Source organism: Clupea harengus, chromosome 11, assembly GCF_900700415.2.
Source record: "Clupea harengus chromosome 11, Ch_v2.0.2, whole genome shotgun sequence".
In the NCBI taxonomy this organism is placed as follows: Eukaryota; Metazoa; Chordata; class Actinopteri; order Clupeiformes; family Clupeidae; genus Clupea; species Clupea harengus.
Genome location: NC_045162.1, coordinates 29,988,139 through 30,060,227, shown reverse-complemented (window position 1 = coordinate 30,060,227; position 72,089 = coordinate 29,988,139). Strand labels below are relative to the sequence as shown.

At 40.1% G+C, this 72,089-nt stretch overlaps 3 protein-coding genes across 4 annotated transcripts in view; 2 read left to right on the top strand and 1 right to left on the bottom strand.

Annotated features, from left to right (window-relative positions):
• The window catches only part of LOC105901278 (neurocalcin-delta A), a 31,266-nt gene extending 18,937 nt beyond the window's left edge, over nucleotides 1-12,329 (top strand). Inside the window, exons 1-4 of one of the 2 annotated variants that reach the window (XM_031576849.2) lie at nucleotides 913-1,200; nucleotides 6,192-6,586; nucleotides 8,635-8,740; nucleotides 11,121-12,329. In XM_031576849.2, the coding sequence (XP_031432709.1) occupies nucleotides 6,209-6,586; nucleotides 8,635-8,740; nucleotides 11,121-11,218 (582 nt within the window). In that variant the 5' untranslated portion in view covers nucleotides 913-1,200; nucleotides 6,192-6,208 and the 3' untranslated portion in view covers nucleotides 11,219-12,329. Of the gene's footprint in view, nucleotides 1-912; nucleotides 1,201-6,191; nucleotides 6,587-8,634; nucleotides 8,741-11,120 lie in introns of those variants that run through there. The other variant, XM_012828708.3, reaches the window with a different exon arrangement.
• An 8,242-nt stretch (nucleotides 12,330-20,571) lies between these two features.
• On the top strand, nucleotides 20,572-39,240 carry LOC105901263 (gamma-aminobutyric acid type B receptor subunit 2-like). Its single transcript, XM_031576848.2, has 19 exons — nucleotides 20,572-21,269; nucleotides 22,189-22,326; nucleotides 22,650-22,820; nucleotides 24,132-24,233; nucleotides 24,508-24,573; nucleotides 27,792-27,980; nucleotides 30,289-30,531; nucleotides 30,862-30,922; nucleotides 31,243-31,320; nucleotides 31,437-31,587; nucleotides 31,796-31,928; nucleotides 32,020-32,127; nucleotides 35,342-35,464; nucleotides 36,468-36,578; nucleotides 37,388-37,612; nucleotides 37,978-38,139; nucleotides 38,401-38,515; nucleotides 38,686-38,758; nucleotides 38,968-39,240. Exons 1-19 carry the CDS (start codon nucleotides 21,021-21,023, stop codon nucleotides 39,092-39,094), a joined length of 2,625 nt encoding a protein of 874 aa, XP_031432708.1. The 5' UTR covers nucleotides 20,572-21,020; the 3' UTR covers nucleotides 39,095-39,240.
• Nucleotides 39,241-54,599: 15,359 nt separating this feature from the next.
• On the bottom strand, nucleotides 54,600-64,563 carry entpd3 (ectonucleoside triphosphate diphosphohydrolase 3). Its single transcript, XM_012828696.3, has 10 exons — nucleotides 64,273-64,563; nucleotides 63,457-63,579; nucleotides 61,521-61,638; nucleotides 61,122-61,281; nucleotides 60,171-60,330; nucleotides 59,744-59,971; nucleotides 58,825-59,097; nucleotides 58,161-58,271; nucleotides 56,077-56,211; nucleotides 54,600-55,980 (listed from the first exon to the last, which is right to left on the bottom strand). Exons 2-10 carry the CDS (start codon nucleotides 63,574-63,576, stop codon nucleotides 55,789-55,791), a joined length of 1,497 nt encoding a protein of 498 aa, XP_012684150.2. The 5' UTR covers nucleotides 63,577-63,579; nucleotides 64,273-64,563; the 3' UTR covers nucleotides 54,600-55,788.
• Between the last annotated feature and the right edge of the window lie 7,526 nt (nucleotides 64,564-72,089).

Below are 72,089 nucleotides of genomic sequence, written 5' to 3'. Positions count from 1 at the left end.
GAGTTCATCCACCATCAGACCAAATACCTCCATTCTTTAGATGTGTATAGCAGTATGGGGTGTGTATGTGCATCCAGCTCTGCAAAACTAAGGGTAGGGTATCGATGTGTATCAGTTACCCAGTAACAACGGATGTGATGCACCCTTTTGGATGGCATTGTTTCAATATCACAAGGGCTGAAGCACTTAATGCTCAGTCATTTGCCAGCAGAAAGCTTCAGTGTTTTCTCAATGTAATCTTGGCCATTTACTTCTGTGTAGTTAGTATGTATTTTAGGCTGCGTGCACGATTCTACATTTCTTTTGGCAAACAGTCAGTATTGCCCTATCCTTACTTTTGTGTGAGCATTTAGTTCACACACTGTTTTAGGTCTATGGTCCATGCATTTAGTTCACACACTGTTTTAGGTCTGTGTTCCATTCATTTAGTTCACACACTGTTTTAGGTCTGTGTTCCATTCATTTAGTTCACACACTGTTTAAGGTCTGTGTTCCATGCATTTAGTTCACACACTGTTTAAGGTTTATGGTCCATGCATTTAGTTCACACACTGTTTAAGGTCTGTGTTCCATGCATTTAGTTCACACACTGTTTAAGGTCTATGGTCCATGCATTTAGTTCACACACTGTTTAAGGTCTGTGTTCCATTCATTTGGGATGAAGGTATTCTGCCACATTTGAAGTCTTCACATCACTACGGCAAAGTTTGTGATTTTGTGCTCTCTGCTAATCCAACAGAAGCCTTTGTTGACAACTGCAGCTGTTATAATGAGCTGTTTATTCGTCTAAGCAGCCATAAGCTGACATAATTAGAAATTCCCATGTCTTTTTTTTTCATTTTTCTCTTTAAACATCCCACTCTTATTTAGACAAGGTTTAGAGTTTTTTTTTCAGTGTGACAGATAACCCATTGAAATCACTACAGCACAGTGCTCCTGTTTCCAGGGCAACGCAGACGTGCTGCTTCTTTTCATGTGACCGTAGGGCTCTGACGTTAGAGTGTGTGAGGGGGTGGAGGCAGAGTTCTGCTCTTCAGCTGCTGAGAGTCTAGAAGAATCTTGTGGACTTTGATGAGTCTTGCAGCCTGTTGCTATACCTCCCTGTTTCTGTTTTATTTCACTATTGAAGCTTTTACAGCCAGTACATTGACAATCAGGTTATGGATTGTTGAACACCTCAACCAACAAATCAGCAAAGAGGTAAGGCTTGTCTTGTTTGGCTGATTTTGTCAATAAGAAATCTACAAAATAGAAAAAGAAAAGAAAGCAAACGTGGTAATCGTCTGTTAATGCTAATTTAATCGATCTACAAATTGGTGTTTGTGTTGGAGACAGAGTCATTTGCAAGCTTAGAAAGTAGGTTGCTGTTGTGTCCTTCTGCAGCGAGTTTAAATAAACAAACAGACATGGAGATGCTGTAGATTACCATTCCCTTGGGGGAGATGGCTTGCTCTTCCTCTTTTTCCCCGTCTTATGCACACTTACTTGTCCTCCCTGGCTATCTTTAACCCCACATCCCCACCCCCCACATGCACGCAGGCACACACCCACTGCTTCTCCAAAAGAACACAGGAAATAAGAGGGAAATGCAGTCAGTCCCCTGGGGCTCGGAGATTCAAGCACAGTTTTCTGCTGGTTAATATTGTGAAGGATGATGTCAGCAACAGATCTCATGAAAGAGGGGCTTCGCCCCGAGAGTCATTTTCAACGAGTGTTATTCTTACTTATGTTCAACATGCGTATTTGTTCAAATAAAGATGCTTACCCATTTCAATTAGCAGTCAACAAGCAAGGTTCTTGTTGGTAGTAGTCTCTATGGTGCAAAACAAACATGCTTGTAGACTTGTTAACGAGTGATTGAATTCAGAAGGAATTATGAGCAAATGCCTAAAACCTGAAGAGCATGATTGAAGATGCAGAGGAATACGAGGAGATACTGTACACCATTGCTTAATCAACATAACCACATAGGTTCCCCCCCCCCCCCCCCCATCAAGCTGCATAGTGGACACTCAGTCTTTTGAACACCCACTATGCAGCTTGATAGGTGGGGGGGGGGTTCCTATAGATAATTGTGTTGGTATTTATATAGAAACAAACACACCATGCAGTTCCTATAGATAATTGTGTGGGTATTTATATAGAAACAAACACAGCATAGTTCCTATAGAGAATTGTGTGGGTATTTATATAGAAACAAACACAGCATGCAGGAGCCTGTTTGAAGCGATATTGCACTCTGGTGGAGGAAAATGATATAGCATCCCGAGGGTATCCACCTGGTCGTGATGCAAGTCTCAGTGCTCCTTTTGTTTTAAATGTACAGGGGGGTCAGTGATGGCAAAGCCAGCTCTTCTGACAGAATGTGTGTAGGAGGTGATTAGTCCTGCCACAGCTGCGTTCCTGTGTTGTCTGTCCTAGCTGTTCTTCCAGCTTGAGTGCTGTGTGGCAGTGCTTGTGTATTTATATTGCGTGTGGGTGTAGGCAAGGGAGAGTTTGTGGTTGTGTGGAGTCATATGGGATTGGTCTTATCTCTATATATTTTTCAAATTGAAAATTTCATAATTTTTTTATTTGAGACAGACAGACATATAGATGGACAAGCTATATATATACACGCACTGTACAGCATTAAAGCATACACCCACTTTAAACATGAAGATATGTTTCTGATTCGCAAATAATTGAAAGATGATGAAACCCAGTGAAATCCATCCCTAACTGAAAATATAAATACACCAATCCCTAGAAATACACCAAACCTTTTAACTTTACAACCCTGTGTTCCTATTGTCTTTCCTTACACCTCCATCAGTATATTTAATCAGGTGTTACTGAAGGACCTGTTACAAAGACAACATTGACATATAATAAACATATACGTACTTAGTTCCAACACAGAAAGATATTAATAACTGAAAGTAGTAAATTAGGCAAGTTCATTGACCCTTCTTGACACTGAGCAACATACTGTCATGTCTAGCCGGTTCCACTCTTTGAGGATGACCACCTTCAGTGCCTTGATGTTTTAGAGAGAGTGCTGCTCAACTTTTCTCTCTAAAATTCCCAATAAGTTAAATATAGTTGAAATCATGTGGTATACTTGGCCACTGCATCATTTTCACCTTTGTCTTCCTTAATAATACAATTCTGGCCTTGAAAGAAAGTGCATGAATATTGAGGATCTCTCAATATTTCGCAGTTCATGGTGCCATCAATGAGGTACGATTCCCCCACACTCAGCACTTATATACTTCCCATATAAGACGTTTTTCACTGCGAGGGACAATGCACTTCTCATTGTAGTGCAACGCCATACATTTGGGATGGCATGAGGATTCCAAATTGAATCAGAATGACTCTGAATCCTACAAATCGGAGTGTTGAAGTCAAAACAGAGTGTCTGAGTGTTGAAGTCAAAACAGAGTGTCTGAGTGTTGAAGTCAAAACAGAGTGTCTGAGTGTTGAAGTCAAAACAGAGTGTCTGAGTGTTGAAGTCAAAACAGAGTGTCTGAGTGTTGAAGTCTAAAGAGGCCTTTTTGTGCTTTGGCTTCCAGCATGGAATACAACTATACATTCCCCTTCTGTGCAAGGTGGATTGTAATGTTTGATCCACTCCAGTTTGGCTTTTCACAACTTTGACCAATTCTTTTGCGATTCTCTTTTACTCTTCTTGGTGCCATTGTTGTCTGTGTAAGGGTGAGAGTGATTTCAGTAGGTTAAGTAGCACTTCTAATGGTCAACCAGTTATACTTGTGGGAATGTGATGGTTCAACAGACCCATCTACAGCTCAACTGTCCTTAATTAACATCAGAAATCATTTTGTGAGCTTTGATTTTGTGACTTTCAGGGAAGTGTGCTAATTTTTGCAACATGCCCTTTTATCATTTTAACAAGAAAGTCCAATTTTCCTGTTTAGTTGGTAGTTGATCAACCACTGTTGCAGTGCAAACATTGCATTACATAGAAACCCCCCCACATTTTCAGATGGGGTGTACTCATTCATGATGACAAGACTTACACTCATAAGTTTGGACCTTTACATCACTGGATATTGGTCATTATGGGCCACACCTTGACATTTGATTGATGGCTAAGGCCTGCTTGCATGTGCGTGGCAGCTGCACCTGTTGGTCACCTGTTGATTTTCATTTGGGCCCCCATGTTAACAGGTCGCAGCGTGCACACAATATCACATGTTAGCAGGTCGCAGCATGCAGCATGCACACAACATCACATGTTAACAGGTCGCAGCATGCAGCATGCACACAACATCACATGTTAACAGGTCGCAGCATGCACACAACATCACATGCTAACAGATCGCAGCATGCACTCAACATCACATGTAAACAGGTTGCAGCAGGCACACATGTTAACAGGTTGCAGCATGCACACAACATCACATGCTAACAGATCGCAGCATACACACTGCCTGCATGAGATGTGTGTCTCAGGTGCGTCTCGAGCCGCTGCAGCGTGAGTCATGTAGAGTTTCACCATGTAACCTATTAAGCATGAGGTAAGCTGTTCTCAGCAAAAGTAGACAATAAAAAGATGTTTTTTTTTTTTTTTTAAAGATTTTTTTTTGGGCTTTTATCGATAGTCTTAGTGAAGAGTGGGACAGGAAATGAGAGGGAGAAATTACATCAGGCCGGAATCGAACCTGTGTCCTCCATGGGCATCAAGCCCAAATGTGGGCGGGGCTACTGGTTGCGCCACAGTGCCCCCCATAAAAAGATGTTTTAATATTATATTGACATCAAAAGTGGATGATGATGCCGAGCAAGCACTTCTCCTGCAGCAGCAGGTTTGATGTCTGCGCTATTTGTCTGGATGGTCTGAAGGTCTTTGTGAGAATTGAATGAATGACTTGAATCTTCATGAGCTCTACTGTGTTGCTGTGATATCTAGTAAAGTTAGCATGCTAACCAGCTAGTTGTCTTTTCACCCCACAACAAAAGAATTAAAGTAGACAACTTACTTCACAGCTCCAGGACTGTGTCCAACACGGACAGCTACAGGACCAATTCAAAGATATTGATATTGCATTACAATCGCAGACTATACTTTTTTTTATTTACCAGAGTACAACGTGTATATGTATAAATACACTAATACTTTCACTAACACAAAGTGAGTTTGCCCCTATAGATATCATGTACAAGACGGATGTTACCATGCATGCCAAGCTTTTCATCTCTGAGCATCGTCGTTTGATCATTTCTCTATCTAGCTTTGGTTTGTTATGGTGCTATTTATCTATCTAGCTTTGGTTTGTGTATGGTGCTATTTATCTGTCTAGCTTTGGTTTGTTATGGTGCTATTTAGTACCCTGTGCGACGCGTGGAGGCTGGACCAGTTGGATGAACGCGGGGTGTATACCTGCATGTCACACAGACTACACCACTGATACACTCCTCCCTGTGGCCCCATTAGTATTAGTAACACACACAAAATGATATGCGGTGGCATGATTTTTAATCTATAGGTGCCAGTAGGCCTTTCCCGACAAACAGTTTTAACAAACAAACAAACTAATTAATTAAGAATAGCACATATACAAGCAGAACAAGCAATATAACAGATCCAAACAACAAAATTCCACAAACATGATATACAGTATTGCCTGCATATCTATGCAATAGAGGTGAATGAATGTTGTGTGTTTTGTTTGTGAGTTATTGATGTTAGTGTGAAAAGAACGGTACTTAAAAAAAATGTCCTCTGGCACGAACTCGCACCATTCCACACCTGCTCCAAACTTGGCCCTTGACTCAGTAGTATCCCTGTGTGTCTTTCCTACGTTAAGAACTTGATTAGTAGTTTTAACCACCAGATCTTTAGACTCTGCTGCTCTAAAACATTAGGAGAAAGTTTATCCACAATCTAGTCTTTGGCAATTCTAAAAATAATTTCATCTACAGTGTCACTCTACTGATTTCATTAAGGCTGGGGATAGTGGAGATAAGAAAGACCATATTCATTTTGGGCTGGCTATTAACATGAAGGTTCATTCAGTTCTTGTTAGAAGTATTACAGGCCATTGGGGGAATCCACCTCCATTTCAAAACCTCCATTACCAGAATGAGAAAGTTTGCTTCATCTGGTTGGATTGAATGTGACATTTGAAGACTTACCCTGTAGTTCTTGTATAAGTGGTATGACGATTGCTCTTTTTATCCTGTAGTTACACCAGAGATCATCATGGGAAAACAGAACAGCAAGCTGCGGCCTGAAATGATGCAGGACCTGTTGGAAAGTACTGACTTCACTGAGCATGAGATCCAGGAATGGTACAAGGGTTTTCTGAGGGACTGCCCCAGTGGAAATCTCTCCATGGAAGAGTTCAAGAAGATCTATGGCAACTTTTTCCCTTATGGAGATGCCTCTAAGTTTGCTGAACATGTGTTTCGCACCTTTGATGCCAATGGCGATGGCACAATAGACTTCCGGGAGTTCATCATTGCTCTGAGTGTGACATCACGCGGAAAGCTGGAGCAGAAGTTGAAATGGGCTTTCAGTATGTACGATCTGGATGGCAATGGGTATATCAGCAAGTCGGAGATGCTGGAAATTGTACAGGTATCAATATGAATGCTTGCTTTCATACAAAATGTTCATGTGTTACGCTTAGGATGTTCTTGGGAATTCTGTGTTGCACAGATAGATTAGATAGACAATAGATTTTTAAACCACACAAAAAAGATTTACTGTTACTAGGCGAGTATTGGATATATATAGACATACCATCTTTGTATAGGAGGATTTTTATGCCGTACAGTTTTATTTTATAGACATATTAAGTTGCACTTCTTCAACAACTCCATATATCACTAACAATAGATACGAATAAAATAAAACTATTATACTCTAATAAAACTTAACAGACTATTGGGGGCAATGAGACACATCTTTCCCTTCCTTTCCTTTTGTTCCATGAAAGGGCGAGGACAGAACACAACAGAGATAGGGACGAGGACAGAACACAACAGAGATAGGGACGAGGACAGAACACAACAGAGATAGGGACGAGGACAGAACACAGCAGAGATAGGGACGAGGACAGAACACAACAGAGATAGGGACGAGGACAGAACACAACAGAGATAGGGCCGAGGACAGAACACAACAGAGATAGGGACGAGGACAGAACACAACAGAGATAGGGCCGAGGACAGAACACAACAGAGATAGGGCCGAGGACAGAACACAACAGAGATAGGGCCGAGGACAGAACACAACAGAGATAGGGCCGAGGACAGAACACAACAGAGATAGGGCCGAGGACAGAACACAACAGAGATAGGGACGAGGACAGAACACAACAGAGATAGGGACGAGGACAGAACACAACAGAGATAGGGACGAGGACAGAACACAACAGAGATAGGGACGAGGACAGAACACAGCAGAGATAGGGCCGAGGACAGAACACAAAAGAGATAGGGACGAGGACAGAACACAACAGAGATAGGGACGAGGACAGAACACAACAGAGATAGGGCCGAGGACAGAACACAACAGAGATAGGGACGAGGACAGAACACAACAGAGATAGGGACGAGGACAGAACACAACAGAGATAGGGACGAGGACAGAACACAACAGAGATAGGGACGAGGACAGAACACAACAGAGATAGGGACGAGGACAGAACACAACAGAGATAGGGACGAGGACAGAACACAACAGAGATAGGGACGAGGACAGAACACAACAGAGATAGGGACGAGGACAGAACACAACAGAGATAGGGACGAGGACAGAACACAACAGAGATAGGGACGAGGACAGAACACAACAGAGATAGGGCCGAGGACAGAACACAACAGAGATAGGGCCGAGGACAGAACACAACAGAGATAGGGACGAGGACAGAACACAACAGAGATAGGGACGAGGACAGAACACAACAGAGATAGGGACGAGGACAGAACACAACAGAGATAGGGACGAGGACAGAACACAACAGAGATAGGGACGAGGACAGAACACAACAGAGATAGGGACGAGGACAGAACACAACAGAGATAGGGACGAGGACAGAACACAACAGAGATAGGGACGAGGACAGAACACAACAGAGATAGGGCCGAGGACAGAACACAACAGAGATAGGGACGAGGACAGAACACAACAGAGATAGGGACGAGGAGTCAAAGCACACACACACAGAAGGGACAGCTAGCAACGTTTTGAATTTGTGTATTGACTTAGTCACAGACTGCATCTTTAACATTAGCTCTTCTTTATGCTTTACTTTAAGATTTTTCTGTAACTAATTTGACACACTCAACTAAACTTAAGGCGTCTGCATTAAATGTTTGGTTTCCCACTTATAATTTGATATACCCGAGGGAGTGAGAGTATGAGAGTAATGTCACTTATAATTTGATATACCTGAGAGTATGAGAGTAATGTCACTTATAATTTGATATACCTGAGGGAGTGAGAGTAATGTCACTTATAATTTGATATACCCGAGAGAATGAGAGTAATGTCACTTATAATTTGATATACCTGAGGGAGTGAGAGTAATGTCACGTGTAGTCCTTGTTGATGCAGTTGTATGTATCTATAGCTATAATTTGAATAACTTTTTCAACTCTGTTCAAATGATTATGTGACAGGCCATCTACAAGATGGTGTCCTCTGTGATGAAGATGCCCGAAGATGAGTCAACACCGGAGAAGCGAACAGAGAAAATCTTCAGACAGATGGACACAAATCGAGATGGTAAAAGCTTTATCTTTGAACTTTTCTTCCTATCTGAACTGAACATTATTAGCACTTACCAAAGAGACATTGTAGGTTGAGGGTGATCAATCAACCTGTGAAAAGAATGCAGTCTGTCCGTCCAAATTTCTCATCCTGCTGTTCTTGTCATGAGGACGGAATATAGCCATAATTGATAGGATATTATGTACTTTATGGATCTCTGAAGTGAATTTAATAAAAAAAATTAACAGACAGAGCTTACTTGTCTACCATATTTTCCTGACTATAAAGCGCACAGTATATAAACCACATGACAATATTTGATGTAATTTTCTAAAACAAACAGGTGTGTTGATCACGCACGTGTATTAACCCCAGTTTATTCAGTGTTCCATCATCCTGTCACGTATAACTAAATGCAGTGGGATGGGACACTCTCTCCTTGCAACATTGAATAAACTGCGTGATCAACACACCTGTTTGTTTTATAAAATGACATCAAATATTGTATACTGTGCAGTTTATAGTCGGGAAAAAAGACAAGTAAGCTCTGTCTGTTAATTTTGTTTTACGAAATTTCCATCATAGATCAATAAAGTACATAATATAATTTGAGTTAAAGAATAAGTGGTATCTCTTGCTAGATCCTCCAGTGTCACTTAGGAATAAGATGTCCCTTCAATACAAATTTTTTTCACAGGGATCTTTTACAGGGTCTGCTATCCAGTATTTGATTTGAATCATAATGAAATGTAATGTGTATTGTGTTGTATTGTACCTTGATATGTTGTTGTGCTTACATGACAATATTATATATTGTATATTGCGATGTCTGTACAGTTAATTCATCTTTAAAGCTTTGAGGCTTTTTTTTTACATGGATACGATCCAATGCCAGGGCCTTGACAGCTATCATGCTGCAGTCATTATCAGAGAATAATAGGGATTAAGTACTGTTAAATTGTGGCATAACTAGTACAAGGCTGAAAATATGTTTAGGAAATAATAAATACCCATGGTACTAATACTGGAACAAACGAATTGGGTGCTTATACCACAAAGTGAAAGGTGTTCTGCCATTCCACTGCACTTGTGTGTTGATATGTATATCAGGTTGTTTTAGTATGTCTCTTCCTCTTCAGATTCATGTAGAAAAGCCACCCCCCCCCCCCCCCGCCCCCGGTCTGTTCTTTGTGCACTAGAAGTTCATTCTGATTTCCCTATTTGAAGAGAGACCTACCGTAAATCCTCAAATTGTGGCCGGGGTCTTTTATTTACTTAGGCTGCACAGCACACAGGCCTTTATTTGGGGCAGGCTTGTATTAGGGGCATGCCTTTATTTCTTACTTATTATACGGCTATTCAGAATGTTCCAAAAAGTTCCGTTGATTTAGATGGGCACCCCAACGTTCGCAGGTCTAATTTCTTGATATTCACCACTGCGAAAAGTTAATGGCCGCTGTCATTGGCACCGGGTTTTGTGCTTCTAATTCACATCTTTCATATCATTCCGCAAGTAGTCCGGTCATTTAACGTAGTGGAAAGTCATTGTAACTTGAAGTCAGCAAGTAATGGGTTGCTACGCAACACCTGGAACTTTAAAGTTCTATTAGCCTGAAGAACAATTTTTCTTAGCAGAAATCACGAAACGGCAACAAAATCATTAAAAAGGGGTATTTTGGAGGAATGTCTTCTATCGTTTTGGCAAGTAACTGTATAATAACAAATTCGCCTAGTAGACTGAAACATTTCTTTTTTTATTTGCAAACAGCCCATGAAATTAGTCAACAACATTAAACATGAGGAGAACATGTCTATGAAATGCATTCAATTAAATTGTGATGTCTGCTTTGTGCTGATGGACTGATGCTGGTAGGCTACAGTAAAATAGGCTACCTGTACCTTATTTTACCCCCGGCCTGTATTCGGGGCCCGGCCTTTATATGTCCGTATCGACCACGCCCCCGGCTATTATCTGAAGCCCGGCCTCTAATTGAATCCCGGTCTTTATTTGAGGATTTACGGTATTCTTATGTATTTTTATTTGTCTTGATTTTAAGTAGTAAAACCAATGTGATTTTTGATGCATGAAGTTTCAACCCCAATGTGTGATTGATAATGATGGGCCCTCAAAGCTTCATATATGTGTGTGTGGGGGTGGGGGGGGGTACCCCTCAATGACCAGGCTGTGATCGGGAGAGGTTCAGTTCAGTTGTATGCAGCCGTAGAAAAATCTCATGACCACAAAACCTGTTGTGCCCTTCATTGGTTGTTTCCATATCATTCGAGTTCATGAGCTTTTTCTCTTAAAAGGCAAAACTTCCGTCCCCTTGTGATTATATTCCTTATTATAATGAATAACCAGAGACTGAACATGATATTTTGTGTGTTTTCTCAGGCAAACTTTCTCTGGAAGAATTCATTAAGGGAGCGAAGAGTGACCCATCCATTGTGCGGCTGTTGCAGTGTGACCCCAGCAGTGCTGGCCAGTTCTGATTGGGAGGCCTCATCTCAGACGTCCTTCACCCCAAATTCTAAAATGTATTTATGTATTTTATTTCAGTTGTTAAAACTGCTATACCTCTCTTCTCTCCAGACTGTATAACTGAGGGCTGAATCCTCAAGTCTGTCTATGCCTATGTCTGGGTCTCGGCCAACTGCACTCTAACGGACACAAACTTTTTCTTTGTGTTACAACTTGCAAACCTTAAGACACACTCATGAAGACATGCTTTTAGCCAAAGCTAACTGGCTGTGTTTACACTCTAGAATGGGATCCTTAGATGAATGTGAATGACAGCCAAGCACTGTTGAAGATTAGAAGCGCCAACCAAGTCGCCTGATGAGTTTTTAGTCTAGTCTAACTAGGTGACTTTATAGGAATTGTTTTGAGATGAAATTTTACGAAGGAAGTATTAACAGAAAAGGAAAGAAGGCCTTACAGTTAAGCATATAATGGTAAAATGCAAAGACTCCAGCTAAGGATTACAAGCTTTTTGATATCTAGGCAGGGATTGATTAGGAAATTAGTGATGTGGTCCAGAAAACGTATATACATCTTGTATGTGTCAATGCCTTAATGAAGTCTGTTCCGTCAGCTACATTAGTATACTCACATGACCCTTCATGAGTATGTGTTGTAGATGCAGAGAAAGCGGTGTAGATTTGTAGGGATTATAAAATGGAGAGAATTTTTTCACAGACTCTTAGGTTATGTTTACAAGGCGGATGTTTTGCCTCTATCTGATTTGTTTTTAGACCGCCTTGGTACACCCACTAAAAGGAGTGACTCAAAGGTGATTTCTATTTTCATACAAGTCCAAACTGACCCTTGAAACCATCCATACGTGCTCAAATGTTTTAGATGGCACTGGTTGGACGAGGGTTTTCAAACAAACACGACACAAAAGCCCAAATCAGAAATAACATTCATCAAGTTGGTTTGGTTTGCAAGTTGTACGTAACACACAGTGCATTTCTTAAATGTTGCAGCACAAGAGAAAGAAACTCCTAGTTTTTCCTGGACGTGGGGAGCAATGATTTCTGAAACCTCATTGCGAATGCTGTCCATGGACAGAGAGCAAGTTGTCAGTAGTGGTATAGAAAACCTTGAAAATGTGACAAACCATGAATTGTGAAGGGAAACATTTGAAATGTTGCACAAGCAGTTATTCATACACATAGAAAAACTTGTCCTACCACTGACACAAATGCCATTGGATTTCCATGTACTTTAAAAACTCCCGTCTGTGGACATACAGTTGCATGAGCAGATAATTACCTCATGTGAATGTGGCACAGCCGATATTAAGGTATCCAATGCCATGCGCTTTTGTCCTGTTTACACTGGCATGACTCATCGGGTTTGGGCCATTTGAATTGGGTTACATTTACCATAGAGTGTAAATATAGCCTTAGATATCCTGTCTGAAGAATGTGACATTGTGATTATAGTAAAGATGCTGAGTACACATGCTAAGGCAAAACACCGGATGTTTTTAATCCATACTAAGCGTACTATTTTATAGTATGAAAACTGAAGTATGTATTTGAAATAATTTGAGGGTGCGAACTCGTGTGAGTTTGTATGGTTGTAAGTGTGTGCTCATGCTAATTTGTTGTAATCAGATGTGGGTATGCAGACCAGAGGACGCCTAGAAGGGACAAAATCACGTTCATTTGTGGTGCATTTTGTGCTGCATGTACTATTGAAATATTGTTCGTGGAGGTTTGTTTTTGTAAAGTAATAGAAGGAGATGTTGAATGGTTTTGATTGTAATGGAGGTTAATATGCTGACATGTCACTCTTCAACATCACTATCTCAGAATCCAAACCAGTTTTGCTGGGAAAAACGGCAGCAAAACAGCAAACACAAATGACAGCCCCTATATTTGAAGGGGGGTGGGGGGGGTGGGGGGTTATTGTTTCACAGCGAAACATGACTGGGTCACATTTTAAAGCAGAACCAGCTTCGGTGGTCACAAATATCTTGTCAAAATAGAGTATTTTCATCTGACATTGTTTATGAAAAGAATTGAACACAAGTTTTATTTAGATCCTTTAAACATATATAAAGGGTTAAGCACTGCTTCTAAAGAGCCAAGATCAAAATACATTTGCATTTAGTACCAGTTTATCTCTTACATGCCATTTCATTTTCATTTGTGTTCTTTCATTGCCAGATATTTCCCATGGCCGCTACTTTTCAGATATGTCCTGATGTTTTCTCAAAAAACAGGCAAAGTTCTGCGCACCAACTCTTTTATCACCAATTTCATTCTTTAGGGGATGATGTCGTACGTACGGTTGTATGCTAAACTTTGGGCTCCCCTGTGGAAATGACAAATGTTGTTCATGGAAGTAAATAGAACCCCTGTAGCAAAGAAGCAATGGGGCTTATTTCAAATGTTAATGCCATGTTACTTTGTATTTAATAAACTTAAAATAGATTGTGGTAATTGTGGTGAGTGAAAAAGTTTGGGTGCCCTGCTAAGTCAGATGTAAGTAACATTTCTTCGCCAGATGTCAAACAGATTTTCAATTTAATTTGCAGATTTCAAGGCATATTTTGAGGTTTGTCATCCAGTTGTAGAAAATGTGTTTCAGGCTTCAGTTTCTTCATTGACTGCATAACGTTTGCATCCAGGCCGACTTCTTCTGCGTGGATCCTGTGGCAATAGCTGCTACAAATTCCCAAATCACACAGAATAGAATCGACTTCCATGCCGTTGTCAAGGAGTTCGTTTCATCCCGTGCGGCTCCTCTTCTCTGATATAATCCTGGCTTATCTAATGCAGTTTTCTTAGTCTTCCAAATCTCACCTTGACCATCATAGTTACCCTTAACAGCCATTTCTTAATAACATTTAGGTCATCTGTCATGGCAAGACAGAGATGCTTTGACTGACCTTTGTGCTGCCTTTTGGGCATTCTGTCAGTTGCTTAGAGGAACCCATGTTTGAAGAGTTCAGAGTTGAGTTGCTTAGGAACCCATGTTTGAAGAGTTCAGAGTTCAGAGGAACCATGTTTGAAGAGTTTGAGAATTTATCAGCCATGAGAGGACCATTCCGAATGATAAGTCTTGACCTTCCTTCCGAGTCCTAACAAGTCTAATGTGCATACACATTTGAATATGTTTGAATATGTGAGTATATGACTGTTTGATTCAGGGGGTATAATTGATTCTTTCCATTTTAACAAAATATGTCTTTTGCCCTTGAGTGTGCAAACTTTGGTGCCCAAACTTATGCATACAACTGTATATATTGTGACTGAGAGACTAGATATTAGATATTCTGATGGTCTCAACTGTATATGTTGAGAGACTAGATATTAGATATTCTGATGGTCTCAATTGGACAAATATGAATGTTCTATTTTGAGCTGCTGCCTGTGTAACTTTGAAAGAGCATGAGAAAAGATCAGATCAGAAACTGCAGTGACTTTATGGTGTATGCTTTTGTTTTATTATCTGAAATATCTGGTATAATTCTGTATTACACACATCATCTGGTGCCAAATATGAAACAGTATTATAGAACTGTACATTGTACAATAGTCATTTGTTTAACAAAATGTTTGTAATTGTTATCTTTTGTAGAGTTTGTATAGTCCTGTTTTTTAGATTTGAAACCTTGTACTCTGTAGTGGGTATCCTGTCAAGTATTGATTAAATCTCCCAATTATTATGTGCACAACATAAACAAGCCTGTGTCGTGTTTGTTTGAAAGGGATGATGTAGCAGTTACAAGTACAAAATAATGTATTTGTGTACTATTATGTACTATTATGTTCATAGATCTACATGTTTCAATGTTCCAAAATCACATTATTATCTGTAGTCGCCCTATGTCTGAAATGCTCTGATTGGTCAGCTGTGCGGGAAATAAGGATTGTGTTACAAGCGTGCATCATCTTGGAGGAAAAAGCAGCAAAGCATATAAGGTCCTGTTTAATAACTACAAGAGACTATCCTCACCCCTGCATTGTTTTCCTTTCACCGCTAATCTTGTGGGTTGCTTTTACATCATATTAATGGGCCTCCTTCTCGTACGCAGTTAAGAACACAAGTTAAGAATTCTTCTTCTTTTCTTCTTCTTCTTCTTCTTCTTCTTCTTCTTCTTCTTCTTCTTCTTCTTCTTCTTCTTCTTCTTCTTCTTCTTCTTTCTTCTTCTTCTTCTTTCTTCTTCTTCTTCTTCTTCTTCTTCTTTCTTCTTCTTCTTCTTCTTCTTCTTCTTCTTCTTCTTCTTCTTCTTCTTCTTCTCTTCTTCTTCTTCTTCTTCTTCTTCTTCTTCTTCTTCTTCTTCTTCTTCTTCTTCTTCTTCTTCTTCTTCTTCTTCTTCTTCTTCTTCTTCACTTAAAACGGACCAAATATAGGCGCACAAACAAAACACTGTAAGTCCTACGAATACCAGCCTTACGAGGACACCAGAATAATGTAGGTACCTTACATTGGGAGTGGGCACCAATAACATGTGGGTGATCTCACCCGATTGGATAGGCATCAACAAACCACAGTGGTCAAAATACAGATCAGTCTCATAAATCAATCTCATATATCAGTCTAATAAAATATATATTGAACTATCAATTTGAAACTTTGATATCTAATTACATTATTAATTACAACAGAAATGACCTTATTAATAGTGAGTAAAGGTTGAAGGTCTTAGGAGTTCTGAATAGAAGAGGTTGGCAGCATTCACTCTTGTGCAGCATATACAATCAAAGCATTTATTTTCAGAATTATCAGAAATAAAACCCACAGTTTGTAATCTAACTAATTGCATCTAACTAATGGACTGAAGGGGAGTGTATGTGAGTGCGTGCGCTTGTGTGCTCTGTTGCGCTGTTGGTGCGCGGCAGAAAGAATGTATGTGTGTACTCCTTGGTTCCGTGTGCATGTGTGTGAACAAGCCTATGTGAAGTGTGTGTGTGTGTGTGTGTGTGTGTGAACAAGCCTATGTGAAGTGCAAAGTTTGAGTGTTCTCATGTGGCAGAAGGGGAGTGGAGACAATCAGAAACATGGCAGATTTATTCATGCACGTATCAGGATGAGCATGCCAGCATACATGTGGTAAATGTACACAATACATACAAACATAACATAGTATATAAATGATGCATACCAAGTTGATAGTGGATAAGGTGGGGAGAACAGCTTATTGGGTATACAGTGTGCTCGTAGGTTACTATTGCAGAGAGTAATGGAACAAAAACACTATGTTGGTGGTGGAAATGATTTACATTGCAGGTAAAGCTAGCATAGAGTATGGGGTGGAATAAGTGCATGACTGTGTGTGTGTGTGTGTGTGTGTGTGTGTGTGTGGTCAAAGGCTAGCATAGAGTATGGGGTGGAAAAAGTGCATGACAGTGTGGTGTAGGTGGGCAGGGGTTCTGCTAGGAGATCGGGTGCAGAGACCACAGCAGCATCCCGCAGTGACGATAGTCTAGACAAGGAGGGGAGGAAAGAGACTATGCGTAGATGTACTTAATGGCTATAGTGATGAGGAACAATTTTTTTACATTTTGAGTAAAGGTCACACAATGAGAGAGAGAACATTTGGTAAGTAAACATCAATTTGATAAAGAGATAAATATAGGTAAACAATTAACAGTAGGTAATATGGCCACTTTATCAGTATCAGCATAATATAATTCAGAGAGGGAGAGGGTGACGCCTGTATGGGGATATACAAGCACAGTAAGGGTGGTAGGATACAACAGCTGCAACACCGGCAGCTTGCTATACCCGGGATTCATAAAGGCCCTCCTTTAAAGCATGTGCTGTCTGTAGCCCACTCCTGCTACAACACAACAACATGGCTAACAAGAAGAAATGAAGACGGGTTTTTGATGCATTATTCATGACTATGGGATACACTAAAGAGGAGTGTCTTTAATCTAGATTTGAAGATGGAAAGGGTGTCTGATTCTCGGATGGAAGCAGGAAGATTATTCCACAGGAGGGGGGCTCGATAGCAGAAGGCTCTGCCTCCTTTTGTGCTTTTTGATATTCATGGAATTACAAGGATACCTGCACTCTGGGAATGAAGTGATACTGGTGATCAATAGGGGACAACTAATACCTTTAGGTAATTTGAAGCTAAGCTGTTTAGGGCTTTGTATGTTAGAAGGAGTACTTTGCATTGGCTCCCTGTCAAAAGTAGAATTGATTTCAGAGAGGCAAGTACAGGTGAGATATGTTCATATGTCTTAGTTCTAGTGAGTGTGTGTGTGTGTGTGTGTGTGTGTGTGTGTGTGTGTGTGTGTGTTGTTGTGTGTGTGTGTGTGTGTGTGTGTGTGTGTGTGTGTGTGTGTGTGTGTGTGTGTGTGTGAGTGTGAGCAGCAGCGTTCTGTGTCAGCTGGAGGCTCTTTATTGAGTACCTGTGTGTGTGTGTGTGTGTGTGTGTGTGTGTGTGTGAGCAGCAGCGTTCTGTGTCAGCTGGAGGTTCTTTATTGAGTTGTTGCTGCATCCGGACAGGAGAGCATTGCAGCAGCGTAGTCGCGACATGATAAAAGCATGAATTTGTTTTTCTGCATCTTGGAGGGATACGACATTTCTGATTTTGCCAATATTGCGTAGATGAAAAAATTATGTGTTTGAGATCTGTTTCATGTGTGAGTCAAGTAGGAGGGGTTGGTTGATATTTACATCAAGATTTTTTATACTAGTATTGGATGCCATTGAGTGTGGGTAGTTGGCTATATAATGTGATTCTCAATTGATTTGGGCCTAAAAGCATAACTAAGGAGCAGGAAGTTGTTTGTCATCCATGCCTTTGCATCTTGCAGACAAGCTTCTTTCTTGGGTAGCTGTGTAATTTCATCAGGTTTCATGGATGGGTAAAGATGAGTGTCACCAGCATAACAATGGAACAGTGTTCATTTTGTCAACGAAAAGTTTGACGAAAAATATGCGTTAACAACCTTTTTCCCATGACTAAGACTTGACATTGACATGACGAAAACGGATCTTTGAAAATGAAAACTGTGACTAAATCTATTTTTACTGTCGTTGACGAGACGAAAATGTTAGTGGTGGACTAATGGACAATGGACTTGCCTGCACCTAGTGCAGTATCCTAAATATCATTGGTTGAATGTTTCCCGGTCCCGGTCAAGTTAGCTAGTGACAGTCGCAAAAGCAAGATGTTAAACTAGAAGGAGGACTCAGGAGATGTAGTTGTTAGAAAAGATGGGCATTTTATTCCACCCAAATAAGGCCAATAAGGCGGTAAAACAATGCAAATACTAAATAATTAAATAATATAAACTTTGCAATAATTGACAAATAAATGGGCAACATAGCCACACATACATCAGCACATTAACAGTCGACTAAGTAATAAAAGGACCACAATAACTAGCCAATCGGAGAGTTCCAAAGACTTACGTCTTTTCTAAATGGCAACTCTCTCGACACAAAGGATCATCCCGATTAAATAGGCCATGACACTCCCTTCAATTGGACCATTCCAATCTTTAACTTCAGGGGTGTCATGCAGGTAAACACATTTGGCTCACAGCCACAACATTTGGCTCATAGCAGCCACAAATCAAAATCCCACACAGCGGGGAAGAAGTACACAGTGTATTATTACATTGGGGACGGCATAGCCGACACATAAAATATCAGCCAACATATTAAATACGATACAAAGTTATTAAGCCGCGTGTTTATCTACCGCATACTCACAAAACAAACAAACAACGAGATACTAAACAACGGTAGACAAACGGCATGAAATTTATGATGAATTCTGAATGAAACTGTAGAGGTGTAATGATTGTAGAAAGCAATTGAATTATGAATGAAACTGTAGAGGTGTAATGATTGTAGAAAGCAATTTAATTATGAATGAAACTGTAGAGGTGTAATGATTGTAGAAAGCAATTTAATTATGAATGAAACTGTAGAGGTGTAATGATTGTAGAAAGCAATTTAATTATGAATGAAACTGTAGAGGTGTAATGATTGTAGAAAGCAATTTAATTATGAATGAAACTGTAGAGGTGTAATGATTGTAGAAAGCAATTTAATTATGAATGAAACTGTAGAGGTGTAATGATTGTAGAAAGCAATTGAATTATGAATGAAACTGTAGAGGGCTAATGATTGTAGAAAGCAATTGAATTATGAATGAAACTGTAGAGGTGTAATGATTGTAGAAAGCAATTGAATTATGAATGAAACTGTAGAGGTGTAATGATTGTAGAAAGTAATTGCGAATATTCACCGTTGATGTGTAAGACGTCAACACCAGCAACGGGAAACACGGAAGTTTAGATGATGAATGATCCGGTTAACAAACATTTAAGAAACTATATGAGGACACGGATAACAAACATAAAACACATATGGTTTCTGTTTGTACATGGGGGCAGTGTATTACTGCCGTGACGGTCGCCATGCATGAGTGTTAAGCAGCAGCTATCTGTCGGTCAGGTGTCAGCCACAGCTCTACTTGCTAACTAACTTTGTTAATTTTTTAACATGAGCAGTGATACTAACTACAGTACTATGACATTTCAGTTTCATTAGTCTGGGTTACTATTGAGAGGTAGTTGGCAACTTGTCAATAAATTAAACCACTTGAAAGCAAGAAAATACTCATTTAACTCGCTTTCCGTACATCCAGTTGCGCTTCCCGCTTACGTCTGTCTCGTTGTTTGTGTGACAATGACAATAAAGTACTTTGAACTTTGATAGTTCTGTGGAAGCAAAACCAGTCTCACCAGTTCAATTTTAAACAGTGGGTTTCAATGTGCTAAAATCTTTAAATGAGTCATGTGCTTAGGCTACATAGATAGACAATTACAGGTAGCCTAGAATAATGGTAGGCCTACATTACTTAAAAACAAACACAAAAAAACATGTGTTCTTGTGGTGGTCTCTTAAAAGACACTAATGAAATGTCTTTTTCCCACATTAACTTCACATATTCTTTATCAACAAATATGACAACTGGTAGTGTGTCACAGAACTTGTTATTTTTTTAGATTATTCAGATCTCCCCCTATTGCAATCTAAAGACAACAAGAGAAATACAGTTTCTTGTAAATTGTTTTCAACTTGCCACATTATGTACTTCATTTACTCTCACCAGTTCCATAAGTAGCCTTATATAAAACTACCACCATATACAGTACCAGTCAAAAGTTTGGACACACCTTTCATTTTTTTGAGAAGTGTTTTCTTTACTTTTCTCATTTTTTTTTTAAGTTTTTTCTTTACTTTTATTATTTTCTACATTGTAGATTAATACTGAATACATTTAAACTACCAAAGAACACATATGGAATGATGTACTAAACAAAAAAAGTGTTATCTACCATGTAGAAAATAATAAAAGTAAAGAAAAAACTTAAAAAAAAAATGAGAAGGTGTGTCCAAACTTTTGACTGGTACTGTATGTATACAGTATGAAGTGCTTGTAGGTGTCTGATCCCTCCAGACCATCTACCAGTTCCATAAGTAGCCTTATATAAAACTACCACCATATATGTATACAGTATGAAGCGCTTGTAGGTGTCTGATCCCTCCAGACCATCTACACGAGTTTGTTCCCTTCTACCTGACTTAGGGTTAGTCCACAGTGACAGATGTATGTGGTCATCAGCTTCAGGGCAACGCCTTTATCCCATAATCCTTTTCAGTGGATTCCTTCTGGGCGTTGTGCCCCCACAGAGCAGTTCTTTTGCAGTCTGAGCAGATGAAGGCGGATTAAGCAAGACATCGAAGTACCCCCTTACCAAACTACACTCCCCCCCAGAATTCTGAACTGAAAGGTGTCAAATGGGTGTTCCTGGGGACCTATGGAAGGTGCTGGTGCTCTGGGGACTACTGGAACACTGGCCTTTCTGTTCATCTCAGGGTCGACACACACTGCCGGTCTTGTGGATTATGCCCTTCACAGATGATCCTGGGTGTGGCAATATCACGGAGGCAACACTGCCAGCTGTCCACCTGGCCCAGCAGCACCTGAGGAAGCAACCCGCTCCACTATGCAACTATGAGCTGGAGATTCACCTCGTAAACTCACAGGTCATTTTGAATTCTATCTCTAGTGCCTTTGCTTTGTCTTTTGTTGTCAATTCTGATCTCTATGTAAAAAAACAAATGATGTGTTAGTGTAGACTACAGCCTACCACTTTCTTTACTGCACCTTGAGTTGAATTAAAAAAAAAGTACATGCCATTGCCCACAGATGTATGTCAATGTATCTTCAATGTAATCCTTTACATTTTCAGTGTAAACTTTTGGCCTTTTCTCAGTGTAGCATGTGCTATACCAAGTTCAACATTCAATAACTGGGGTGCGAAGACTGTTTAGGTTATCAGTTCTTGGTGGATTCATTGGTGGTTAAAAGAAGCGTGAATCATGAAACCTCAGATACGGCTTTGACAATCAGGTGTTAACCCTCTTAAACAGATTAGCCCCCTCAATCGGTTAGTTTTCATGTCTGATTTTGAGACATATCAGTCAAAAGTCCTTTTCTGTACATAGTGTCCTCAGTCCTAACTTCCCTCAACATAAAGTATGTAGGTGTAAATTGAACAATAATGTCATGAAGGCTGTGTAAGATTATCTTGCAACATTGTCCTTTCATGGACAGTTGGCAAGTGATCAAATTAAATAGTAAATACAACGCTAGTTTGATGTTTCCTTGATTCATGACATCCAGTTGCCAACCTGTCTGTCTATTTGCTCTCCCCCTTCCTGCCTCTCCTTCTCTGTCTATCTCTCTTTAGTGTGACAATGCTAAAGGCTTCTCTGTCTATCTCTCTATAGTGTGACAATGCTAAAGGCTTCTCTGCTTGTCTATCTCTCTATAGTGTGACAATGCTAAAGGCTTCTCTGCTTGTCTATCTCTCTATAGTGTGACAATGCTAAAGGCTTCTCTGCTTGTCTATCTCTCTATAGTGTGACAATGCTAAAGGCTTCTCTGTCTATCTCTCTTTAGTGTGACAATGCTAAAGGCTTGAAAGCTTTCTTTGATGCCATATGCCATGGTCCAAAATACTTCATAATCTTTGGAGGCGTTTGTCCATCTGTGACATCCATCATTGCTGAATCTCTTCAGGGCTGGAATCTTGTGCAGGTGGATGAATGAATGACCTGCCTTTGAACACTAAACGGACAACACTATCATGACAGGGCACAATGCCCAGAGTGTCATCCCACTGTACTTGTATCAGTCATTTGTTAAGTAGTCATAGAATAAGCCATATTTGACCAGATGGTTGATTTGCATCAGTCAAACCACTTTCATAGGAACTTTGTAGGAGGACAGGAAGAATACTCTTGATTGTTCTATGGAGTTGCTTTAACATGGCTTAACAAGCTTTTTAACTAAGTTTTGAACTGGACAATTGCAATTGTACTTTTTGTTCTGATCACTAAGTCATTGTTCATTTGTTTAAGCTGTCCTTTGCTGTGACGGCAGCTGCATTTGAGGAAAAGGGAAGGTACCCACATTTCTTCCGAATGGTCCCATCAGATAATGCACTTCATCCAGCTGTGATTCAATTTGTCAGACACTATAACTGGAATCGTGTAGGTATACTGACTCAGGATGGCCAGGGATTTACTGAGGTAAGTTTCAGCTTTAGATGAAAGACTGCCAGAAATGTTTTAGAATATCGATTGTAATTATAATTCCCAGAATCAGAACTCAGAATGTCCTCAAGTACTGAAGAATGTTCCTTCAAGGAGCTATATGTGTGTGATGAACACATGTCAATCTTCCCCCCTTACTTCTGTAGTCACAAGCAAGGACTACTATTTCTGCTAGCCTTCTCTGTTTGCAATTTATTTGAAGGCCTCTCATTTTTGAAGGCAATATCCCACCGTTATTTTAAGATGATGAGTTGTTAAAGTGTTGTTGCAAAAGTTTAGGGAGTAAATAATGACCTTCCTATTCAAGAATGTTCACCTTACTGGTTTTATGGACTATTAAGAGCAAGTTAATTTAGTGTATATATATATACACACACACACACATACACAAACATATACATACATATTTGAATGTACATGTCCTTTCATTCATCTCCAAACTCTAAACAGACACTTTTGAACCTATTCAGATGTGACTGTGCAGACAGGGTCCATGTAGACTACAATTGGTTATTCGTTTTTCATTTTCAAAACAAATTCAAGAAAATAAAAAACGACAGCACCTGAATCTCCTTATACTTTGGGCAGAAAACCCTCCCTGGCCACTCATCTCTGAACTAATACTCTCAGGGATTTCAACTGATGACCTACCCTCTTGAGTCAGAGCACACATACTGATGACCTACCCTCTTGAGCCAGTGCACAAATACTGCTCACAGGCAGGGCCGGCATGCATGATGCCTGGGCCAAAATTATTGAAATAGGCCCCCGCCCCCAATTAAAGTAAAGATACACTTGACAGCTGGCTTGAGATATTCAACGGCATGCTTTATTGTTATGTCAACTTGACTTGATTAAAAAAAAATGTATCACATTAGTAGTGTACTTCCAAACTTTTAGTCTAACCCATTATTTAATTTTTTTATTGTAGGTGCGATTTTAAATATTTCTGCAGTCACACTCACAATTACAAACAAAACAACAGATTGTTGTATTTGTCTTGAAAATGAAATGAACATGGCATGAGTAATAACCAAATGTACATGGACCAGACAGGTTTTTCTTTCCAATAACAATTGACATTGACTCATTCTGACATCATACATTTGGACATCATACTTTTAGCTACCTGAAGAAGTTCTGAGATGGCCAACCAGAGGCTCTAGATAAAACATCCTGGAAGGAGTGACCAATATTCATTCATGTCCATATTCAACATTTAAAAAAATGAATCATCTGAAGCTTATTCTAAAACATGCTGTTATGACATGCCACCCGACCCAACAGGTGCAGAGAGATCTAAGGAAGGGGCTGTTGTGGGCGCAGATTCAGATTGCAGCCACACAAAGCTTCATCTATGACCCCTCTGCCAGCTTGAGAATGCTGAAGGTGATTTTATCATTTTGCATTTTGTTTGAAATTTGCTAAAATATGGAAGTCTTGTGTTCACCATCTTCTGACCCGCTTTGGCATTATACATAAAATCACAGATGTCATTTCATAAAGTCATTGGCCTGAGGTGATTAATTGCCAACAAAGACATGACAGGATCATATGTCATAAAACTAGTTTATTAGCACAGTATGCATATACTAAACACATAATAGGATGTGTAGTATTAACAGATTTTATAAATAAATAGCTAATGTTTTTGTTTTTTCAGGAAAAAGATGTGAGGATCATTATTGGGCTGTTTAAAGAAAGCACAGCAGCTAGAATCTTCTGTGGTGTGAGTATCTGACTACTGTGATCATTCAACATTAAGTATCTTAAGGAGACAAGCAAATTGCAATAGACAGTCTACTTTCATCCAATATAGAATGGGGTCACTTATCACATTATCAAAGAGGGCATTTGGCATCTTTTTATGTATTTTTTTAATTAATAGAAAGAGTTAAGGTAGGTATATGCCAAAATGTAATATAATCCCTCAAGAGTTAAAAATGGGCTTTCAGGAATGCAGTCAGTCACTTCAGGTCAATTAGACATGGACAGTGAATTCCAAAAGACATTGCCTCTGTGCTTGTAAGGATCAGTGATATTCAGGGGATGATTGATATTACTAAAAAGAAAAAAAAGTATATATTATATACTGTATACTTATAACTTTTATATACAGTCCCCTCCACAATTATTAACACCCCTGGTAAAAGATGAGTAAAAGGGGTCACCTTTTTGTGAATTAACTCACTGAACAAATGAGAAAACCCGACTTTCAATTGAAATCATTATTTATAATTTATATAAAAACACATGTGCCACAATTATTTGAATACTTTGTCCAACCTCCCTTTGCCAGTAAAACAGCTAACATTCTTCTATAACATCTTAAAAGGTTGGAGATTACAGGTTAGGGAATTTGAGACCATTCCTCTTTACAGAATCTCTCCAGATGGTCCAGGGTCTGCGGTCCTGTCTCGTTCATGCTCCTCTTTAACTCACCCCACGGGTTTTCTATAGGGTTTAGGTCAGGGAACTGAGATGGCTGTGGCAGAAGCTTTATTTTGTGTTCAGCAAACAATTTTTGTGATTTGGTTGTTTGACATATGTTATGGACCGTTTTCATGCTGAAAGATCCCAAAACAACCTATTTTTAGTTTCTTTGCAGGCAGACAGATTTGAGTTAAACATTTCCTGGTATTTCCTGGTATGATGCTTTGTACCTTAGGCAGGTTTCCAGGGCCTTTGGAGGAAAAACAGCCACACAACATCATAGACCCTCCACCATACTGGAGAAAAACAGCCCCACAACATCACAGACCCTCCACCATACTGGAGAAAAACAGCCACACAACATCATAGACCCTCCACCATACTGGAGAAAAACAGCCCCACAACATCACAGACCCTCCACCATACTTCGATCAGGTTCTTTTCAGCATAGTCATCCTTCTTTTTAGGCCAAACCCACCTTGAGTGTTTGTTGCCAAAAAGCTCCCAGTCCCAGTAGCATTAAGCAAACTCCAGGCACTTACATTTGTGCTTAAATGACAGGAAAGGCTTTTTTCTGCCATGCCATCCTGTTACTGTTTGAAAGTTCACACTCTGATCAATGTTTTAAAACCTGATTATACCTCTGCGTGTAGTGACCCTGGGTCGGGCTAGTTTTACATCCAGACAAAATATATTTTAATGAGCCAACACCCAAGCACAACCCATGCAGCTTCTGTCTTCACCCACCCACTGACTGAGGTTCTGTGGAGTTTGGAGGACATCATAAGCGGCTCGAACAATGAATTGAATGTGTTTAGTGTCCTTAGCCCACAGTTTTCTCCAGCTGATCTTCCTCGTCTCAACACCATGCCAGTTCATCCATTGCTCTTACTTTGCTTGAGAAGCTGCTGTTGCTGCTCGTCTAGTTTCCTCTTTTTGCTCGTGAACAAAGCTAGTTACCATCTGCCTCCTCTCCAGCAATGCAGCCTTCACCATAGCCCATGTTTTCCCACTTTCACCAAGCCCAAACCCTGCTCTTCCACTCTGTGGTGGGTGAACCCAATACTGAATCATGTAAACCAATAATAGAATTGAACACTTCTTTCTCTTTAGTTTGCCTGACCCCCCACTCCCAAATTCAAAGAAAGGACACATATACTCGAGAATGTCACATGTTTTTAGAATCTATAGGCTAATATCAACTGATTCTTTTCTCTAGTGATCTAGCAGGTTTATACTGCTGAAACATATCTGAGAGGTAATTTGGTCCAGTCCCATTAAGTGATTTATAAACAAGTAGCAGTGCTTTCAAAATCAATTCTGTGACTTAGTGGAATCCATTGTAAGGACTTAAGTATTGGAGTGATGTGGTCAGTTCTTTTCATTTTCATAAGAACTCTAGCAGCTGCATTTTGTACAAACTGAAGCTGTTTGATGGTCGTTTTAGGAAGGCCTGGGAAAATTGCATTGCAGTTGTCAACCCTGCTGGATTAAGCTGATTTAGATATTGTCTTCACATGGTTATTAAAACTAAGATCACAATCAATTATGATGCCAAGGTTTTTCAGTGTCATTCGCTTTAAGTCCTTTTTTGTCAATAAAATCTGGGGATATGACAATGATGAAAGTGTAACACTCTATGAGCTATGATGGGTCAGTATGAGGAGTATCCAGAATTTAAAAGAAACTGTCAACATTGAAAAGAGTAGAATTCTGTTTACAAATACAACAGAGATCACTTATTCTGAATAATAATAATTTCCTTAAGATCCTTTTGCCTACACCTGATTGGATCGGCAAAATGCGTTGCTTGCCAGAACTAGCACTATAGTTTTTGGGTCTTGTTACCATGGTCCAATTTTGATGGCCTTGATGGTTTTCTTGGAAATCTGCGGTTCACAGGAGAAAATCTGTTTTTAAAGTGTTTAGTGTCTGTGTTTAAAGTTGCTATTAAACAATAGTATTGCTACTATTACTACTAAATATACTTGCTTTCAGTTGCGTCTACATTAATTATGTGATTTTACATTTAAATATCCATTATTACAAGCTTCAGTCTTAAGAAGAAAAATAGCTATTAATTGCAATTCATTACAACACATTGTGTGATTAATTTGTTTTTTTATCAATTGACAGTACTAATTGCTTTTATTGATTTTATGTAAAGCATTTTGAACTGCAACTCTTGTACAACATGTGCTATATAAATAAACTCCAAAGTCTTACTAATTATTATCTTGTCTATGTTGTGGCCACCACCACCCTTTAAACTGATTTCAAAACTAAGAATTGAACACTTTGGCTTGTACCAGTAGCCAGTCTGGAAGAGGCCACTGAAATCTCTGGCTAGTGCAAGGTACATTAGAAAGCTTTGTATCTGGTAACTTTAATAAAGGCAAAATACTTGACCAAGATCACTAAAGAAGTAATATTCATAGTCTGTAAACAAGCAAATAAGGTTGTTTTAAAATCTGCTGAATCTATTTCCCCTCTTCTAATGTCATTCTTTCCAAGGCTTACCATCTGGGCATGTTCAGCAGCAGGTATCAGTGGATAATCCCTCGGTGGAACCAGAGGGACTGGTGGGTTAATAGAGGCACAGTGAACTGCTCTTCGTTGAGTCTCCTTAAAGCCGTGGAGGGGTCCATCAGTGTGGACTTTGAGCCTCTTAGTTCGAAGCAGACCAGGGGCATTTCTGGAATGGTGAGTGTGCTTCACATGTTCTGTCCCAAATGTATTCAAACTAATATTTAACTGTGTTAAATCGTATGTTAAAATGTTAAAAAGTTTTCTATTATGCTTATGTTAATTCATTTTTATTTCATTGTATTATTATAGTTAGTTTTTAATATGTTGGCACTCTGAGATTCTTTTGAATGAAGGGTGCATTACAAATAAAATAAATTATTATTTTATTATTATTAATACTGTTAATACAATACTTATTTGACAAGAAACCTATCCACTAAACCATGTTGCACTAAACACAAGTGATTTGAGACATCGGAGTACAGACCAAAAAAAAAGTACCTTCAGACTGAAGGTTTTATACCAACAGAATGCAATTTTGACTGTTTTTTCATTCATATAGACGGTTAAATTGCCATCTAAAGCCACTTTTACATATGAAATCCGTAACAATGCCACATACAAACAAGAGTAGATAACGAATTACCATTCCCACTTAGCTGTCAATCACAGCAAAGTTCCATTCAATTCAATTGTATTTATATAGCGCCATAACAATACAATTGTCTCAAGGCCCTTTACAGAGCCTGAACCCCCTTAGTGCAAGCACAATGGCAACAGGGGTAAGAAAAAACTCCCTGTTTGTCAGGAAGGAATCTTAAGCAGAACCACGGCACATAAGGGGGGACCCATCTGCTTGAGGTCGGTCGGGTGGAGGGTTGTGTGGCAGAAGGAGAAGGGAAACAACAAGTGTTGTGCACAGCCTGCATTTGGTAGATGTACATAATATATATACAGACATCCGGTGGTAAATACATGATACAAACAAGACCAATTTAGTGGGTATACACTGTGCTCATAGGGTTACTGTTACAGGGGCAAGGGGGGTAGGGACAGAGAAACATGTCGGTGGTGGCAATAATATATATTGTATATAAATGTTAGCATAGGGTATGGGGTAGAGTAAGTGTACTGCAGTCCGGTGGCGGTGGGTGCAATTTGCAGAGGGTTTCTACAGGTGGATCGGGTGAAGAGACTACAGCAGCGTCCCATAGCGAAGATAGTCTAGATTAGGAGAGAAAGAAAAGAACAGAGTGAGTGGGTAGAGTTTGGCTGTCCATATGCGTAGATGAGGAGTAGTGGGGGTGAGGAGCAATGTTTCCACATCCATCAGCAATTGGAACATGCTATAAGGGGAGAGAGAACATTTTTGTTAGTAGACATTCATTTCAGAAACAGATAAGGAGATGCCTTTGGGTAGTAGATTTAACAGTAGGCAATATGGCCATTTTATCAGTATTATTATAAGCAATTAGCAATGTGATATGAAAGGAGAGGGAGAGAGAGAGAGAGAGAGAGAGAGAGAGAGAGAGAGGCTGCCTGGCTAGGTGTATGGGAATGTTATTTTTATTATTTGGATTTTAGTCATAAGCTTTGTAAGGGTGCACAACAGTGCCCAATTTTCTGGTGACAGTCGCTGTACCCGGGATCTGTCGCACTCCTTCACGGTACAACATACGCTGTCTGTAGCCCAGTTTTGTTGATTAGGGGGGTATCGCATGTGTTTAGATATGTTTAGTTTATGTAATAGGGTAAAATATTTAGTTGCATATGTTTTTTGAGTCTGCTAGCGGTTGCTATTTCAGGTGAAATTCGGTTTTCGGTTGGCTAATCTGTGGCTAATTTGCCTTTCCTAACAGTTTGGTGAACTGTTTTACCTTGTAATTTACCTTGTATTCATGTGTCCATGTGTCTTGTATTCCTAATTCAACTATATATAATGGAAGACAGAGTGTGAACTTTTGCGAGATGTTTAAAATATGTAAGACAATATGTAAGCAAATATTTCCAATATAGTGACTAAAATAGATTTCATTCATGACACACTCATAGTTAAGGTTTCATGCAGTTAGCCTAGCTGTGTTAGTTGTCCAACTGTAGCTGAGGAAGCTATTTTAATCGTTGTCAGTTGCTAGGGTGTGTTAACATGAACTAATTAGCTGCTAAGTCAGTTGCTAGGGTGTGTTAACATGAACTAATTAGCTGCTAAGTCAGTTGCTAGGGTGTGTTAACATGAACTAATTAGCTGCTAAGTCAGTTGCTAGGGTGTGTTAACATGAACTAATTAGCTGCTAAGTCAAACTTGTGTATTTGGGGACCAAGCAATGAAGCTAAAGTGTTTCTAGATTTTGCTTATATTATAGAAAACTGATTAGAATAAAGGGTAACTACCTATTTCATATACAGTGCCCTCCAGAATTATTGCCCTCCTTATTCAATAAGCCCCCCAGTGCTAAGTTGTTTTTATCAACTTTATTTTCAGACACCACAGGAGTATCAGAGAGAATATGATATGCTTTGTGTTGGGAAAGGAGTCACGTCCAGCAGGTTTCATGGTTTTGCCTATGATGGCATCTGGGTTATCACGAAAGCACTAGTGCGAGTGCTGGAGGCTGTGACACACAATGACAAGTACAGTAAGCACCGCAACTACACAGTCAGTGACGAAGAGCTGTCTCAGATGCTCATTCAGGCCATGAGTGAAACCACCTTTTTGGGCGTCACTGTGAGTATTAAAAACTCTATTGTCATTCATTACATCATACAATGGAGCACCTTCACTAAATAGAATTTTCCATAGAGTTAAAGTCTGATGTATCAGAATGTTTAATGTTAAATGACAGAGTTTGAAGTACTCTTGCTTCTTCATCTTTATGATATAATGTTAAATAGGCCTCGTAACAAGGAGAAATTGATTGAACACTGTTAGATGTCTATAACTATCCTGCAGTATAGTTTTGCTTTAGAAAAAAGCACATGTACAGACTAAAATGCTTACCTCCATGTTTCAAAGAATGGGCATGTTCCACGTCATGAGGATAGTTTCTTTGTTTAGGGCCAAGTGATGTTTAGAAATGGAGAGAGAATGGGGATCATCAGATTTACCCAGCTTCAAGGTATATTACCAGAGGCTCCCTCTGAGTTGTTCTGTCTGTTTGTTTCAAACTATTAGAGGATTTCCTTGATTAAAGTTTGTCAAACCTCCTAAAATTAGTACGGTATGGTATTAGTATGGTGTACTGTACTGTCAACAAATAAATATTAAACCACTTTTTTTTTTTACATTTCGATTTTCTTAATAATATAACATCAGTGTGCATGCTCCTTGAAACTCATGGAATGACTTTCTCTTACTAGTCTTACTTGTGGAATAGGTTTGCTAACCGGTATTATCATGCCCAGGTTGTACACTTTTCTTCTGTTCTCTATCTTCCAGATGGCAGGGAAATACAGGTTGGTGAATACAACACAATTGAGGACAGGCTGGAGCTTAGCAAGAACATGCGGTTCACAGGTTGGAGCTCAAAACCTTATTCAGCATATTTTTCCAAATAAGTTTCCCAACCAGTGGAAGTACAATTCTGAACCCTTGGTGTAGTCACTGATATTCCTCCCTTTTTTATTCTGCAGCAACAGGCCCCCCAAGGGATAGGACTTTGGTGCTTCGTCAGAGAAGACAGATAAACATTGTGGTCTATAGCATACTGTCAGCTGTCACCATATTAGCCGTGCTAATGGCCAGTTCTTTCCTGTTCTTCAACATGAAACACCGGCATCATCGGTAGGCATGAATTCTCGACACTCGCTACAGGATATTTACATTTTCAACCATTACATCTTATGGGTCACAATCTTTACATCTTATAGGTCACAATCTTTACATCTTAAGGGTCACAATCTTTACATTTTATCGGTCACAATCTTTACATCTTAAGGGTCACAATCTTTGTATGATCTTTGTCATTCTCCATTCTGTTTTCCTTTAACAGGGTCATCAAAATGTCCAGTCCATTCATAAACAACCTAATAATCTTGGGTGGAATGCTCTCCTGCTCCTTCATCATCCTGTTGGGTCTCGATGGGTCATTAATCTCAGATGGATCATTTGAAACACTATGCACAGTAAGAGACTCAAACAAATCATACATTTGAATGTTTGTGTCTGGAGTGGACCATATATATTCATGCAAGTAAATGTACTTCCTTTGGACAGATTCGCCCATGGATTCTAACCATTGGGTACACCATGGCATTTGGTGCCATGTTTGCCAAGACATGGAGAGTACATGCCATTTTTAAAAATGTGCAGCTGAAGAAAAAGGTAATTATGGAAATGAACTTGCACATAATGTGGTGTTACTTTTTGGCTAACAACCCATGGTTCACCTTTTGCTCCCAGAGTCAAGCTATACTTTTCATACTGTAACAATGTGACAAGGGTAGACTTAATACATCTAATGTTACTTTTACTTTCATAGAGATAAAACTGTGCACACGTATGCCCTTGTAGAGCATCAATCAATCAATCAATCAATTCAATTTTATATAGCGCTTCTCTATATACCCGAAGTCACTTTACAGAGTCCAGTAGTCATACACACACAGTCATACCGGTGGTGGTAAGCTACCTCAGTAGCCACAGCTGCCCTGGGGCAGACTGACAGAGCATAACATTTCACCAGGCAAACAGTACTCCTCTGAATACAGATAGTGACATCAACCACAAGGGGAGATTAGAATAGAACATGTATATTATATGTTATATTACCTAAAGATCAAGGCATAACTGAAGTATAATATACACACTAAAACACTTCTCCCTGCTTAAGCTGTCACACTCACCTTCACATATATACTGATGAAAATGCAATAACAACAGCAAGACCTCCTTTGTCTACCTTTTTCAACTGAGGTCAAAGTTCGTTAAAACAAAGCCAATAGACTTCTCTGGTTAAGTGGATGAAAGTACCTGGTTAATAGGTCACCATTCCTAAAAATAAGCAGAGCTCAGAAACATTTCACAGGTCAAGAGCATCCTATATAGTTCTGATTTGGTCTTCCAATGAGCACAGACCTTCTGCTGTAAACTTGTGACCTACAGGGGTGCTAGAAAGTTTGTGAACCCTTTAGAATCTTCTGTATATCTGCTTACATTTGATCTAAAATGTGATCATATCTTTATCTAAGTCCCAAAACTTGATAAAGTGAACGCAGTTCAATAAAAAAACCAGAAAACATTCTTCTTTTATAATTCATTTATTGTGCAAAATTATCAAACATTAAATGCCTTGTTGGAAAAAGTATGTGAACCCTTGCTTTCAGTACCTGGTGTGACCTCCCTGAGCAGCAATAACCTCAACCAAACGTTTTCTGTAACTGTTACTGCTTCAACTCATGGATGTTGGTGTGCTTCCGTGCATGAACTGATCTCTTCAGGTTTTTCCACAACATATCTATAGGATTAAGGTCTGGACTTGACTGACTCAGCCATTCCAAAACATAAAATGTCTTCTTCTTTAACCATTCTGTGGTAGACTTAAACACTTGTCTCGCTGCATGACCCATCTTCTGTTCAGCTTCTGTTCACTTCCTGTTGTTCTTGGAGAGTAGTGGCTTCCTCCTTGGTATCCTGCCATGCACACCATTCTTGTTCAGTGTTTGCCTGACGGTGGACTCATTAACACTGACATTAGCCAACCCCAAAGGGACCTGTAGATCCTTATATGTTTCCCTGAGGTTCTTTGTGACCTCCTGGAATATTATACATCTTTTGCTGGAGGACTACTCCTGGGTAGAGTAACAATGGTGATGAATTTCCTCCATTTGTAGACTATCTGCCTGACAGTGGATTTGTGGAGCCCAAACTGTTTAGAGATGGTTTTGTGGTTTTTCCAGCATGAGCATCGACAACTTGGATAGGACCTGTGATTCCAGCTGTAATCAACTGTCCAAGCACACTGATTTCACTCTTACAGCAATCTTTTTTGGGGGGTGCTGAGATGTGGTGCGTTTACCTGCAGATCGCTATTCAGCCCATTGATTTAGGATAGGAGCTCTCACCAAGGCAGGTCACAATGGTCTATCCAAGTAGCAATTCAAAATGCTCGGCCACTGGTCCTGTCCTCTGGCAGATCTGCGACCTGCCCACCAAACATTGGTTCCGTAGGAGCCCATAGGAATGGTTGACAGCCGTCACAAACCCAACTTCTGCTTTGTAGCTGATTTAAACCCTCCTTATGCTACGGCGCGTAGCAAATTATCCCACCTCCTCCCCATTCTCCTCCTTTTCACTAGTAGCCCTGAGCTGACATTACCTCTTATCCATCACACATGATATCCACTATAGGCATCTCAGGACCATGGTCAGCAACCAAGCCAAATGTGCCTATTATAAGTGCTCTAAATGAAGCATGGGTAACGATGGGTAACTAGTCAAATAATCCACCCGGGCGGAATAGGCCATCTTAATTTTTAGTCACTTCGGACAAACGTGTCTTCTAAATACTATAACGATAACCATTTCGGCCAGCCATTTTTGCTGCCAAATAAGGACCCATTGCCTATTTTTGAGGAATGCTAATTTGTTTGTCCACTGACCTTGCTCCATATCGTTTGTGACTTGCATTGATGCCGTGATGTCATTTTTCTCAACAGTTCAACCTTTTAGCAAGAAGCAAGTGCTCTTCTGCAAATTATAAGTTAGCTGCTTAAATAATGCTATCAAGCCCAAACAAAAAAAGCCACTCAAAAGAGGAAGGAAAAAAGAGAACAGGATGAGTATACTGCTAAGGATGAGTATACTGCTAACCACGAGGTTTTATTTAAGGAGCAGCTTGGGAGAAGAAAGAGTGGATTGGCTATACCCTCAATACAGAACAGCAGAGGCAGGAATGATAGTTTTATTTAAGGAGCAGCTTGGGAGAAGAAAGAGTGGATTGCCTATACTCTCAATACAGAACAGCAGAGGCAGGAATGTGGGCAGTGTTGTTAATGACTGCTGAGTGCAAGGCCTGTGGGATGAACTCATAGTGGGTACAGGTTTATCTTTGTTTTGGAGTGGGATCAGGGATTTAAATCTATGCCATTGTTATTGTTACCTCTCATCATACGTTGTAAAATGTGTATCTATTGTAATCTGTGTCTGTAATAACATTTGGCCACTCTATGCTGCTTTTTCATGAAGCAATCTCCTTAATATATATATATATATATCTTTAAGTATTAAAAATCAGCGTCTTAAGATTTGTTCCTTTGAAGTAATCACCCTTTCAATTGGCCAAAAGCATATGTTTTTCTAAATCCACCCTACTTTGGGGTAAATTTGAGAATATTTCTATTGTGGGCACAGGTAACCCTTTGCGGGTCGTCAATTTGCTGAAAGTGTGGTTAACAATTTGCAGGTCTCATAATCTCATTGCAGACAAAACTGTGGAGAAACCATCTGTCTCCATTGCTCTTTCTTCCTCCTTATCCCACTTTCTCAATCTTTCCATACATCCATTCATCCAACCACAAACCTCCTGATCCCCATCTAGGTCCTAAAAGATCTCCGCTTGCTTGTGGTGGTTGGTGGAATGCTTCTGATTGATGTGAGCATTTTAACCTGCTGGCATATCATCGACCCCCTGAGGAGGACAGTTGAAGAATACAGAACAGAGGTACTTTAACTTAGCTATTTTATATGTCATCAGAGATGTGAACAGTATTGATACTGCTTATTTAAACTCAAGTGTGTGAGTTGAAGAATACAGAACAGAGGTACTTTAACTAAGCTATTTTATATGTCATCAGAGATGTGAACAGTATTGATACTGCTTATTTAAACTCAAGTGTGTGAGTTGAAGAATACAGAACAGAGGTACTTTAACTAAGCTATTTTATATGTCATCAGAGATGTGAACAGTATTGATACTGCTTATTTAAACTCAAGTGTGTGAGTTGAAGAATACAGAACAGAGGTACTTTAACTAAGCTATTTTATATGTCATCAGAGATGTGAACAGTATTGATACTGCTTATTTAAACTCAAGTGTGTGAGTTGAAGAATACAGAACAGAGGTACTTTAACTTAGCTATTTTATATGTCATCAGAGATGTGAACAGTATTGATACTGCTTATTTAAACTCAAGTGTGTGAGTTGAAGAATACAGAACAGAGGTACTTTAACTTAGCTATTTTATATGTCATCAGAGATGTTAACAGTATTGATACTGCTTATTTAAACTCAAGTGTGTGAGTTGTGTGTGGATTGAGGTTTGAGAGTACTGATTCTTGGATGGGGAAAACTGGTCCATAGGATATATGTGCATAGCACTTTGCAGAGGATATATGTCTCTCTTCCTTTTAAAATGATATCCATAGCCATTTTAGTAGTTCAACATGGGTGCCAACCAGTATAGAGCTTTAACTAGTCTATTCAATTATGAAGCTTCACTGTGCTCTAATTGAATAGATGGGCAACATGTTTTGCTGGTCCACAGACATGTTCACAGAACTGTTCCACTACTCTAAGCATCCTGTGAGTGCATGAATGTAATTAGCTAATCTGCTCAATCCCACCCTTTGCCATTACTCTGTTAATGCACATGTATTATGTCAATGTGTTAATGCATGCGTGTCGTTTGTCTCGCCCCACTCCTGTGTCTGTGTTTGAGTTGCAGCCTGACTCCAATGGGAATGATATTGCCCTTCATACATTCGTGGAGCGCTGTGAGAGTGCACACATGAGCACCTGGCTGGCCATTGTGTGTTCTTACAAGGGCGTTCTCATGGTAAGAAGGAATTCTGGTATGATGTATAGGGAGTGGAAAACATATTGAAAACATCCCCTGAGTAATGGTCTAATTATGGCAATTTCAGAACAATGTATAACAATGTATAACAGCATTTCTAGAAGAATTCGAAATATTATAAGTTTTGTAGCTGTTCCTGATATTACTTCCACACCCCGTGTGCTGGATGAATTTGACACATTTCTCATTTGTTGAGATCCCATCTTTCCATCTGGATGCTTCTGACCGGGAAAATCAAAGTTATTTGTGCAAATACATGTGCCAAAATTTGTCATTATTGGGTCTTGACTGTAGATTGATGAGGGGAAAAATTAATTTAAACGATTTCAACAGAACAAAAAAAAGTGAAGGGGTATAACTAGAAGATTTTGGAGTGTTTCATTCATTCTGTAGAGCATCTATCCAACATCAGTGCCTGGCCTCATACATGCTCTACAGGATGAATGGGCACCAATTCCCACAGAAACACTCCAAAATCTTGTGGAAAGCCTTCCAAGAAGAGTGGAAGCTGTTATAGCTGCAAAAGGGGAACCAACTCCGTATTAAGGTATATGTATTTGAATACAATGTCAATACAGTCCCTGTTGGTGTAATGGTCAGGCGTCCAAATGCCTTTTGTCCATATAGTGTATACCTAAATGGAAAACATCTAATCTCTGTCATATGCAGGTAAGAAAGAATAAGAATTGGGCCTAATTCCCTAACTGTAGCTTTTTAATGTTTCTGGGCAATATAGAATTCCAACACAGAGGGTGGGTAACTTATGTCAAATGTATTCCTTCCCTTAGGTCTTGGGCTGTTTCCTGTCCTGGGAGACCCAGCATGTCAGTATTGCGGTCCTGAACGACAGCCGATACATTGGGTGGAGTGTGTACAATGTGGGCATCATGAGTCTGATTGGAGCACCTGCCTCCTTCCTCACAAGAGAGCTCCCCAATGTGCAGTTCTGTGTCGTAGCCCTGGCCATCATCATTGCCACTACTGGGACACTATGTCTGCTTTTCATGCCAAAGGTCATTTGGTTTCACTGTATAATTTGACTGTAATATCATTTTTTTTTTCAGCTCATTGATTGTTATGTATTTCGAATGTGATAATAACTTGCAGTGCAAATTAAGCAAGTCATTTAAAGTAGCCTTTAAAGGGAAACTTTAGGATGTTTAACCTGGGCTCTATATCCTCGTCGTTTTAGGTCCCAAGGACCTAAATGCTCTTGTAATTTAAGCCTTGCCATTGTAAGTCAAGTGACACTGTTAGTGTTAATATGCACACCTATATGTTCCATACTGAAAGTGAACTGTTAGCACACAAAAGTGTACTTTTTTTTAACAAGGTTTAAAAAAATTAATAAAAAAATAAAGTTCTCCCTCTCTCCAAGCTCCTCCTCCTGAACGCTGAGTCAGTGAGTCAGTTCCCTGGCTTTCCATTCTGCCAGAGGAAGATGGAGGCGGAGCCGTGGAGATGTAGCTCCGCCCCCAACACCTCTGGCCTGGAGGAGCTACACAACTACAACCAGCTGCTCAGGAAACGTCTTCTGGAGGTAAATAAAACAAAGCCATAGTGCTGCGTTCAAAAAAATGAAATGAATTCACAGTTAAAGGTGAGCAGCCAAGATGAACTTGTGTCTTTCACCAAAAGTGAAGTAGCAATTGCTAGAAAATCTTATAGAATTGATTTAAATGTTATTTAAACAGTATACTTACATTTAAAAGGTGGCAAGCATGAATGTCCTATTGTTCTATATAGGTGGTATGCTGTACATGTAATACATAGATTGCATTATACTGATTCATTTTCTCAGCTTGACAGTGAGCTTGAGGAGATCAACATGCAACTTGGCAACATACCAGTTCCTTGCAACCTGCTGGAATCCAGTGCAGAATATGTTGTCATCACCCATGCAGATGTATCAGCAGGTAAATGTTACAAGCTCTGTTGTGACATATAATAATGTTTCACAAAGAGTAGAGATACAGTGGATACATTACATGGATACAGTATTCGGCTGCCCAATCATGAATTGTCAATGTACTTCATGTTATTATGGTGGTTTGTTTAATGAACCACATTGAAATTGCAAAAATAGGCAAATGCAGTACCCTTCCTGAAGCCACCAAGACAGATGATGATCACCTGAGAGACATTAACTCACCAGAACGGTAATTGTAATATTGCTATCCTGAGCTGTTTTTGCACGTGTGCTATCCTATTTTGTTGTTCAACACTAGCTTCTTGTTAGTTTGATCCTGAGGTTTGATCAAGAGCAGAATATGTTTCTTTCATCTATAAGATGGACTGATTTTCATAATACTATATCAAAGGGAATTTAAAGATTTGTTCACCAAAGTTCTGTAATTCTGTCCAATAGCATCCAGCGCAGGCTATCTGTGCAGCTGCCCATCCTTCACCATGCGTACCTCCTGTCCATCGGAGGAGTGAATGCCAGCCTCACCAGCCCCACTACGCCACTGGGCAGTCCTGCTGCCAGCCCCTAACACAGATCACAAGTGTCTGGGCGCCACTGGGCAGTCCTGCTGCCAGCCCCTAACACAGATCACAAGTGTCTGGGCGCCACTGGGCAGTCCTGCTGCCAGCCCCTAACACAGATCACAAGTGTCTGGGCATTATTGCAACCTTGAGCCCCCCCCCACATCCCACACAAACCTTAACCCAACATGCAAACAACTATGCAAGCTTTTTTCTTCTCTGTATAGCTTCTGTGACTTTACAGCCCTTACAATTGAGAGGTAAGTTGAGAGATCAACGTGGACCTTCTGCCTTAAGTGATGACAGTATTTCACAATGTACTTTTTATATGTATGCCCAGTATGTTTTTGTATGTATGCCCAGTACGGTTTTGTATGTATGCCCAGTATGTTTTTTTATATGTGTCCAGTATGGTTTTGTATGTACTGTATGCCCAGTATGTTTTTGTATGTATGCCCAGTATGTTTTTGTATGTATGCCCAGTATGTTTTTGTATATGTCATTGTTTAGCACCAGTGACATGAAAGCTGCAGTCATATATTTTTGGAATACTAATTGTCTCCCATCATCCTCATTACCTACCTCTGAACAAACCAGTTTCTCTTTGCATATATACATTTACATTTACATTTAGTCATTTAGCAGACGCTTTTGTCCAAAGCGACGTACAAGGGAGAGAATAGTCAAGCTACGAGCAATAGAACCTGGTGTAACAATAAATACTACTTTACATAAGAAATATAACAAAATGAAATAAAAAAGAAAAAGAAGTGCAGAAATGTAACTGTTGTAATTGCAAGTTACGCACTAGTCGAAGTGCCAGTTAGGATACTGTATAGCACAACGCTGTCAACGCTATGTCCTGGGTCATTCCTATTCAAAGAAAAGATACCCTTAAGGATTAATCCTCCAACCACATTGAAATCATTTCTCTGGTTCTTACTCCTCTGGTATCACTGGCAACCCCACTGAAAGACAGTGGCCAATCTTATTGCAGCCCACACGCTAGCTGGTGCCAGAAAATAAGGTTCTAAAGTCACTCATGTAATCATATTCGTAGAGATATATTTTGTAGTATGTGGACCGCTACAGTGTAAAAAAATATACAGACATTATAGAAACATGGTAAAGTTATCTAATGATTTTGAAAAATTATTTTTTCTAGACTTTCTGCTACCAGCCCCCTATGTGACGTAGACTGTGATGACACCACAGTATATGGCTTATCATTGGATGACTAAATATCCCTAGGGTTTGGTATGGTAACAATAATGTCAGAAAACAACTTAAATACACAATTGGAACTTTGGAACCATTTAAATGAATGTTAAAAGGATTGCTTTATTTAACCCTTTCAGACCTGAATTATGTTCCAATGATGGAAAAAATAAAAGAATGTTGTTTTCCTGTCTGGATTACACTCAAAAACAAGCCTTAAAAAAAAAATCTATTATAATAATTATTATTGTTTTTTTGTAAATGTCCATTCCAGTGGACGGTAAGTAATGCTATAAAAACAGAATGTGTTTGTTTGTTTTTTTCATTTCTGGAACATAAACTTGGACCATAAACTAAAAGTGCTATGCATATGATGTCCAACTTTATGTGATGACCTATCAACAAGAAAAACCATCAGAATCAAGGAGAACAGCTGGTTACCAACTGATCACCAACGTAGTCGTCGTATTTGAAAATACCTTTGAAGCAGTGTATTCTGAACATTAGTACCTAGTACTTGACTCATTTCTATCCTTATCTGTAACTGTTTATTGTTGAGGAATGCCAGTCTGTAGCTCAGAGTCATTGCTTATGGGCTGCCTTGAAGCAGTTTCTTTGTGGAACGAAGCAGTAGTGTCCCTTGCACTTGCCACAGAAAACATGTGTCTCCCCAGTGCACTGTGGCAATTTACACCTGGTTGCTTCTTTCCATTCATCGGAATGTGGCATGTGGTCCATCAGGTCAGTGCGGTCGTTGTTCAGCAGGGGCTTTCCCTACCTGATCCTCTCGCAGTGGTGGGCTTTGGGACGAGCTTGGGCTTCCTCTTTTCTTTGCTGCTCGTGGCTTCACTTCCCGCACAAGGGCTTCTCCTACTGGTAGCATTTTGAAGTGCAGAAAGATCCAATGTGTACTTCTGGGGAATGCCCTGGCATGCTTTTTCTCTTCGGTACTCAAGCCAGCTGTTCACAACAGCCAGATCAAAGGCATGTATAATCATTCTAAGGGTCTATTTTCTGGACCTGATTTCTGTCCTGCACAGACTTGTCCACAACATCCACGACCTGGTTATATCTCATCACAACTTCAGGACGCACGACCTGGTTATATCTCATCACAACTTCAGGACGCTGAATTTTCACAAAGGACCCTTTCTTCTGATCCCATCTCTCATCTTCGTTTCCAGCTCAACCAAAGTTGGAAGCCATGACCACAGCATGATTATCAAACCACCTTTCCATCCCTGCTCCGGATCTCATCATGACTCCCTCTTTCTCTTTTAGACATCGTTGTCACTCATCAGTGGTGGGTTGGCAAAGCGGGACACCCTAGCTGTTCCAGCTGCATGTACCTTCTTTTCTGTCAGCAATTCTAGTAAGTCATGAAAAAGTTATCAAAGAGGATTTTGTGGTTTGGGCTGTGCAATGACACAGATGGTGTACCACTGAGGCTCCGTAGCCTAAGATGGCCTTATTCCTATCAGACAGCTTGGTGGTGGCACCTTAACATAGAAGAAAATCATATGCTAGGCAACCCCGTGGCTCTGGCTTGCCTTTGATGTTCAGGTAGGGAAAGCCCCTGCTGAACAACGACCGCACTGACCTGATGGGCCACATCATGCCACATTCCGATGAATGGAAAGAAGCAACCAGGTGTAAATTGCCACAGTGCACTGGGGAGACACATGTTTTCTGTGACAAGTGCAAGGGACACTACTGCTTCGGCAGGAGTGTTTACCTCTGAACGATACAATTTGTTTGTCTGTGTCTGTTTTGGTACAATGTCGTCTAGAGGTCTGACTTTATGAAACACATCTTTGTTTTTTAGAAGGCCTGTCATAATTGTTTACGACAAAGCTGAACAAGTCTTGGGACACGGTATCCCTGAGCCGCCCAAGGTTTACACTTGGTTCCCAATACATTTGCCATGTGTGAGACAACAAGGGCTTCTGCTTCTGCTTCATGCACTGAAGCATGTTTATAGCCCACAGCATTTAGTTTAGCATAGACATTAGTTATTGTGGTCATCAATTCCAACATCTTCTGGGGAATATACCGTTTAAAGACACAAAAAAGGGTAATGATTCAGTGATGTTTGTTATAGGATCTTTCCATGTAGATGGCACAGGAGTATAAGGAGTACAACACAACAACTTTTCCTTCTTTTTTTGTCAAATCTTCACAAAATAGGACAATGTCCTCCGACTTTTCCTGCCCTGACCCTTCCTCATCATGTACTGTCTCAACAACAACTTCTTGTTCTATCAGTGGTCCTGCCTCATCCATGACATCTCCTGGAATTGATAACAAACATTACCTATATATCTGTATATTTATTTGTATAGTCATTTTTTTTAAGAACAGCTAACTTTACTATACAGTAATAATCTTTCACAGATCATTGTACTCACCGACCCTCGAGTCTAGCATTCTCTGCATCTTCTTCCTCATCATCACTAGCCAAGCTTTTCATTTCTGAGATGTTTCCACTATCCATCATCTGAAACACTTCAAGTGCTCTGTAGAATACATTTTTTTTAAAGAATTTTTCATCTCACTATGCACTATAGTTTCAAGTTTTTATTTCTTTTAATCATCATTTTCATTTGTATTTTAAATCATTTTAATTTTAATTTTTAATAGTTTTATATTTCTTTTTTCGATTTATTTGTATTGCCATACATTTTTGTTACTTCCTCATCTATTTGGTGTAATGTATTGTATTTGAATTGCTTTGAATAACCTGGTAATGTACCTTTTCTGTTTCGATGTCATCATATTTTCAAATTTTTGACTACGTAAAACATTTTTGTCCATTGCTTAAAAAAGGTGCTGCATAAATAAAGTTTATTATATTATTATCATGCTTTGAAATCATTCAGCCTCAGAATAAGCTTTCTTGTACAGCTGAAAGATCTGTCTGAAACACTGATTTTTAAAGAAACCCACATATTTGGAATTACTTTCAGCTCCTTTCGACCTACCATGCCTACCATTGCTTGAAGGTCCAGTTCTGCCCAGGCCTATATACAGAGCACACCGAAAACACACAACATTATGATTACTGACAGATTAAGCAATTAACACATATTGTTTGTAAAATAAAATTGTTTAATAAAAAAACATTTTTAAGAGATAAAAAATAATGCATAGTGCTACCATATATGGATTAAGGATTTTAGTCAAAATAATATTTATCACAACAACAAAGATCAGGTGGCGGTCCTGGTTTTGGTGCCTGCTACGTCCCTGAACATTTTCTATGACCTGTGTATACTGTGTTCAGTGTTTTGCAGACAGCCCAGCAAGCGGCTTAATTGCTGTTTCCTTATTGGGTGCGCAATCGGAGCCAGTCCCTTAAAAGGCGCTTCGTGACGTCACCCAGGAGCTCGCTCTGGGAAAAGCGCATTCGTTGTTTTGGCTGCCACCACCATTGCCGCATTAGGAGCCTCGGTGCCTGGCCTAGGCCGGTTCAGACATTCTACCAGTCTCGGAGTGAGAGTCCGAGAGTGAGGCCCAGGATTATTTGAGGCCTATTTCAGGAGGCCTGTTTGTTTCTTTGTTTCTTTGCTACTTTGAGATTTTTGTTGTTTCTATCTATTTTGTTGTCTCCCTGTTTTTCCCTTATTCAATATATTTTTGATTTAGTTTAAAGAAAATACATTCTTGATTATTTTTGTCCTATCCGACGTTGTCTGCCAGTTTCCTTATTCCCTCAAACTTGTTTTTGTTTACGTTGCCTGACCCTAGCAGGGAACGTAACAGTGCCTTAGACAAAGTACAAATGTGACAAAACTTGATTTTTCACAGATGGCAGCTAACAGCTTATTTTAACATAGCCTACCGTTTGCTACTTGCTTGCATCAACAGACTTCTGCCTTTTACTCGACTGGGATGGACTGTTTCGGTCCCTTTCACGGAGGCAAACTGAAACTAATTTGGGTATTCTTTCCGTGGAAGGGACCGAAACAGTCACATCTCCAACCACTGGCAAAGTAAATGGCGTACGCACACCCCCACCCCATATCGACCTACTAACGGATGGCGTCATACATGCGCTCCACTCAACCCTTGACGCTGTTGCGCCACTAAAAAAGAGAATAAGAAAACTGAAAAGACTGGCCCCATGGTATACTGATCAGACTCGTGCACTTAAACAAACCACACGAAAACTAGAAAAAAAATGGTACTCCACCAAACTTGAGGTATTCCACCTGGCATGGAAGGATAGTCTTCTAAGCTATAAACGAGTACTTTCTGAGGCGAAATCGGCTTACTATTCTTCATTGATTGATAATAATAAAAGCAACCCAAAGTTCCTATTTAACACCATTTCTAGGCTAACAAAAAACCACAATACAATCGAACATTCTGTTCCCATAAGCTTTAGCGGTAATGATTTCATGACCTTTTTCAATAACAAAATTCTAACAATAAGAGAACAAATTCATAGTCTCCTCCCCCTCTATGACCTTACACCTCTTCCAAAATGCCCTATGGCAACACCCCCTCAACCTGGTGCTCTCCTTGAATCCTTCGCACGCATTGACCTCCCTGAACTAAACTCCCTGATCCTCTCATCTAAATCATCGATGTGTCTACTAGACCCTATCCCCACAAAACTTCTTAAACATGCATTACCCTTATCAAGTGAGACATTACTTAATGTAATGAATAATTCACTAATTTCAGGATACCCAAATCATTCAAAATAGCAGTGATCAAACCATCTCTCAAAAAACCTAACCTTGATCCTGATAATCTAGCTAACTATAGACCCATATCTAACCTCCCTTTCTTGTCAAAAATACTTGAAAATATAGTAGCTAAGCAACTTACTTCCTTTCTACACCAAAACAAAATCGAAGAAACCCTCCAATCTGGCTTTAGAGCCCACCACAGCACTGAAACGGCCTTAGTCAAAGTCCTGAATGACCTACTAATCGCATCCGATCATGGGTGCACCTCAATACTAGTTCTCCTAGACCTTAGTGCCGCTTTCGACACTATAGATCATCATATCCTATTACAAAGACTTGAACATCCTGTTGGCATCAAGGGCTGTGCCCTATCCTGGTTTAGATCTTACCTCTCTGATCGCCATCAATTCGTTCATGTCCATGAGAAGTCATCTAATCACAAGTAAGCTACGGTGTTCCCCAAGGCTCTGTCCTCGGACCACTGCTCTTTTCCCTATACATGCTACCCTTAGGTGCTGTCATAAGGAACCATGGCATTAACTTCCACTGCTATGCTGATGACACCTAACTCTACCTATCCATGAAACCTGATGAAATTGTACATCTACCCAAGATGAAACTTGCTTGCAAGATGTAAAATCTTGGATGGCTAACAACTTCCTGCTCCTCAACTCTGATAAAACTGAGGTTATGCTTGTAGGCCCTGATCAATTGAGAATGACACTATCTAGCCATCTATCCACACTCGATGGCATCCCAACACCCAATACTAGCATCAAAAACCTTGGTGTAACTATCAACCAAGACCTCCTACTTGACTCACTGATGTGCCTGTGTGGGATAGAAGGATTTTTGGGTTTTCCATGTTGGTTATATTTAAAAACCTCAAACAAATCTAGATAGATCTACTTAAAAACCTCAAACAAATCTAGATAAACATATTCCCACTGTGTAAAAAAAAACAAAAAAAAAACGGTTGTTTTTCAGTGCTTAAGAATTGAATAGATTCCATTTTCTATCCACACTGAGGATACGGTGAAGCTTTGAGGAGTAGAGCTTCCACTAGGGATGGGAATCGAGAACCGGTTCTTGTTGAGAACCGCAGCCAAAATGGTGTCTAGGCAGAGGCGTTCAAAAGTGTGGTTATATTTCACACGAAAAGATTACCACAGGGCCACTTGCAATGCTTGTAAAACGTCTATTTCGTCAGAGGGTGGAAATGCTACCAATATGCAGAAACATTTGTCCACACAGCATGCAATAACTTTGCAGGAATGTCAGGTTTTTGATGCGCTACGGAGTGACGATAACGTCAATTAATCTCAACCAAGCAACAGCAACGCAGCTAACGTTAGCGCTTTATCTGTTAATATCAAAGGTAAACTCACTTTATCTGTTAATAACAAAGGTAAACTTGTTTCATTGTGTAAACCAGCTTTCACTATTTGTTTATGTCAGTTTTATTTTTAGTTCAAGGTGAATACACTTGGAATTATAGTCAAAACTATTTTCTTTTTCGTTCTGGGGACCCACTGGCACCCTATCAAGGAAAAGGATCCCTAGGCTATGGGTCTCTGGACCCCACTTTGAGAGTTTGTTGACCTATTTGTTTTTAGCTATTTAAAATATGTAAATGTATACATACATACTGTATATGCTGTGCATCATCTATTCAGAGAATATTATAAAAAAGAAAATGAATGTTAATAAACCTGTTTGTTTTTTCTTGCCCAATGAGAATCGATAAGAGAATCGATTAGGAATCGGATCGATAAGCAGAATTGAAAATGGAATCGGAATCGATAAAATCTTATCAATTCCCATCCCTGGCTCCCACACATGCTTCATGGACAGTTCTCGTCCAGAGTTGTTATGGATCATTTAAAGGCATCCCCCAGTTGAACAGTGTATTGGAACTAATGGTTAACTTCACTCTCCCTTTTTTGATACTGCCTGGACGGTGTTGTTGATTAACAGATATTCTGAGGTGGAAATGCCCCCCCACCCTTTGCCCCCAGCTTCCAGTGCCTCTGCTCGTCATTCCAGTGCCTCTGCCCGTCATTCCAGTGCCTCTGCCCGTCATTTCAGTGCCTCTGCTCGTCATTCCAGTGCCTCTGCTCGTCATTCCCAATTTAAAGTTACACAAGGTCATCAGGTGGAATGTCGGCTGTAAATAATCCAGTGTTTATTATTATTTATTTAAAAAATACAGCAGAAGAATGTCCATGAAGTTGATTAAAGTGCATAATGTAAGATGTAAACATGAAAGGTAAAGGTAAAGAACTGACCGTTGACTGGAGCTAGTTGTGTGGCCAACTCAGACTGTTATTAATCTGCATTGGTGCTGGTATCTGACAGCAGATGAGCGGTAGTATGTTTGGATGACTCCTGGTCAGCCCGTAACATAGATTAAGCATGGCAAATAGATTTAGGAAATAGATTTACCAAAAGCATATGTAGCAGGACGGCTTTAAGCTGACGTCACTGCGCCGTCTGTTTACTTCTCCCCGTCCGTCTAATTATCATGTTATTAGGTGGCACTCTGTCAGTCTGCCCAGCCCCTATAAATTAACACCAAGGTACCAACTGGGCATGCGTCATACTCCACGGTACCTGTTGCGTCAACCTCAGGTCCACCAGGTTGTGGTAGTAGCTACGTTTTATGTCTTCATTATTTACATGCTCCCCCTCGGTCGTGTCATCAGCAGACATGGGATGTCTTTCCACTGTTATGCTGACACACAGCTTTATATCAAAACTGCCCCAAGCCCCACTGCAGCTATGTCATGTCTCACCGCCTGTCTATGGGAGATAAAGGCATGGATGAGCAACAACTTTCTCCAGCTAAACAGTAGCAAAACTGAAGCCCTTCTTGTTGGCACTCCACACCAGGTTCAGTCATCCTCCTTAACTCATCTCACCTTCGACAGCCAGGTCATCCCACTCTCCTCCACAGTCACTAATCTCGGAGTTAGGTTTGACCCTCACCTGACCTTTAATGACCATATAAAACACCTGTGCAAAACCTCCTTTTATCATCTAAGAAACATCTCCAAACTCCGCCCCACTTTAACCCTATCAGATGCAGAGAAGCTTGTCCACGTCTTTATCTCCTCAAGATTGGACTATTGTAATTCGCTTTTCTATGGGATCACTGGCAAGAACATCCAGAAGCTGCAATACATCCAAAACAGCGCTAGCAGGATCCTGATGAAGGTCCGGAAATATGAGCACACAACACCAATATTACACTCACTACACTGGCTCCCTGTCTCTTTCCGGATTGACTACAAAGTCCTTATGCTCACCCATACATACATAAAAGTTTTCTATTATGCTTATGTTAACTCATTTTTATTTTATTGTATTATTATAGTTAGTTTCTAATATGTTGGCACTCTGAGATTCTTCTGAATGAAGAGTGCATTACAAATCAAATTAATTATTATTATTATTACGTTTTGTTTGGTTGGGTCCTTGTTCCCCGCAGTTGCACCGTGTCCTGTATCACTTCGAGTTGGATCATACGCTCGTTGTGCGCTACATACAGGTATTTATGGGTCCTTGCTCTGCACGAACAGTTGCTGTGTTTAGCTAGCTAGCTACTCACCCACTTTTTATGCTCTATTTAGCTAGCGGACGCATAGTCGCAGCTGCCTGTGTCATCCTGCGTTCCTTGCCTTTGGATGCTTGGTAGGTTACCTTGCTGTTCCTTTTAATATGTATTACTTGTGTGGCGGTAACGTTTCATCTCGCCCATAGGAATTGGCCTGGGTGGTTTGACGCCGCTGCTGTTTTGCTTAGAGTTACTGTTTGCTGTTTGTTTGGCTTCACGTCTCGTCGAACATGTCCTTCTCTTTTCAAAGTGGCTCGGGTAACTCCGCTGCTCAAGAAGCCGTCTCTCGATCCCACTCAGGTGGAAAACTATCGACCGGTCTCACTTCTCACGCTCCTATCTAAAACCATTGAGAGGGCAGCTTCCAAACAGGTCACGAGTTCCTGTCAAAGAACAATCTCCTCGATCCGAACCAGTCTGGATTCAAAAGCGGTCACTCCACCGAAACAGCCCTGTTGTCTGTAACGGAGGCCTTAAAAACAGCTAGAGCAGCAGCTCAATCCTCGGCTCTCGTCCTGCTTGACTTATCAGCTGCGTTTGATACAGTCAACCACCGCATCCTTCTGTCCATACTGTCAAGTATGGGCATTTCTGGCAATGCGCACTCCTGGTTTGAATCCTACCTCACTGGGCGCTCGTTCAACGTGTCATGGCAAGGTCAGCTGTCTGTACCTCACCGCCTCACCACTGGGGTGCCCCAAGGCTCGGTGATGGGACCACTTCTCTTTGCCATTTACACCACCTCGTTGGGCCCTATCATCCGCTCGCATGGTTTTTCCTACCACTGTTATGCCAATGATACTCAACTGTTTCTGTCTTTCCCTCCTGAGGACACCACGGTCTCGGCGCGGATCTCGGACTGCCTCGCTGATATATCCACATGGATGAAAAATCACCACCTTCAGCTGAACCTGGCCAAAACGGAACTGATGGTCTTCCCAGCCAAACAGGTCATCCACCACAACATCAATATCAATACTGACTCTTTATCTCTTGCTCCATCCAAAACAGCAAGAAACCTCGGGGTCATTATTGATGACCAACTGACCTTCATGGCCCACATCGCCTCTGTCTCCAGGTCGTGCCGCTTTGCGCTTTACAACACCCGAAAAATCAGGCCGTACCTAACCCAGTATGCCACCCAGCTGCTGGTGCAAACCTTGGTGAGCTCCCGCCTTGACTACTGCAACGCCCTCCTAACGGGCCTGCCGGCTTGCGTGGTGAAACCACTACAGATGATCCAGAACACGGCGGCGCGTCTGGTGTTCAACCAACCGAAAAGGGCACACGTCACCCCGCTACTCATTGAGCTCCACTGGCTGCCAGTAGCTGCTCGCATTAAGTTCAAGTCACTTATGCTTGCCTACAGAGTGCTTGCTGGTTCTGCTCCCACTTACCTAAATGCTCTTGTAAGGGCAAATGTTACACCCAGGACGCTGCGCTCGTCTAGTGAGCGTCGTTTGGCACTGCCGTCCGTGCAAGCACGGCAATCCAGACTATTTTCATTTGTAGTTCCACGTTGGTGGAACGAACTGCCTAGTACTACCAGAGCAGGGGCGTCCCTCTCTTCCTTCAAGAAGCTTTTGAAGACCCAACTCTTCAGAGAGCACCTCCCCTCCTAACTGGCACCTGACTAGCGCTTAACTTGCACTTCAGCAGTTACATTCCTGCACTTCTTTTTCCTTTTTTCTAGGTCGTTGTTTTTCTAATTCTCATGTAAAGTAGTATTTATTGTTACACCTTGTTAGCTTGACTGTTCTCTCCCTTGTACGTCGCTTTGGACAAAAGCGTCTGCTAAATGACTAAATGTAAATGTCCTCCTTGCAAGCAGCTGCTGTCCGCAAGAGCTACTGCTGCGTGTGTGTGTGTGTTGTCGTTTTGGTTCTGTTTGTTTTGTGTTCAATGCTCTGTTGGCTGTGCTAGGTGCCCAAGGCTAGGTAGTCCATCCTTCCCCATCATAGTGATGGTAGTATCTCCCGTGTGTGATTTTGAGCTAATTTGATGTGTGTGGATTCACCTTTCACTAGGTTTGTGTGTGTGCATTTGGTGTGAGCAGTGCACGTTTGCTTTGCCCTCCTGGAGGCTCATCCGCCTCCAAATCATGTGGTTAATTTCAACCAGGCTAAACTTATCAGGGCAATTGCGCGTGCACGTCCTACTTCAAAAGGCAGGAAAGGTCGATCACCAAAACAATGATACAAGACCATAATCATGGCAAAATTCAACCCCGCCACTGCTGTGAGAGCAAGGCAAGAGGCGGTGTGCTGTGAGAGCAAGGCAAGAGGCGGTGTGCTGTGAGAGCAAGGCAAGAGGCGGTGTGCTGTGAGAGCAAGGCAAGAGGCGGTGTGCTGTGAGAGCAAGGCAAGAGGCGGTGTGCTGTGAGAGCAAGGCAAGAGGCGGTGTGCTGTGAGAGCAAGGCAAGAGGCGGTGTGCTGTGAGAGCAAGGCAAGAGGCGGTGTGCTGTGAGAGCAAGGCAAGAGGCGGTGTGCTGTGAGAGCAAGGCAAGAGGCGGTGTGCTGTGAGAGCAAGGCAAGAGGCGGTGTGCTGTGAGAGCAAGGCAAGAGGCGGTGTGCTGTGAGAGCAAGGCAAGAGGCGGTGTGCTGTGAGAGCAAGACAAGAGGCGGTGTGCTGTGAGAGCAAGGCAAGAGGCGGTGTGCTGTGAGAGCAAGGCAAGAGGCGGTGTGCTGTGAGAGCAAGGCAAGAGGCGGTGTGCTGTGAGAGCAAGGCAAGAGGCGGTGTGCTGTGAGAGCAAGGCAAGAGGCGGTGTGCTGTGAGAGCAAGGCAAGAGGCGGTGTGCTGTGAGAGCAAGGCAAGAGGCGGTGTGCTGTGAGAGCAAGGCAAGAGGCGGTGTGCTGTGAGAGCAAGGCAAGAGGCGGTGTGCTGTGAGAGCAAGGCAAGAGGCGGTGTGCTGTGAGAGCAAGGCAAGAGGCGGTGTGCTGGGAGAGCAAGACAAGAGGCGGTGTGCTGTGAGAGCAAGGCAAGAGGCGGTGTGCTGGGAGAGCAAGGCAAGAGGCGGTGTGCTGTGAGAGCAAGGCAAGAGGCGGTGTGCTGGGACGTTTATAGGATGATATCTATGTATGAAAACGTGACGGCCAGTGTGCACTGGTACAGAGGATACCGCTACCGGTTAGTAACTGCAAGGTTGCTAGTTTGATTCCCCTCACCTCCTACCTTGGTGTAGTTTTACATTTCCTTGTAAGTCACTTTGAATAAAAGCGTCTGTTAAATGACTAAATGTAAATGTATTAATAACAAATGCAATAAATTAAAGCAGTAAAAAAATAAATTGTCAGTATTTCTCTCTATTCTTATCATGAGTCCACCTTATTCATTTTCTACAATAATGATATGCTATGGTGTACTAATAACACTGTCATATAATTATGAGTGCTTCGTTCTCCGCATCGCCGACACTACAAAAATGTACCATTCGCAAAAAAGTGCAAGAGGTGTTTGCAATAAATGACTCGAGAAGGTCTTGTAAATGAATTATTCCTAGTCGGCCGAATCGGTAGCGCTCATACAAGAACTCATCATGGATGATGAATAATGGATCTTGACGATCGCAAAGAACTTTCTCCCTACGCTAATCTAACTATCTAATATGGCTCCTTGGTCAATGGGATCCCTCCTTTTTCCGGGGGTGTGATAAGCTTATCCAGCTACACTTAAGTTAGCCTGCGCTGGAGCAGGTTAGTGCTAATTGATATGTTACTATGGTTATTTATGGAAAGTTGCTTCCACGAACCAAAAAGAGGGGCTGAAAATTAGCTTGCTAAACCGCTTAGCGAGCTACGACGAATACCCCCCAGCTTCCTCAGTTCACGAACCCGCTAGTTTCATTCCACCATAACTATTTCCCTGGGTGAAACTCCCAGGGTGGCGTAGTCGTGCATCCGCTCTGGTTAGTCCTAGCGCCACTGTCCATATTGTTATGCCACACATAGATAAGAAAGCTCCAAGATGAATGTGCATCCACTTTATTTTGAACTCTGATTTTCATCACAGAAGTAGAATAGTATTATATTTACTCAGTACAAGAGGAGGAGGATCCTCATAATATCAATAGACATTAATAATACACCATGTTAGAAAGCTGTAGGGTTTGCGTTATACAAATTGTGTGATTAACAACCGTCCTCCCAAAACATCAATCAACAGCAATATCAATCAACAGGGGGGGGGGCAGTCAATGTCATGAGATGAAATTCAGACTAAATGCTTTAGCCCAACAAAATAGACATACATATTTGTGATTGTAATATTAGATAAAAGTATTCCATTTCAAAGTAGTGAAACGTAAGTAAGATGAAGGCAGTTTACTGTTTAATATTTGGGCTTTTTCAGGTGTCCCCCACTGCTGGCCCTGTTATCAGCCTTCATACATACAGTGACATGCAAAAGTTTGGCCAATGGCAAAATCTCTGTTAATGTGAATTGCTAAGTGGGTAAAAGCTTACCTGATTTTCATAAGGAATAAAGTTAAAGAATACAACATTTTGTTAGTATTTTAAGCAATTTTTTTTCATTTTTATCTTTTACAGTTTCAAAATAACAAAAAAGGAAAAGTTTGGACACCATGCATGGTCAGTATTTAGTGACACCCCCTTATCCCTATCATGCCCTGTAAATGCTTCTTGTGCCATATGCCAAGATTCTTTCAATGCCCCTTCTTCCTTGCAAATAGATTCTTGGACGATCTTGTCTTGCATGTACTGTTCTTTTGAGGTCTATCCACAAATGTCCAATGGTATTAATGTCGAGGGACTGTGAGGGCCATGGTAAAACCTTCCTGCTTGTGTCTATTGAATTTTGTGGTGAGGAGGACTTTCATAGAAAGTGTAGCAGGTTTTCTTGGTGGTTGTCTTGCACCACTACTCAAGAGTCTACTAAATCTTCACGAAGGTCTTTTGCAGTCAAAATGGGGGTTTTGATTTGCAATCCTACTAGCAGTTCTCGCAGAAAGTTTTCTCAGTTTTCCAGACCTCAACTTGACCTCTGGTGTGCCACATTACAAACTGAGGAAACTGCCTCCTGAAAACACTCTGATGTCTTCTTCTTATGCCAATATCAGAGTGCCAAGCAGCTCCTTAGAGAGGCCCGTGTTTGCTGATTGTTGGTTTAGGAGGGAATTCATGAAGCTTTGACATTTACATCACCTGGCCTGTTCTAATGAAGATTGTGAGCAAGCCATAGCCAGGAGAACCTAATTAAGGTCTGAGACCTTGGTAAAAGTGATCTGATAGCCAGAAGAACCTAATTAAGGTCTGAGACCTTGGTAAAAGTGATCTGATAGCCAGAAGAACCTAATTAAGGTCTGAGACCTTGGTAAAAGTGATCTGATGCCATAGCCAGAAGAACCTAATTAAGGTCTGAGACCTTGGTAAAAGTGATCTGATGCCATAGCCAGAATAACCTAATTAAGGTCTGAGACCTTGGTAAAAGTGATCTGATAGCCAGAAGAACCTAATTAAGGTCTGAGACCTTGGTAAAAGTGATCTGATAGCCAGAAGAACCTAATTAAGGTCTGAGACCTTGGTAAAAGTGATCTGATGCCATAGCCAGAAGAACCTAATTAAGGTCTGAGACCTTGGTAAAAGTGATCTGATGCCATAGCCAGAAGAACCTAATTAAGGTCTGAGACCTTGGTAAAAGTGATCTGATAGCCAGAAGAACCTAATTAAGGTCTGAGACCTTGGTAAAAGTGATCTGATGCCATAGCCAGAAGAACCTAATTAAGGTCTGAGACCTTGGTAAAAGTGATCTGATGCCATATTCAGAAGAACCTAATTAAGGTCTGAGACCTTGGTAAAAGTGATCTGATAGCCAGAAGAACCTAATTAAGGTCTGAGACCTTGGTAAAAGTGATCTGATAGCCAGAAGAACCTAATTAAGGTCTGAGACCTTGGTAAAAGTGATCTGATGCCATAGCCAGAAGAACCTAATTAAGGTCTGAGACCTTGGTAAAAGTAATCTGATGCCATAGCCAGAAGAACCTAATTAAGGTCTGAGACCTTGGTAAAAGTGATCTGATAGCCAGAAGAACCTAATTAAGGTCTGAGACCTTGGTAAAAGTGATCTGATGCCATAGCCAGGAGAACCTAATTAAGGTCTGAGACCTTGGTAAAAGTGATCTGATAGCCAGAAGAACCTAATTAAGGTCTGAGACCGTGGTAAAAGTGATCTGATGCCATAGCCAGAAGAACCTAATTAAGGTCTGAGACCGTGGTAAAAGTGATCTGATAGCCAGAGGAACCTAATTAAGGTCTGAGACCTTGGTAAAAGTGATCTGATAGCCAGAAGAACCTAATTAAGGTCTGAGACCGTGGTAAAAGTGATCTGATAGCCAGGAGAACCTAATTAAGGTCTGAGACCTTGGTAAAAGTGATCTGATAGCCAGAAGAACCTAATTAAGGTCTGAGACCATAGCCAGAAGAACCTAATTAAGCTCTGAGACCGTGGTAAAAGTGATCTGATAGCTCGGGGAGCCCTGGCGCAAGCAGCAGACCCGTACCACGGATGGGCCTGAATGCCCACGGGGACCCATGGGGTTTGAGTCCAACTCGCGGTCATTTCCCCATCCCACTCCTCCCAATCTCCCTCCAGCTCGCTTCATGTCTCTCTTTACTATCCTATCCAATTAAAGGCAAAAAGCCCCAAAAATAAATCTTTAAAAAGAAATGTGATTAAAAAAAGTTATCTGATAGCTCAAATCTCTTGAGGTGCCCAAACGTTTGCATGGTGCCTTTCCTTCTTGCACTCTAACATTGTACAAAACAAAAATAAGACATGAATCCTGCTTCAAATGTGTACATGCTTTTTTGGAGATCAGTTCCTCTTCATCTACTCACATCACTACTGACCAGGGGTTGCTTGAAAAATAAATTCTTGTATTGCTCATATCTACCACTGAAAAAAGTTTGGATGGAGAATGAAGAGATTATGCATCACATCCTGTCTGAATCTTAGCCCTGCTTTGCTATCGACATGCAGATTAATGTTGTTCAATGACATGTCCATGCAAACTAAAACAAATCTAATGTACACTCCAAAAACCAGGACACCTACATATTGGGTTTATTACAGTAATCTTCTTCCAATTGATATTAAAAGCTTTGTGTGCTTTAGTCTTCATGTCAAGAGGTTCAAGGACGGGAACTAAGGTGCAATATTAGTAGCACATTCTAATGAGAAAGATGATGAGAAACACAAGAGTGATGATGATCAGAGCCGAGAAGAGGAAGAGGAGGCCAGCAAAAAGGGTGTTGTCTATCGGGAGACGCACAAGTTTAGCCTCTGCTGGGATCATGTTGGAGAGCGTTAGCATGTAGCCCAGCGTCCAGGCAATACTTGTATTCTTCACCTGTAAACATGTGAACAATAATACTTACATGTTATAAACTGAAGTAAACTGTCTGTATATACTCTAAGGTATAAACTTAGGTTTGAAATTCATTACCTGTCTTTCGAAACTGATATGATCCCATGACTCAGTATTGAATTTGTAGCCATCCACAAGGATCGTGTAGACATAGTTTGCTGAATAACAGTAGGACTTCAGGTGCTTTTCCGTTATGCTGTAGTTCTGCTTGAGCTAAGGGATTACAAAACAAGCAACATATTGAGTCATTGCACAATCAGTTATTTCAAAACTGTTCAAAAAATGCAAATTTGCTGTCAAGTATGGAATTATAACAAGCCCTGCTAGATGGCCTTTAGGGAAGAAATGTCAGTCTGTCCCATACACAGGCTGAATAGGCACCTATTTGATCAGGACATAATAGAGGTTGTTGATATTTCAGTTCAACAGCCAATCATATTATACCCTTCCCTTTCGTGCTCCTGAATAGCTGTGTTAATTGGCTGAAATTGTTTATGGCTCGGTCTGGGCCACTCTGTTTGTTTCCCATTTTTACAGAGCCAGGACTGTATACGAGTTTTTGTTTTTTGCCAGCAAGTTGACTTTTGTTTGTTTGACAAGAGTTTGACAAAAAGTGTATAGTATTACAATTGTGATCCCACCTTTAAATCCTTCCATCGGCTTCCGGTAAGTCATAGAATTAGCTTTTAAGCGCTGCTGCTTGTTTATAAATCACTAAATGGGACAGGACCAAATAAATACATCTCAGATATGATTCAGCAGTGCACACCTGCTAATGCCTACTGTCAGAACTAAGCGTGCTGAAGCAGCAACTTCCTGGGGACATCAAAGGTCCTCTAACTGTAGCACGTTTCAAATCTAGACTTAGAACTTAACTGTTCTCTGATGCTTTTTTGGCGACTGATCAAATGCACCCTACTTTTTCTGTTTTTAAATCTGCTCATTTGTAGAGCACTCTGTCACTTACTTGAAAAGCCAAGAAGTGCATTTATTAACAGATTATATTACATTTAAATTTAACACGGACAGGTGTAGGTTTTTAAATTTTTTTTATTTCTTAAAGTTAACATTTATGGGACACAATTCCACCACCTTCGATGGTGAATTACCAAATTCTTTGTTCCACATGGTCTGATTTGGGCATTTCAGGAAAAGTAAACTAATGTCGTTAATCCTGTCTCACACGATGATCACCTAATGCAGGGGTCTCAAACTCAAATTACCCGGGGGCCGGTGAGCATCTAGTCTGGTCAGTGGGGGGCCAGATTTTTTTGATCTGTTGGCTTGCCTATCACAATACTGTAGATACCACTTTTGAGTGTGGAAAATGTACCATGTGTGATCAGTGGTACAATAGTGAGTGTTGTTAAATAACAGGTGGCTGACCTGAGTTTTAATTCCTGGGCAATGCAAGACGCTCTTTGGATAAAGGTGTTTGTTATAGTTGCACTTTGTGTCATTGATAGTCCATGACTTACATATACAGCCGTAATAGTGGGATAATATCTTCATCGACAACTACATCTATATTTTTCCTTCATAAATGCACAATTTCCGTTACATTAAATGACTGGACTACTTGAATGATATAAAAGGTGTTAATTAGATGCGCAAAACTAGTCGCCAATGGCAGCGGTAAATGTTGGGGTGGCCCATTCAAAATAATGGAACTTTTTGCAACATTCTGAGGAGGCGGCGGGCCGGATGAAATTGCTTAGCGGGCCGGGAGTTTGAGACCCCTGACCTAATGTGTCTTGGCAGAGACAAGTGTTACCAGTGCTTATCCTTCCCACAATAGACTTCAGCTCAAATCTCAACTTACTGTGGTACCTTCAGTAACTGAGAGGCCATCTTCTCAACATAAAGTGGCTGTTATTCTGAGCAATACTTTCAGATTGGAATCTTTGTACCTTAGTTTATTCAGTGCTGTTATATATTGAGCCTACTATTCTGTGTTCCCTGAGAATGTATTCACTAATTCTGTGCTCCTAAGTATCCACATGTCCCAAAGTTATTTCTACCCTCAGTGGTACCTAGTAATATCCTTTCAGTTGGTCAAGAATCTCTCTCTCTCTCTCTCCCCCTTTCTCTCGCTTTGTGTGTGTGTGGAACTATAACACAGACTCTGTATTCCATCCTGGACTCTTGTGAAGCATACTTACGTTTGGCCAGTCCATAGAGCAGAATGACCACAGTGTAGAGTTGAACTGATCAAGGGTAGACGATCCTATGAGTCTTAAAGCCCAGGCAGTGTAGTAGAAGCCTGCATAGGCCTGGATCCAAGACCGCACATGGTGATGAAATATCACATAACAGAAATATAAATAACATTAATCTCACTAGTTCACTCGTTTGTCAAAGTAAAAGAATGTAACTGCCACTTGCATTCTTTAGCTCTCCAAGCCATACTGTCAACTACTAAGGTTGAGTTTCATGACTAAAGCAGTCCTGTACTCATTGCCATAAGGCCACAGTACATCAACTCTCAACACCATTTGAACTGTTGACACATAGCAGGCCTTTTTAAGTTCTACTTGTACAGAACATACATTTTGTAGAACCCTTTTGGAATGCTTTGATAAACCGAACAGAATTCAGTGTTCTTTAAGGTTTCTTTTAAATACTGAAATTGGAAAATGAAAATATGGGAAATTGAAGAACCCTCTGTTGATAAAAGTATTGTTTAGGCCTCACAAGTGTTCCCCATATCAGACATTTGCAATGAAGCTGACAGTTTCATCTGCGGTGAAATTACTCTTTCGTGAACAGAAAATGTAATCTAGATAAAGTACATCATTTTATATTATTACAAGTTTGAGATAGTACCTTGAATTTTCCTGACACTGGTGGCTGGTAGACTCCATTGAATGAGCAATTCTGGGAACCATGGCAGGAGCTGAGGTCAAATATATGTCTCACAGCTTTTCTACACTCTGCCGCATCTCCTCCTCCAAAGATGGTTATGTTCCTCTCTGGGTTGTAGTCGGCTACTCGTAGTTTCCTAGTGCACTCACTGCCAAAAATGAAGTCTTCTCTCATAGTTATGTTGAATCCAAGAGGATAGCAGGGATTCTGAACATTGTTGGGGTCGGTAGAACCCTAAAGAGCAGATCATGAAGGATCAGTAAATATAAATACTACACAGCAAAATAATGTGTATATGTACAGTACCAGTCAAAAGATTGGACACACCTTCTCATTTTTTGAGAAGTGTTTTCTTTACTTTTATTATTTTCTACATGGTAGATAACACTTTTTTTGTTTAGTACATCATTCCATATGTGTTCTTTCATAGTTAAAATGTCTTCAGTATTAATCTACAATGTAGAAAAATAATAAAAGTAAAGAAAACACATCTCAAAAGAATTTAAGGTGTGTCCAAACTTTTGACTGGTACTGTACATGGGGTGCTATTTCTAAAATGTTGCACGTCCTGTAATCTTACTCAGGTTTTGTACATTTAGCTTTGTCAAAGGAAAAGAAAGCACTGCAATATTCAACTGTCACTTTTTCAAACAATTAGAGAGAAATTTATGTAAATTGATGCACTAACTTTTCCAAGAGTAATGTTCTGCAGTAACGCAACTCAGCTAGGCCAGACTAGCGCTGGCAACGCTAAACTTCAACAGAAGGGAATGCATTTATGGACAAATACACCAGAACTATAGAACGGAAAGTGCATCGTTTGTCATATAACATGTTTCCAATGTTAAATAACATTAAAAAAGGTCACAATCTTGCATACCTGGACAAGCTTTGCAAGTACAGTTTTTTCGGCTTCATTTTTCCCAAAGCACAGAAAACTGTGCGTATAGACTGTGTACTCGTAACCATAAAGGACGACCTTGGTCAGCCCCTCCCCCCTGGCATCATCCGTCGTTGCGAATGCTATTTGGGTGGAAGCTCCTCCCAGGTCCAGGGAGCCGGCAGTCTGAGCTCCATGAGGGCGCACCCACGAGTTCCACAGGTCTTTCTAAAGGCACACAAAACATCAACATTCTACATTTTAGACAGGCAGATATATTGAGAACTTTTGGTTCAACCGCCACATTTGTATACACTACAAATGTAAATTGGAATTGAATATAAATCCATTTTTAAACTGCTAGGTAATGGTAGTTAACGCTGTGTCTGTTACACGGATGAATATCCTTTTAGAAAGAGTAACAAACCTGTAGAAAGTTATCCATTAGATAGTTCACTGTTATCCACCCATACAACCCTTCTTCTTCTCCAGAAATAATAGAGGCATTTTGGAATTGGAATGGCAATGACTGGAGGTAGTTCTTCATATCCAGCAAGATTTGATTTGAAGCGGTTTCATTCTGATGCCTGCAGAGGGGTTATAAGTCAATGAAACACTTAAACCATGCATATTTCAGAAATTGAATTATAACACATTATAGGCCATTTAAAAAGGCCATTTTCTGTGTATCTGCAAATACTAACATAATTGAATTATTACATTATATGATCTATTATCAAAATATTTTTGAGACACTACAGCACCATGAAAATATAAATACTCTACACAACGTAATAAACCTGCCTTGCCTTGCACAATTTTACCAAAGTAACCATGACATTGTCGAATTCTCAAGAACCAGGGCTTCTGCTTCTTAATTTAATGGAGAAATATATAATTATTATATAAATAGTGACAAGTCTGTCTAGAAAAAAGGTATTACAGTGTTTTAGAGTGGGGTTCCCCTTTCGTGTCGGTTGAAGGGTTTTATTCTAAATCTAGTTTGGTTTCAAGGGGGATTTTAAATTCTCTGCCATACCTCGATTCTTTTACACATAGCAGAATACACAAGAATATCATTCCAATCCAGTGCATACATTCCATTTCACTAAAGTCCATTTCTCCAGTAGGTGCACTCTCTCTACGCTCACCCCGCCAGCCACAGGATCGGCTTTCAACCCAAATCACATTTCAAACAAACCTAGTTTTTTAAGTGCAGCAATGACAGCCTAATCAATATCAAATGGGATTTACAGGTGTCTCATCAGCCCATTTTCTGCTTGTTAATACAGACTCAATGTTGAGAAAGAGAGGGAGTAGGCCATTAGACATTACTTCAAACCATTAGAATACAGCTACATCATGCTGACACACATACTGTAACAGTCTCATCCCGGCCGTGGCTCCAAGGAAGATGGGTGTTGAGTTGTGCGCGGAAGCAGGAATCCCTTGTTTCACTTGTGCCATACATTTCTTAAAGTGTATCCATGTCTCTTTATCTTGACTTGAATTAAGACCCAGGTCAGAGATGCCTGGACCTGGAAATGAATAGTAATAAATTAAATGTAGACATAAATATTTATGTGAAAGTAAATACATATTAATGTTCCGTACAATAAAACTGTTGACGTTGCATTGAAACCTTGCAGAAGGAATTTGAAGAATTTAAAGGTGAATAAGCAGGTTACCCTGAATTAATATTTCCAATTCATTTCAAATGAACAATTCTGAATGATTTACGACTTCTGATGCTTATATGAAGATGTTCATTTTTTACCTTTAACGTTGCATTGAAGTTTTTCTTTAATGACCCCAGTATCATTCTCCTTCTCTGCCGGCCAGTCATATAGATACACAGTGGTGCGGGAGGAGCCGCAGTCTAGAACAATCCCATACTGCAGGAAGAGAGTGATATTAACATATGACTTTAGATTTTCTTTACATTTATGGTGGCTTTACATTAAAGTGGGATGGTTAACATAAAAACATACAACATACAACATAAAAACTGACCTTCCTTTGTAATTTCAACATACTTTCTTAATTAAACAAACAAGCAATCATGTTGAAACATATTAAATATATAATGTATTTTCTCTGTACTTTTGGAATCCCACTTAACAGCTTTATCATTGGTGTTTAAAAGTAAAAAATCCACCTGAAAAATACAAAAGTAAATTTGTAGGTATTTTTAGGTACCAAGCACTAAGCACCACACAGTCGTAATAGGCACGGCACAAGTTATTGTCTCTCTTATATAGGTCATTTATTCTTGGTACATCCTTAATAACCAGCTAGTTGGTCTTAACCTAAGCTTACTGATATATAGTAAGGTTCAAAATAGAAAGTTCACAGCCTTCTAATATACGGTTTGAATATGTTACTTATAGTGGCATAACAGTTCATTTCAACTACTTCAAATAGAGTCGCATGCTTATTGTTGGACCATAATGTGGCATGGAACACTCTTGTAATCTCAGTAATGCAGGGATAATGTTCCTGAAAGACATTCAGAAAGCCCAGAAAGCTTCGCTTCTTGCTGTGGGTTCACTGTGAGGACCTCTATGGCTGGTTGTTAACAGACTTCCCCTCAGTAGAACATGATAGCTTCAACAATGCACAAATATGACCTTTGATCCAGGCCATTTGCTTCAGGCATCAGAAATGATACAGATATTAACATTCTTTCCATGGCACGATTCCATGTCATTCACAATGGCACTAAAGGAAGCACTATTTCTAAACAGACTTGAGAAAAAAAAAAGCTTTGGCTCAAATGTTTTGGACCCAAAATATATGGATTTAAAAAGCTGTCTAGTGCTTTTGATGCTGACATCTGAAAATGAATGCCACAGTCACTGCTTATCTACTTGAACTTGTTTTTTTTTCTTTTTGAATTACTTTGTCTTTTTATTCAATGAGTTAAAGAAAATACATACCTAAATAGATATATACATGTTGGATTGCTACTACAATACTAAATCAAGTTTAGATTAGGAGCCAAACACATTGACTGAATTTCATCATTGGGGCCCATTTCAACATAAAAGATGAGAATGGTACATGTTTTACTAAATACATAGAAACAATATTTAACTATAATGAAAAAATAAATAACTATAATGAAACAATATATAACTATAATGAAACAATATATAACTATAATGAAACAGTAAATAACTATAATGAAACAATATGTAACTATAATGAAACAATAAATAACTATAATGAAACAATATATAACTCTAATGATATTCCACCAGGCGTGGCAGTGCATCTGGATTTGATAAGACAAAGAGGACCGCTTCACCGCTTCACTGATTCCACATCAATGGCTCCTCATTGCTGCTATGAAGAAGAGCCACTGGATCGACACCTACTACTACTATCACCTACTATTATTTTAAGGTCATTATTCAGGTCTAATCTCCTTCTCGTTCACTCAATTTCTCTGAAAGACAACATTTGTTGTTGCCTTCCCTCCGTAGTAAGAGATTGCAATCTAGACTTCTTACATTTGATGTACATTTGACCACGGCTGTGGAATGACATACTCATTTCAATCCATTATAGAGAGTAATTGAAATTGAAAGAATTGTCTTAATGTCTACTGCCATCTCCTCAAAACTCATATTTTATGCTAATCTATTTGTGATATGCCCCTTTCTATATAAGTACATATGTATAGGTATGTGAATGAATGAGTGATATACCTTCAATCCTGGAGACAAATAGGTTATCTTGTAAATCTGGATTATAGCGATGGCAATGACCACCCCTACACTGGACAGCAGAAGGAAGGAAGCCAAGGCTGCCACCAGTTTGGATGCCATCGTCTGTGAACAGGCAGAACCCAACACAGTATAGAGCAGTATAGAACAGTGCAGAGTGAAAAGGTTTTTATATTTATCCATTTTATGTTCTATAATCTTGTCTTAGAGCACACACCAGTAAAAGCACTGATGATAATTGACATTCGGTTTGTGCATTTGGTTTGTGTCATTATCAGTCCAAATATATTGTGCTATGATGAAAATAAAACTGACAATATGCGTGGACATTTATGTCTGGTGATGCTAGGTTTCCTTTCAACTGGACTCTCCTAACCATATTCAATTAAACGAATCATAGGAGGTGATTTACATTACTTGTAAACCATTACTTACAATCCATACTGTGTACTATTAACACCCTTGACACAGTATGACAGACACTGCCTGAAGTCAGACTTGTGTACACCCTTGTCCTCACTATAACTGAAAATAGTTCTCAAAATATTATAACCTGCTATGTCAAGAGTGTTTAGTGATATTTCCATTTGCAAGAGTCCTCTAATGTCATGTCAACCCACAGATCAGTTCATTTCTTCCTCTTCTTAAAAAAAATGTTTCTATTCAAAATTTCTGTATGAAGACACACACTTCCAAGTACTTGGCACAATACCTGACATATGTCAGAATATACTGTAGAGTTCTTTAAGAGACGGAGTCATGCGCTTTGAGAAAGAAGACACTAATGATTTGACCTACCTTCCCGTGTCAAAGCAGTTGTTGGGCGGTTGAAGAGTATAGCCTTGTGTTGATGAGCCTGCCTGGACTTGAGCAAGTCTCTGGAGCAACCCTGCCTGGACTTGAGCAAGTCTCTGGAGCAAGTGGATGGGTTTAACTGTTGCTCTTGCACGCTACCTCATTCCATTTCATCAACTCCACCCACATCGGCAAGCTCTTCCCCCTTTCAAAATCCTTGGTGAGATTTCCTGTTTGTACACATACAGTATAAATCAAGAGGACCCAGGCACAGATCTATCAAAGATGCCATCAATAGGCAGTAACAACAGATATGACAGGACAGAAACCCTACTGATTGTGTCCAATGAAAAAGCTCTTACATTCCTTCAACTTGGTGGCTTTTTTTCTTTTACACTGTCAGCAGGATGAGGTTGCAGTGGCTGGAAGTCTGAGCCCTAATTGGACACATGAGCTGTGTGGTTTTCAGTGACGGGTTAAAGAGGCTTGATGGGAAGAACAAAGCCCATGTGCACCCACAGCCATCATCCGCTTCACTTTCACAGTGCTATCAGTTTAGAAGACTAATGGATTGTTGTGCTTTTTTAGTTCCTCATGACAGAATGTCCCACACATCACCCGTATCAGATTGTTTCTACCCATCTCTTATCATTTTAAAACATGAAATATTTTACATAAATTATTCCAATTAGCATCATTACTTGTATCCAGTTCAGAAACAGAATAATAGTTCAAGAAATTGAAAGATCCCTGAAAATTGACATTGTTGAACTGTTTCTGCTTAAATTAAATACCAAAAACACTGATTATTGGCAAACAGGGAGTCAATGCTGTCCTATTATTGTTCAATCAAAAGTGAATATGCATCATCAACCAATGACATCACACAAAAATAACATGTATTTTTTTAGCTGCAAATGATGTGATTAGACACCCAGTGGTCTGAGAATGCCGGGAAGGAAATCCCTTACAATTAGATTTTGAGAGTGATACTGGGGTGTGATGGACACTCTCACATCCTGCAAGTCTTCTTTCTCCTTCTGTTTCTCATTAATGACTGGACTAGATGGAATGGGTCACCCACTACACTGACACTACACTACACCCGACTAGAAAACAGGTTGTGTTAACTGAAATTTTCATATAATGTTCAATCACTACTATATTTTTGTCATTTTGCAATTTTAAGTTTCGAGTGCTCAACCACTTTGACTCATTCATTCTACTCGAATAATAAACAACAGTCCCTAACCCTAACCCAACCGTCCCTGTCAGATGGGAGAAGATGGAGAAGTCTGCTCGCCTGTGACAAATGTAAAGAACCGTTAAAGTTTTTTGAACAATTTGGATACATTTGTTAAAGCACAAATGGTTAATGTTTTATACTTACTTATTAAAAGTTTCAGGGACTGTGTGAGTATTGTCCAAGACCTATCATTTAACTCAGAGATCTCAAGGACATATTTTTTTTGTCATCTTTGCAATATTACCAAAATCAGAAAAGTCCTAACCCTTCCAGATGCAGAGAAATGAAACCACACATTTAATACTTTGCAACTAAAGTACTACAATGATCTGTGTAAATGTAGAGCCAACTTACTAAAGAGCGTGGAACTGACACACACCACTGCTGCTCGCCCACTCACTAGAGCTCCAAAATAGAAACATCTCAGCTTTGCTTGCCTCTACACTGGCTCTCTGTCAAAAGCAGAATTGATTTCAAGGTTCTCCTTCTAACATACAAAGCTGTAAATGGCCTGGCTCCAAACTACCACAATTAATTAAATGTCCCCTACTGAGTAATTGAGTAAGTTACATATTCTGATAATATGTTTAAATGTTTACTCAAAATGTGTGCATTATTGTGGCAGATATTAATAAAGCTTAGCGTTGATAGCTATTAATATAGTTAAGTGCAATATCAGTGCAATATCAGACAATAGAATTGGACATGGGTGGTGCCTTCTATGGTATGGCTTGACGTTTGTTATGCATTATTGCTACAATTACTGTGTCAAATATTGATAATACAAAACATCTCTAACTTCTAACATTTTACAGATGAATAAATCAATGCAGCGGATACTCCTTGTCCAGAACTGTCACTATGATCGCTTGGGCTGCAATAACACTTCAGTACAAATGTAATAATCAGATACAGAAATTGTAAAAAAAAAGTAATAAAATTAAATAAAATAATTTGAAATAGATAATTTTCTATATTATACAAGGAATTTGTTCTTCATAAATCTTTAAAATGTTAGCTAAACAAGAGGTGTGCACACACGACTACGCCACCTTAGCAGTTTCCCCCCGGGGAAATAGTAAGTCACATTATATCATGAAAATGAATTTGCATATTGGACCAGCATTAGTTACTCATAAAAACCTGCTTCAACAAGTGGCAAATTCTTGCATACTGCCTCTTACAATAGGATACTGCCAAAAAACTTTAACGGATACTGCCAAAAAGACCGTCAGGCTTAATTCTAGACTTGTCACATTTTCAGACCCCACCCTCCCCACACGCTTCCATGTCCGTGCATTATGCTTGAGCAGGGATCCTGACTTTTTGAATCTATGAGCTCATATTTCAAAATGAGTAAAGTGAAACCTTCAGCTCCATTGCCTCAGTCGGATCACCAGATGGGAACTTAATAAACAGCACAGACAGCTCGAGGTTCACACACTGCCTTCATCAAAGCTGGCCATGAGAAGAGAAGGACAAGTTACAGTATATTACATCACATACAAAGGTCCACTTTGGGTGTACTTCTACTGATTTTCTGATGAATGCCTGATCTGAAAAGTGCACAAAAAGTGAATTATTACTGTGTCAGTAAAAATAATATGTTATATATAAAATGTAAAATAATATTTTATTCATAAAACCTGTAAAAATAACAAAAAGCCATGACAGACCTTAAATCTGTGCGCAATGCTCACACTTGTGCCTACAGTCCCATTTTGACATTAGTAGCAGTGCAGCTAGCATCATTAGCAACTAACATGATGCATTCAAAATACTGTGTTGCATAGTAATGCATGGCTATTGGACTGAATCAGCATATAGGTATTGTAATAAGGCATTTTAGTGACAACTTATACAGTCGTACGAAAAAGTTTAGGCACCCCTCTGAGGCTGCATGATAATTTACTCTGTCTTCACCAAAAAAGATCACAGTGGTGTAATATTCATTTTCTAGTTAACACTGAGTGCTGGGGTGTTTTACAGACAAAGATATTTAGTGTAGCAGTATTTAGTTGTGTGAAATGAAATCAAATGTGAAAAATAGGCTGTGCAAATATGTGGACACCCTAATAATTTTGTTGATTTGAATACCTGTCTGATTAGCTCGTTAATAGCGGAAAGAGTTCGGCAACAACCTCACTAACAGACTCATTCAAGTCCCTTTGTGAATGAGAAGAGGAAGCTGGTGATGGCCGACGAGGCCCCGATGCTGGTGCAGCAGGTGCTGCTGCCGCAGATGCGGCTTCTGGTGCTGCTTGTGCCGCAGGTGCGGCCGCTGGTGCTTTGGAGACGTGTCTTCTACCATGCCACATACTTTGCTTTTGCCATTAGCCTACGCCACCTGACAGGCTTTCGAACAATGTTTTGGCCCGCATCTGCTCTTCCATCAGCAGAACGTCGATTTCAGCCTCACTATAATTCTTCTTTTTACATGTTTCTTTCTTGCTTGCCATTGTCACAGAGAGTTTGTGCATTGAGGATGCGCTCCGTTTGTGCATTGATAATATTTACATTTAGCAGACACTTTTATCCAAAGCGACTTACAAGGATGTATACATTTTACACTGATGGCACACTGCACATCAGGAGCAATTAGGGGTTCAGTGTCTTGCTCAAGAACGCTTTGACAGGGAATTGAACTAACAACCTTCTGATTACTAAACGACTTCTCTACCTCCTGTACCACTGTCACCCCTGTAATATGCTAATTGGATTAAGTAGGGGCGTTTTGGGGGGGCGGAGATCCAGTTGCGCACCATTCCACGATCATTTGTGATTTATCAACGCAGGAATGGCGTACACGTGTTTTTTTGTGCGTACGTTCGTTTTCTCTAAATCACACTTACGACCATTTCAGAAAACGTCTGAGATCAAATGTAGGATGGTTTCTACGCAACATTTTATAAATGAGGCCCATTGTGTTATAAGTTCCAGTTTTTGTGTGTAATCAATCGAGAAAAACTGTAATAGCCGAGCTGCAGAGTTTTGAATGAGCTGAAGTCTCTCAGTTGTTTTTGCCGGGAGGCCAGTTAGAATTGCATTACAAATAATCGAGCCAGCTTGAAATAATGGCATGAATCAGTTTTTTAGCATCTTCTTGATTTATAAATGGTAGTACTTTAGCTATGCTTTTAAGGTGGAAAAACGATGGTTTTGTCACCTTGTTAAGATTTGTAACCTCAAATGTAATCCAGGGAGTTAATTTCCCCAAATTATTAAACAGCATTTCTCTTTTGGTTTTAGGGCCAACTAGTAGGATCTCAGTTTTGTCCCCGTTTAACTTTAAGAAATTTTTGCTCATCCAATTATTTATTAATTGATGATTGATGGTCAATGTGAACAGCTGGTCTCAGTCGGGAAGGAATTTGAATAGACGGATGTAGTTTGCAACTGATGTAACTAATAGGAGCCCACAAAATCTACATTTTAAGAAATGAATCTAATGTTAAATGATTTTTTCTTAAATGAAATTCTCAGAAAAAAGGTTTCTCCTTGAATCTGTACATTAATTAAGCCTGAACATTTCCGATTCATGCAAAAGCTTTATTTATGAGGCACATGTCCCTTCATGTTATCAAAAAATAAAGTTCAAAAGCCTATCTGTTTTTCTGACGAGTCTAGCGACTGTCATCTCGCTGCAGTACAATGATTAAGACAAGTTGTGAGGGGATGCCGTCACTATGGTTGAGTATGTGCTCTGACTGCTATACCAACGATCCTGGCTCTTTGGCATTGCAGTCAGGGTGTAGGTTTGGTACCCCATAGATCTGGGTTCAAGGCCAGGTTGGGTGACTGCTCTCTCCCTTTGCTACACAAGTACAATGATTAATCCAACAAGTGTGTCAATGGCAAAATTACACACTTTCAACCTCACATTACTCGTCTGATATTTGATCTCAGAAATTGTGAATTGTCCTGTCAAGTTTTCCACCCTACTATCAGTCATACATCAATGCTATTCCCACATTATTCATCAGTAAAGTCAGCAATCAAGTTTACACAGTCCCTGCATTTAAGGGTGTGATCTGTACCTGTAAAAAATCACTGACTAAAAGTAAAACACATGTCTGCAGTATTTGTGACACAACAGTACTAATGGATAGGGTAGACCTAGGGTAGATATACCTTTAATGGTTACCTGAATCCTGTAATTAGCAAAAGAGATCATTACCTTCACTGTGCACTAAGCTCTACATCACAGAGGCTACCCTGTCTCTGTGCTTTAGGCATATGCCCTATGTCATTCATCAAATAATGTGACACGTGTAGTTTGATGATGCATTTGTCATGTGATACTGCAGGATCTATTGCAGGATCATACCAAGGTTGGATGAGAGGAAATGGACCCCCCGCCCCTGATTTAGTCAGTTTACTCATTGATAAACAAGTTCCACAATTTGTATGAATCAGGTTATGGCCTGTATAGTCATGCAGGCTGGTCTTTCTTGGATGAGCAGACTTTGAGACCACACTTTACAGAAAGCCAACCACAGAGTCAATACAGTAGAGGAGAGTAGCCAAAGAGTCAATACAGTAGAGGAGAGTATACAGCCAAAGAGTGCCCTAATTGCCATTACAAGTAGAAATCAATAACAGAACAGCCCATAAACTTCCCCATAATATTCCCATAAAACCATTCATGCTGCTGGATCTGTTTTGTAGCACTTGATGAATGTCATGCATATGTTTCCTAATATTAAAAAACTAGACTAAACACTTTATTTGTAAATCCATGGAATATCAATGAGTTAAAATAAAGATATATGTAAAAATATGAATTAGATCACATCATTACCATTGCTATTGATTTGAGGAATTAAGCAAGAGCAGTTATCCCTTCAATAAAACTCAAAATCATGTTAGTTTGTATTATTTGACTGAATAAGAAAGTGTATGATATTTAATACACTGCTATTTATAATTGGAGAGTATAGTGCAACATGTTCTCTAGATGCAACACTGTCAATGTACATGCTCTTGCACCAATCATGTAGAGACAGAAACAACAGGCAATGACCGTAGGTGAATGTTGAAGCAAAGCTAGTTCATGCTCCAGCTATTTCTGACTATTGGCAGCAGTTTAATTCATAACTAATAGCAGTCTACGGACATATTATTCTGCAGCGATCAACCACATGTCCAGCATTATTGAATCTAGATGTTTTCAGCACCAGTCAGTGATGATAGCAATGACCAGAGCTGCAAGTCATATTTAGGTCATTCTTGGCTGCCTCAGGGTCTATACTGCCGAAGGTTCACTTATTTGGCAAGTTAGAATCTGGTGCAATGCTAGCTACCACTGCAGTTCCAGTCAACAGAAGTTCATTAGCAAGCCAACTATTGTGAAGAATAACATTTCATAACCTCAAGGGGTATTATTAATTTCTATTGTGATGCCTGTGTGTTGTAGTACTAGCTATGCTAGCTTCAGTCTGGTTTTGTTATGTTTGCATGTTCTTCCTGCCAATACTAATAACTGACGGCACTTGATCTTGAAGGCACCCAGCTTTTCATATATAATAATTCACTTTTTGTACATAGTGTAGGAGAGGAGGGGGTTTGGAGTTGTTGGCTGATAGTGTGACGAGGAGAGGAGGGGGTTTGGAGTTGTTGGCTGATAGTGTGACGACCCCGACTCTTTTGGTTGCTGGGCTGGCTGCTTGTCTTTGTCTTTGTGTGTTTGTGTTGCAGATGCCCAGCAGGTGTGTGTGTGTGTGTGTGTGTGTGTGTGTGTGTGTGTGTGTGTGTGTGTGTGTTTGTCTGTCTCTGTGTTGTGTTGCAGATGCCCAGCAGGTGTGGTGGGCTCGTCATTTATTGGGAACACCTGGGACCGGTGTTCCCTACTATAAGAGCACATCCCACTGGTTCCAGAGGGAGATTCAGAGAGAGAGAGAGAGAGAGAGAAAGAAAGAAAGAAAGAAAGAAAGGGGAAACTTTGCTCCCTACTGATTCTGATTCTGATCTGATTCTGATTGTGGATCCCAGAAACCCAGAAACCATATTTTTGGTGATCAACCTTTTTTTCTTAAAATACCTTATTATACAATTTATTCAGTAAAATGGTGGTCTAAAGAAGCTAACCCTCCTGAGGGCAGCCTCTCAAAAAAGGCACATAGTGCAGTTTGCCCAGCACTGTGCAAAAAACGCAAAATGTTAAATCCTCCTAACTAAGAGGCACTCGGTGCAAGATTTTAGATGTGCAAACAAAGCAAACATGTCCAAAAATGTTTTTAATCCTCCTAGCTAGGAGGCACTCTGTGCAGCAAAAAGAGTACACACGTGCAAAAGTGCAAAAGTGCAAAGCACCACACACACACACACTTTCTCTACGAGGGGGCTGCCACCCCTGTGGGCAACAACTCCTCCACCATATGACTGAACAAATTGTGCAGGAATTTAAGCAAACAGGCTTCTATAAGGGGGTGAATAAAAAGGTTTTCTCTTTTAAAAAAAATCAGTAGGACTAAAATGTCTTAAAATGATCACACGTTAAAAGTGTTAAAAATGGAGCTCCTAACGTTTCGCCAAGTTGTGGCTTCCTCAGAGGAGAATTAAAAGTGAAGAGAAA

What these genes read in the sequence shown, in the direction of transcription:
- entpd3 (XM_012828696.3), bottom strand. Translation starts at nt 63,576, where the DNA reads ATGGCATCCAAACTGGTGGCAGCCTTGGCTTCCTTCCTTCTGCTGTCC. An exon ending in ATTTGTCTCCAGGATTGAAG is followed by an intron (nt 61,639 to 63,456) that starts GTATATCACTCA and finishes CTCTTCCTGCAG; the next exon opens with TATGGGATTGTTCTAGACTG. An exon ending in GCCGGGATGAGACTGTTACA is followed by an intron (nt 60,331 to 61,121) that starts GTATGTGTGTCA and finishes ACCCCTCTGCAG; the next exon opens with GCATCAGAATGAAACCGCTT.
- LOC105901263 (XM_031576848.2), top strand. Translation starts at nt 21,021, where the DNA reads ATGGGTGTTCCTGGGGACCTATGGAAGGTGCTGGTGCTCTGGGGACTA. An exon ending in ATGTGCAGCTGAAGAAAAAG is followed by an intron (nt 32,128 to 35,341) that starts GTAATTATGGAA and finishes ATCCCCATCTAG; the next exon opens with GTCCTAAAAGATCTCCGCTT. An exon ending in GACATTAACTCACCAGAACG is followed by an intron (nt 38,759 to 38,967) that starts GTAATTGTAATA and finishes TCTGTCCAATAG; the next exon opens with CATCCAGCGCAGGCTATCTG.